The 64,397-nt window shown below is 42.1% G+C and overlaps 1 protein-coding gene across 3 annotated transcripts; it reads right to left on the bottom strand.

Moving 5' to 3' along the window:
- Positions 1–25,139: 25,139 nt before the first annotated feature.
- Positions 25,140–64,111, bottom strand: SLAIN2 (SLAIN motif family member 2). 3 transcript variants are annotated; one of them, XM_077301912.1, is made up of 9 exons: positions 62,967–64,111; positions 55,380–55,528; positions 52,315–52,479; positions 51,040–51,201; positions 49,189–49,548; positions 42,519–42,656; positions 36,669–36,746; positions 29,240–29,546; positions 25,140–28,124 (listed from the first exon to the last, which is right to left on the bottom strand). In XM_077301912.1, exons 1-9 carry the CDS (start codon positions 63,446–63,448, stop codon positions 28,058–28,060), a joined length of 1,908 nt encoding a protein of 635 aa, XP_077158027.1. In that variant the 5' UTR covers positions 63,449–64,111; the 3' UTR covers positions 25,140–28,057. The 3 variants fall into 3 exon arrangements, with proteins under 3 accessions (XP_077158027.1, XP_077158028.1, XP_077158029.1); XM_077301913.1 differs by lacking the exon at positions 36,669–36,746 and having other exon boundaries at positions 62,967–64,108; XM_077301914.1 differs by lacking the exons at positions 36,669–36,746; positions 42,519–42,656 and having other exon boundaries at positions 62,967–64,105.
- Positions 64,112–64,397: the final 286 nt, after the last annotated feature.

Below are 64,397 nucleotides of genomic sequence, written 5' to 3'. Positions count from 1 at the left end.
AAACTTATGTCCATTTATTCCTATGATAGTATTCCTCATCACTATGTATAGGTGAGAAACCTGACAGGAAGAAATTGATTCATTTGAAGGAACTGTGTTGAAGGACAGTTTTACGGATGCTGTTTCCCACCAAAAAAGTCAAATAAGTGAGTTCTAGATCAAATTAAGCCTCAAATCTCCCTCAAAGCTAAAATGAAAGTGAACAGCAAGAGAGGTGAACCTAGCCTTTCCTTTAGATGCATTGACACTTGGCCCCATTTTTCTGTATCTAGGTTTTTACAGGGAATATATTTTGCTGTTGTTTACTTATTTATTTATCTATTTATATACCAGTCTCCCCTGTGGCTCAGGGTGGTTGAGCATCACAACAAATATGCAGGATGGGACTAGCGACAAGCCTCTTTTAATTACTTCTTTCCACAACTGGGAAAGGGTCTGCCAGTAATCACTAACCTTAACATTTTTATATCCCCCATATTTTGGGGAACAACAACTGAACCCAAAGGACAGATTTTGTTATTCAAGCAAGGAACTGTCCAATCTTCATCATCATGCTGCATATTTATTGAGATGCTGCTTACTAATCTACTACTAATGTACTCTCTCCTTATAGCTGTACTCTTATGAATTTGTTCCATTGTCTGAGGAAATGTGCATGCACACAAAAGCTCACACCTCGAATAAAAGTTTGTTGAAGGTACCACTGGACTCACATTTTGTACTGGTGGATAAAGTGGGCTTGCAGCACCTACTATAGGTGACTACTGATGGTATTCCCTCCACCTCTTGGGGAGTCTGTTCCACAGAATGGGAGCAACAATGAGAAAAGAACGGACTGGTTGATACCACTGGCAGACCACCTTAATTGGAGAAGAAACCTGAAGACCATATATGGCACATGGGGATGTATAAGAGGAGACAGTCCTTTAGGCATTTTCAGAGGGTAACGGTATTGGTCTGCACTGAAACAGATTTGAGTCCAGTAGAGCCTTGAAGACCAACAAGGGTTTTGGGGTATAAGCTTTTGAGAGTCAAAGCCTCAGTTTTTCTTTAGGTAGGTGGATCAGCCTAAGGGATGTACAGTTCATGCAACTGATGAAGTAGCCCTGAGTTATGAAGGTTTGTGTTTGAATAAATTGTTGGTCTCTGGATTCATGTTTTATCTGGCTGCTACCAGATTAACATGGTGACCCTAATGGGACTCCTGTGTTTAGCCACCTTGATTTCCATGAAGGAAGAAACAGTGAAATGTCAATGCAATTAATGAAATACATAAATAGTGGAATTTACCTCTAAGTAAATGTGTACTGTAAGGGCCTCTTGTGGTGCAGGGTGGTAAGGCAGCCAACATGCTGTTTGAAGCTCTGACCATGAGGCTGGGAGTTCAATCCCAGCAGCCGTCTCAAGGTCGATTCAGTCTTCCATCCTTCCAAGGTCAGTAAAATGAGTACCCAGCTTGCTGGGGGATAAAAACGGTAATGACTGGGGAAGGAAATGGCAAATCCACCCTGTATTGAGTCTGCCAAGAAAACGCTAGAGGGCGTCACCCCAAGGGTCAGACATAACTCGGTGCTTGCACAGGGGATACCTTTACCTTTACCTTTAAATTTATATGGTAATGTTGCACTTTGGTTAATATTAAACTAGAGAGATAGGAACAATTGTAACCAAATAATTCTCTTAAGCCTTTTTAATGCCTTTTATATTTCTGTCTGTCTATCTATCATAATCATCTCATATTTTATAGTGCACCTTCTACCCAATCAGAGCCATCAAGGTAGCTAACAATTAAAAACAATTAGAAGTGGAATACATATATAAAAACACAGACACAGGAATTAAACATGGAGTAAGAAAGATAAATCAGTGAGGAAATGTCAGAGGGGGGAAATCTTTTCACCTACTGGCAGAAGACACTGATAGAAAGGGGAGTTCCATAGTCCACATCTCTTGGAATGTCACCTGTCTAACCTCAGAAGGCAGGTGATAGTTGCTTTTTAAGCAGAAGCTTTGGTGACACATGGGTAGAACTGAGCAAGTGGTCTTTTGATATATAAGCTGCAACCTTAGGGCCACTTCTCACATTATGTTTTTAGGTGTATACTTAACATGTTTGAAGTTTCTGTCTAAAACATAACATGACAAAAGGACATTTGCTGAAACATGTTTCGTTGGGTACATTTGCAAGAAAGCGAGGAGTGGTTGCCATTCTCTGTTGAATATCTGCTCAATTACATTCTGGTATGTAACACTTCAAAACAGCTAGAGAAGGAGTGCCTGACAACAACTATTTCTGCAGGAAACCCTAACTAGCCTTCTCTGCCTTTCTGATTTTTACTTGCCTTCTTGCGGTTTAAACCTATTGCTGTCCTCCAGGGATACAGCATGTGGTGAAATGTACTCCAACAGCAGATAGCAATTTTGGAATGAAGATTACAACTTTATGTGAAGATTACAACTTTGGAGGGCAGATGTTTAAACTGAACTAAGAGTGCTCAGAGGCAGGCACAGAGGTACAGATGGAACTAGGGTCCAGTCTATCTCTGTGTGGAAAAGGGCTAAAGTTCCCTCTGGCCACTGGTAGGGGTGGCATGAGGGGGTACAGTTGCCATCTTCAGCCTGGAAAATTTGGGGATGGAGCCTGAGGAGGACAGGGACTTCAGGGGGGGGTACAGCACCTCAGAGTCTGCCCTCCAAAGCATTCATTTTCTCCATGGGGACTGATCTCTGAAGTCTGGAGATGCTGTAATTCTGGAGGATCCCCAGGCCCCATCTGGAGGCTGCATCCCTGAAGAGGAGAGCCTTTCATTAATTGATCGGCAGCCAGTAGATTAAAAGAGTCCCTCCAGTGTCCTCAGGACTAAAGCTCAATGGCCTAAGAAACCTAAACAAAATTTTGTAATTTCTCATCAGGTAGGATGGCAAGGGTCTGAAGATGCTTGCTTATTTAAAAGGTGTATTGCTTTTCTCTCATGTATGTACTCAGATCCATTTCAACATATATACCGTAGGCATTAAAACCAGCAGAAATGGCTTACCAAATAATCAGCAGAGCTGTAGGTCATTTTCCTAAGGCCTTTTTCAAAAGTTTAGACATTTCCCCCCTTAAAAATCAGCACATATGAGAATTTCCATGTCGCTCTAAGCAAACCTTTCCAAAGGATTGCAGCTGCTACTGAAATGACTCCAGCAGTCAAAGATGAAACTGTCATAACTTTTTTTGGTTTAAAGACTGTCAGCAGCTCCTCTTGTGACAGAGAGGGCTCCCACCAGGTGATGCAACCAATCATCTAGAGCAGCTTGGGATCTGGGCCAGCTGGTTTAACTGCCCTCCTCTTGCCTCCCCTCATTATAAAACAAGGGACCTGTGGGGTTTGTCTTGTCACACAATGAACAACTGTTCTCCCATTTGATACCATTAACCAGATGGTCTAGCATTGCTTTCTGGAAGTCTTTTAGATGTTTGACTTGCTATTGACTTGTTGCTTTTCTTGATAAACAGTCTTCCCTGAAAGGAAGATAAGGGGACAGCCCTCTCTATCTCTAAATGTAACTATAGAAACAAGGCCTGGTATTTGAGAGATATTTACACACCCACTTTCCATGGAATGACTTATAACGGAACTCCTTTGCACTAGACTCTGACATGGTCCCTTCTATTATTTCTTTATTATTTATACTCTGCTTTTCTTTCCAGTGGGGACCCAAAGGAGTAAGTCTCTTCCTCTCCCACACTCCCATGACAACCTATTTCTTGTTTCAGCTGTTCCCCATTTTGGCTTGTAGTGGAAAACGTTTTGTTGAAAAGGACAACTCTAGGCCGTTAATAATAAACTAGTGCACTAAAGCAAAGTTTGCAAGGTTTATACCTAAGAAGAAAGTGAGGTATTGATTGATCACCAGTCAACTAATCCGAGAATTAAATTTTTAAGCAATGTGGTAAAACCTGCACAAAATTGTTCGTAATTTTTTAAAAAACAAATACCCTGATCTTATAGCAGCGATATGCAGCAGGCAGCTCGTGACCTAAGTCCGGACTACAAATATCCTCTAGCACAGTGGTCCCCAACCCCCGGTCCGGGGACCGGTGCCGGTCCGCGGATCAGTTGGTACCAGTCCGCGACTCCTCCTCCTCCTCCTTTCTGGCTGCTGCCTCGGGGGCTGCCCTGCTACTCTGCTACCGGCTCACCTTTGGTGCTCTCCCATGGCCGCCATGGCTGGGGCTCCCCCTCGGCATGGCACTGCACAGCTGCTGCTGGCAGCACCCCCCAGCGGACGGTGGGAAAGCAAGTGGAGCAAGGACTCAGGTGGCGGTGATGTCCCTCGGCAAAAGACTACCCCCTGTACGGGCCTCAGTAAAAGTGTCAAGCATTGACCGGTCCCCGGTGATAAAAAGATTGGGGACCACTGCTCTAGCATAGCGATCCCCAACCTGTGGGCTGAGGACCACATGTGGTCCTTTGGCTAATTGGAGGTGGGCCCCGAAGGACGCCTTCTCCCCCCCCCCAGCCCTTTACAACACACTTCATTGTTGTGGCGTGTCTGTATCTTATTTTGAAGGGATGTTTAAACATTACCATAGCGATCAGAGAGCGCTAGGGCAGTGGTTGAGAGTAGAGGAGTAAACTACCCCCCCCCACCGGGCCTCAGTAAAAGCCGTTGAGTGGTCCCCGGTGTTGAGTGGTCCCGGTGATAAAAAGGTTGGGGACCACTGCTCTAGCAGACCCGTAATTCAGCATCAGTAGTGCCCTTTTAAGAGCCAAACAAAACTTGTTTTGATCTATTAAACTTCTTCAGAACTATCTTTAGAAAGGAAAGGAACCTTCTAAAACCATAGTGGCTACCCCATGCCAGTGCTTTTGCAACCTGGAATGGTGCATATACAATTAAATTACAGAGAAAACATGATGACTCATCTAAAAGAAGCAGCAGCTACAGAATGACAAATATCTTTTCACGTGATGTAATAAGCAATGAAGGGGATTTATCAGATCACAGACATACTGTCTCTGTGTTCCCTGTCTGTGCATTGTCAAGTAACAATATAATAAAACTAAACCAAGGGAATTTTATAAGAGAAGGACCCTAGATCCTCTGCCCTGACTCTCTGACCAAAGTAGGATTTAGTGGGATGTCTGTCTGTCTATCTACATGTGTGTTTCTATCTAATCTATCTATCTGCATATATGCGTGTATTGAGCTGCCTGTTAGTCTGTCATAGATTAAAAAGATGCAGGGAGGTTGCAAGCGTTGTCATGGGTTAGGTAAGCTCCTGAAATAATAAAAAAAGCTGCACTGCATGGAGTTGTACAAATGTACTGATAGCAAGACCTCTTCCTTGTAATGTAATCTTCCCCTGTATGCTCCCTCCTTATAACTGGAAGAAAACTAAAATGCATTGATATTGCTGAAAGAAGCATTTTATTATGTCTTTGCAAGTGTGTATTGCTTGTTATAAATCCATACAATGTACGCCACCTTCCTCACAGACAACATGAGAAATTACTACAGATGTTGTTATCCATTGTACAGAAAGAAATGGGAAAGGGGATGAAAAATGATGACTCTTGACTTGTTAACAAACCAGCATCTCTTTGCTATTTATTACTTTCAACCTTTGGATATTGAAGGAGGTGTTTCTCAACAATGACCCATCAGGATTAAGAAGATGTGTTTTTAATGAATGAACCTTCTCTGTCAAAGTCCAGGTTTTGAGCTGTTCTCATAGCCAGCTAATTCCGCCTCTGTAATCCACATTTACTTGGACTATAGCACATTAGCAAACAAAATTTTACTTAAGATTCTTCAAAAGGGAGTAGAACCAGAGATGGAAAGAGAAATACCCAATGAACAGGCGGAATTTAGGAAAGGTGCACGTGATCAAATAGAAAACATCAGATGGATCATGGAAAGAGAATAACAAAAGGAAGTATACTTCTGCTTCATTGATTACAAGAACTCTTTTGACAGCTTAGACCATTCAGGGATGTGGAACATCTGAAGAAAAATGGGTGTACCAGAACATTAATCATTTTAATGCAGAACCTTTCAGATGAACAAGAAGCTGAAGCGAGGACTGTGTTTGTAGAAACAGAATGGTTCAATCTAGGAAACAGAGTAAGACAAGGATATATTTTATCTCCATATCTTTTAAACTTGTACAATGATTATATTAGACTGGCTAAATTAGAGGAAATGACAGCTGGAAGACAGAAAATCAAGATATGCAGATGATACAACTCTGCTGGCAGAGAATGAAGAAGATCTATTGGAACCCATCAGGAAATTAAAATTGGAAAGTGCAAAGTGTAGCCTAAAAACTAAGAAAAGTTAACAATCAGAAAGACAAAAGTAATGTCAAATTTGCCTCTGAGACACTTTGCAGTTGATGGAGAAGAACTGGAAATAGTAGACAGTTTTGTGTTCTTTGGATCCAGAATAGACAAAGATGGACAATGTGCTGGAGAACTGAAGAGAAGGTTAATCCTAGGAGGAAAGGCTTTCACAAACTTGGGAAAGATTTTGAAGGACAAAAATATTTCACTGGCAAAAAAGCTCCGAATTGTCAAAGCAGTTATTGTTCCTGTGGTCATGTATGGATGTGGAAGCTGGACCCTAATAAAATGTGAGAGAAAGAAGATAAATGCCTTTAATTATGCACCTGGAGACAATTAGTGAAAATACCATGGGCTACAAGAAGGACAAATCAGTCTATTCTGGACCAAATTAAACCATTGAATAAAGCTTGGTTGGTCTTAATGGTGCCAATGGATGTTCTGTTGCTTCAGACTAACACAGCTCCCCACATGAATCTATCAACACATAATTACATCAGAGAGTAATAGAAAGATCTGGCTTTACTGGAGACTAATCTTTATTTCCTTCCAGTCCATCCAGGCCAGCTTACACAAAGACAATAATTAAAGAGTTAGGTTTAGGAAAAGTTAAAAAAAAATAACCTCCAAAAATCTCAAAAGAAACCCCTCCATCATTTTTGGGGATAAGAAGTCTTGGAAATGCTATAGGGTTAGGAACATACAGAAGGAATTCCTCATCTTAAATAATAAACCTCTTTCCATGTCATTTACTAACAACTTCTACCCACCCACTTTTTTTTACTGAGCTTAATGTCTGTAGAAGAGTTCTGAGGGATTCAAAAGATCACTTTCATTTTTATTTGATTCTAATAAAGTTATTACTGATGTGGAAACACATCTTATGGTGTGCCCGGGGAAACTGAAATCATCATGGACGAAATGTCTGTCTGTCCTGCCCCCCAAGTGTGGCCTAAGAGGCAGGGAGGCAGCCAGTGGCAGAGGCTGCAGTGGTGGCAGTGATGGAGGTGGCCCCAGTGGTAGAGTTAGCGGCCCTTGCTGCAGCCGGGGCCGGGCACCCAAGACAGCCGCAGGTGGAACGAGAGGGCCTCAGTGCAGCCACAGCCCATAGCCCACAGCCAAGGGCTGAAGATGGGAGCGGCGCAGCAAGTGGGGCTGGGTGCAAAAGATGGGGGGGTGGCAGACAGAGCGGGGCTCCGCACTGGCCCAGGCCGGCCACTGCCACACCCATTATGTGGAATGTGTTTTACACTTAATAGGCGAGAATCTGCTTGTCACTAAAAAAAATTCTATAATGGTCTTTTTGTAAAGGACTAGCATAGCTACCTGCATTTTTTGTTACGATATGATACTATTTATAGGGATTCAATTATGGAAAGTTAATAGCATTTCTAATTTTGGGATACTGGTGTGTTCCTCCTTTTCTTTCTTTCCCCGTTACTAGAGAACAGACTTTATTAAAGGATTCCGTATACTATACATTGATAAAAGCATGGGAACTTTACTGTGTTCTTCATCGTCTTTGAGAGTAGGCTATTGCTATCACCAGGAAAGCAGTGTGTATTTCTGTATAGGCCCACACTGCTCCATAATAACAAAAAAGTTTTTTATTTAATATATCACTTTATGTACTGACGATGTACAAGCATACTTCCTTTGTGATGACTCACGGTCCTTCATTGTACTTATCTGTTCTCTTAAAATACCCGCCTGGCTGGAATATTTGAGAATATGTGCGTGTGTGCACATTTGTGTGCGGAAATGTTACCCAGATGTAGAGCTTGAAGCAAAAGTTGATTGGGAAAATAGTAGCATATTTTGGATGCTTTCTTATCTAAGACAAGCAGCAGCCATGAGCCTACGTTTCTGCGTATTCTGTTTCTTTTAAAAGAAAGATGCCAGGCGAAGAAGACACTTTTCTTACCTTAATCCTTCCCTTCAACCGCTACTTCCTGGTTGTATTAAGCCAGTTGTAGGATCAGCTGTTTCAGCCCCATTTCTTTAGCTGGGTAATGTTTTAGTGCAGTGGTCCCCAACCTTTTTATCACCGGGGACCGCTCAACGCCTTTTACTGAGGCCCGGTGGGGGTGCTAGTTTACTCCTGTACTCTCAACCACTGCCCTAATGCTCTCTGATCACTATGGTAATGTTTAAACATCCCTTCAAAATAAGATACAGACACACCACAACAATGAACATAAGGAACATTTTATTTTCATGGAAATTTTAACTCATGACAATGACAAATCAATGGGAACCTTGAGCTTGTTTCTCTGCAACGAGATAGTCCCATCTGGGAGTGATGGGAGACAATGACACCCGAAGTGTGTTGTAAAGGGCCAGGGGGGATGAAGTAAAGGGCCGGGGGGGGGGGAGAAGGCGTCCTTCGGGGCCCACCTCCAATTAGTTGAAGGACCACATGTGGTCCGCGGCCCACAGGTTGGGGATCGCTACTTTAGTGGGTCTCATTTGTACTCCATTCCATGTATTCACCTCTAGGGAATAACCACGTGGCATTCGTGGTTGGGAACCAAAGCAGCTTATATCAATTTCCTACAGTTTAGAGACAGCTTGGTGTCATGGTTGAGGGCAGCGGCCTTGATTTCCCACTCCAACATGCAGCCAGTTGGGTGACCTTGGGCCAGTCACAGTTCTCTCTGCGCTCTCTCAGTCCCACCTACCTCCCAAAGGGCCTGTTGTGGGGAGAGGAAGGGTTGGTGACTGTAATCCTTCAGGTAATAAAAAACGGAGTCATCATTGTATCCTCACTACAGACACCCAGTGAGGTAGGTGAAGCTGATACAGAGTGACTCGCCCAACTCAACCAGTGAGATTTCCCAGTATCTGGACCTCCCAGATCCTAATCTGGTTCTTTGACCATTCCACCACACTAGCTTTCTATTAGCGGCCTTGGAGCTCCTGCTATTGTGCAGGCTTCTGCTAGACTGGAGAGAGAAATGCCTGAAGAGAGAAAAGGGGGTTTCCCTTTGCACCCAGCAGCCAGCCCCTCGTGCAGCTAAAAGGAATGTTATTTGGCTCAGAGGTTGTGCAGCTCCTCAGGGGACGATTGCCTCCACCTTCTGAGGCAGAAGAGATACAAACTCCAGTCTCCAGCTTTTCAGCCCAACCCAACTGATAGCTGCTTGCACCTGTGAACTGCCAGTGCTCATATATGTGTATGTGGGAAGAAACAGTGGCTCAGTGGTAGGGCCTCTGGCCGGCATGCATAAGGTCCCGGGTCCAATCACTGAGTAGACAGTTTCTGTTCTTGTTATATTGTTGTTGTTGTTGGGATCACTGAAGTTGTGTTGTTTAGAACCACAGTGTTGTATATGGACTATGTTGTATGTTGATTCATTCCATGTATCGCCCTGTGATGTTGTATGTAAACCGCCCTGAGCCATATGGAAGGGCAGTATAGAAATCAAATAAACAAACAAACAAACAAACACTAATGGGGCTTGGTGGACCAGTGGCCTGGCTCAGAATAAGGCAGCTTCATGGGTTCATCGGTATGCTCACACCTGCAGATGAGTGGAGAAGGCTTTTCAAAAGCGGTGGACGCTAATCTGGAGAACTGGGTTTGATCCCCTACTCCTCCACATGAAGCCAGATGGGTGACCTTGGGGTAGTCACGGTCTCTTAGAGCTGGTCTCACAGAGCAGTTCTCTTAGAGTTTTATCAGTCCCACCCACTTCACAGGGGGTCTGTTGTGGGGAGAGGAAGGGAAGGCAATGGCAAGCCACTTTGGGTCTCCTTCGGGTAGTAAAAAAGTATGGTATTAAAAACAGCTCTTCTTTTGTTGTCTTCTGCTGAGTTTCACAGCTTACTTATCACCACATAAGCCCTTTAGCAGTTTATTGCTTCTAATCTAGGGTTGTCCAAACTGTGGCTCTCCAGGTTCCCATGGACATCTAGAGTACCACACTTTGGGCACTCCTGTTCTAATTGTTCCTCTGACTATCCTTTCCAGTTGCTGGAGAAACCAGCTGTCTGTCTGTGGCTCTCATTGCCTCCTTATAGCCTTTTTCTTTGGCTCCATGTAATTGAGTCACAGGGTCCTACATATGCTGGTGGATGAGATGGGAAATTGCAATTCTCTTCTACTTGTTGCTGGAGCGGTATAATGCAATGGATGAAGTGGGGAATTTGGACAAGGGAAACCTGTACTTGCTGGATCAATTACTGTCTCTCTGTTCAACATACCTGTTAGGTTGTTCAGTATTGTAGGTAGAACAATGCCTTCATTTCTTTCCCTAGAGCAGGGGTAGTTAAATTGCGGCCCTCCAGATGTCCATGGACTACAATTCCCATGAATGCTGGCAGGGGCTCATGGGAATTGTAGTCCACCAACATCTGGAGGGCCGCAGTTTGACTACCCTAGAGCAGGGGTAGTCAACCTGTGGTCCTCCAGATGTTCATGGACTACAATTCCCATGAGCCCCCTGCCAGTGTTTGCTGGCAGGGGGCTCATGGGAATTGTAGTCCATGAACATCTGGAGGACCACAGGTTGACTACCCCTGCCCTAGAGGAATGATTAATCAATACTAACTTTAGATCTAGAGCTGTGTAATAGTTTGCTGGCTTTCTGATATTGGGAAGGGAGGGTCGGAATGGGAAGGATTGCTAAACATTTGACTGTCAGCTTCCCTCCAGTGCTTTTCTGCCTGTAAGGGAAAAGGTTTAGGTAGCTGTCTTTTCTCCGGTCTGTAGAAAAACATCTGGGGAGGATTTTGAGCTAGGAAGATGAACTAGTCACTCCATTGATCTCCCCTATCTGGTTATCAAATTTTAAAAGCTGTATTTTTTATCACCCTTCTGCTGTCCAAAATAATCTCCAGAATGCTGCTCATGTGGGACTAGGGACCCTAAGAAACAGCTAGAGGGATTACTTGTGGGTCCGTAGCAGAAGGGAAATACCAGGGAAATTCACTATACCTCCTGTTAGCATTTGATCTTGCTGGGATGAATTCCAGTTGAGAGTGTATCGCACATCTATGTAGTTTGTAGTTTGGCCCTCAGTCTAGGGGAAATTTAGAGAAAGTGTATGTAACCAACAAACCATGTTTGTGAGTGTGATAACTTTAGTCCTAATGACTCCTCCTGTGTGTGTGTGAGAGAGAGAGATCATTATAAAAACATTCAAGGAAGGACTTCTGTTCTCATACATCATTACACGGTACCTCGCATGCTGTTTAGCTCCCTACCAATACGCAGTTGATAAAAATTGCTTTCACATACTCAAGTGTGTCCTGTGGCTTTTTTGTTATTATTGTAATGGTACCATTCATCAGCAAATGAGAACACAGTGACTAAGGACCCAATGTTCCATAAAATATATCATCAGTTCCAACTGATAGTGTTTCTCATTTGCATTCATGGCCGCATGCCCATTGACTTCCTCTTTGGGCTCAGGTCTCTGTCAGAGCATAATTGTTGTTAACAGATACCTACTTTTTTTCCTCTTTTTAAAATTAGTTGCTGAATTTTGAGTCCCCCCCCCTTGTTCTTTTTGTTCTGGTTTGGTTTTATTGAAAAAAAGATTTTAAAAGTGACCTACATCAGTGGTCCCCAACCTTTATTAGGCTGGGGACCGGCAGGGCATCGGGCCGCGCCCGCAAGGACCGCGCCCGCGCGGGTCACGCCCATGTTTCGGGCCGCGCCCGCTGATCGGGCCGCGCCCGCGAGCCACGCCCGCGGATCAGGCCACACCCGCGAGCCGCGCCCGCGGATCGGGCCGCGCGGGCACGGCCTGCACGGGCGTGGCCCGGCCCTGCTTCCCTCTCCCCGCCCTCCCGCAATAAGAAGCTTCCTGGGCCGCAAGCTTGCGGCCTGGGAAGTTTTTTACTGCGGGGGGGCGGGGAGAGGGAGCCGCGGCCCGGCGCCATGGCCTTTGCGGCCCGGCGCCGGGTCGCGGCCCGCAGGTTGGGGACCACTGACCTACATCCATGAGGTAATAGTGATTTCCATTTTTAATCTACTTTTAGTCTGTGAACTTCAGCTGTTACTCATCAATGATCCAGAAGAAGAAAAGTTGTTTTTTATACCCTGCTTTTCACTGCTCAAAGGAGACTCAAAGCAGCTTACAATCACCTTCCCTTCCTCTCCCCACCATAGACAACCTGTGAGGTAGGTGAGGCGGAGAGAGCTCTGAGAGAAACTGCTCTGTGAGAACAGCTTCTAACAGGACTATGACTAGGCCAAGGTCACCCAACTGGCTGCATGTGGAGGAGCAGGAATCAAACCCGGCTCACCTGATTAAAAGCCGTCCGTCTTAACCACTGCACCAAGCTGGCTCCACTAAATTAAATTTAAGCACACGGACTTCCAAATTGAGTACAATCACTAGCTCATGCAGAGTTGTTCACAAGAGGCTTGAGAAAGCCCTTGTTTTGCTAATTTCCTGGGAAGGCGGAGACAGAGGGTTGGGAAACATCTGGCAGGCAGCCTGTAGTCATCTCAGTACTTTGCAAATTGCACACACCTGTGCTGAGTTCAACTTAAGGCTCACAGTGGCATGATGGAAGGATTCATTCACAAATGTCCTCCTGTGAATTGAAGGTTTACTCCATAGCAGGGGAATCAGTATAAAAAGAGAGCTGTGTAATCTGTGGCCTTCCAAGGTAAATACAATCCCAGTGCAATGTGGTTTCTGTTTTCCAAGGGGTCATAGGATTGCCAGATCTGGGTTGGGAAATTTCTTGAGATGGGGGGGAGGGGCTGGGGAAGGTGGGGTTTGGGGCAGGAAGCAACCTCATAGATCTCTCTCTCACACACATACATACACTCATGGGTGAGAGCAAGTCAAGACACCTTCTGCATGGTGCAGCCCTGGCCAGAGAACCAGCCCAGGATACATTGGAACAGGGGCAGTCAACCTGTGGTCCTCCAGATGTTCATGGACTACAATTCCCATGGGAATTGTAGTCCATGAACATCTGGAGGACCACAGGTTGACTACCCTTGCATTGGAGAACAGTCCTTTGGTCTCTGAATCTCCATTCTTGAAACTTTATCCCTGCTTCAATTCTTTCAGTCCTTCTTCATTTTCATGGAATTGCTTGTGTGCCCTTCCTTTAACCCTCCATAATATTTCCCTGCAATGGTCTTACCCCAAACATACAACTCCTATTTTCATGAACAATAACAGCTGGGGCAATGTGAAATTTGCAAATAAATCAAGTTGCAGATAATAAGATGGTCCTACCCTTGCAAAATATACATGTAATGTTGGTGGTCAATTAATTGTTTTGCTTTTACTGCTTTTGTTTTGTTTTTTGCAAAATCCCCATGTTGTCATAAACCTTCCTTATATCCCAGGGCAGTTGAAAGACAGCATGGCTAGATGGTTATAGGGGAAAGTCTTCCAGCACTGCTGCTTTTAAAGGGGCTTTCAGGGAGCACATAATTTAACATCTTTTAACCGAACAGACAGTTTCCTGGCTATTCTAATCTGTCAGCTTATCTTTTAAACTTTCCACTGGGAAGAGTAAAACCAACCTGTGTTTAGTTTGAATGAGCAGGTTAATTATCATATGTTAAGACTAGACCACAGAGAAAGAGCTCAGTGGTAAATATGAACAGATTGTGTTCTCAGGGGAACATGTAATAAAAATTCCTAAGTAGACAGCTTTATTTCTTTGTGATGTCTCAGCATTAAAGAAATTAAAGTTCCTTTAAAGTACTAAAGGGGGATTCCACTTTTGTGGTATTTGCAGAAAGAATTTTCCTTTTCACTTTGTCCTGAATTATTACTGGATAACAGTACATTTGTGGGGGAAGCACACAAGAAGTCGGGGGTCCCTTAGGAAATTTATTTTATTTCAATGATATCCCACTCTTCTCTCCAATGGGGACCCATAGTAGCTAACATCACTCTCCTCTTCTCTATCTTATGGTCACAATGACGCTGTGGGATAGCTTAGGAGGAGGGTGTGTGATTGAACCAAGTTCAACTAGCAAGCTTCTGTAGCAAAGAGGGGCTTTGAACCTCGGTTTTCCACAGTCTAGTCCTGATATGCTAACCACTACACCATACTGGCTCCACATACATCACTACTGTGAAGCAGTACAGGATGGAAAACCTAGTTAAGACTCTGAGGAAAATCGTATGGCGAGCCCAGCCAGCTGGGTGACCTTGGGATCACTACAGCACTGATGAAGTTGTTCTGACCAAGCAGTAATATCAGGGCTCTCTCAGCCTCACCCATCTCACAGGGTGTCTATTGTGGGGAGAGGAAAGGGAAGGCTATTGGAAGACTTTGAGACTCCTTCGGGTAGGGAAAAGCGGCATAAAAGAACCAACTCTTCTTCTTCTTCATGATGATATATGAATAGTTTTCTCTAATCTACTCAGAATTCAGATACAGGATGATATTGACAGGCTGGAAAACTGAATTTCAATAGTGATAAATGCAAAGTTCTGCATTTAGGTAAAAAAAAAATCAAATGCATCATTATAGGATGTGGGGAGACCTGTCTTGGTAGTGTGTGAAAAGGATCCAGGGGTCTTAGTAGACCATACACTGAACATGAGTCAGCAGTGTGACTCAGTGGATAAAAAGGCCACTGTAGGATTTGGGGCTGTATCAAAAGAAGTGTAGTGTCCAGATCATGTGAGGTAATGGTACAGCTTTACTCTGCTCTATTTAGACTTCACTTTACGGTCTGTGGTTTTGGGCACCACAACTGAAGAAGGATGTAGACAAACTGGAGCGTGTCTAGAGGGCTATGAAAACGGTGAGGGGTTTGGAGACCAAGATGTATGAGGAAAGGTTGAGGGTGTGTTTAGCTTGGAGAGAAGACGACTAAGAGGTGATATGATAGCCATCTTCAAGTACTTGAAGACGACTAAGAGGTGATATGATAGCCATCTTCAAGTACTTGAAGGGCTGTCACATAGCAGTTGGAGCAGAGTTGTTTTCTGTTGCCTCAAGGGGTTGGAGCAGAACCAATGGGTTGGAATTAATTCAAAAGAATTTTCATTTTTTTGAATTCTTTTCATTCTTAACATTCAGAATAAGCTCCTGACAGAGCAGGCTTCTTTGGGAAGTGGTGGGTACTCATCTTTTGGAAGTTTTTAAGCTGAGACTAGATATATGATACCAACGCTGTATCAGATAGATAATAGGAAATACTGATCACCACTTTGGGGTCAGAAGGCAAAATTCCTCCAGATCAAACTAGCCAGAGATTCTGTTTTTTTTTGGGGGAGGGGCATTTCTGGACATGGAATTGGGGTCACTGTGGATTGGCAGGTAGTTGTGAACTTCCTGCATTCTGCAGAGGACTAGATGACCCTGGAGGTCCCTTCCAACTCTATGATTCTATGATTCCTCAGGGAACTTCTTGTAGACCTTAGAACGAGTGTTGCCCGTTCTTGGTTGAGAAATATCTGGTGATTTTAGGGCAGGGTTTGGGAAGGAACTTCAGTGGGTTATAATATCATCCAGTGTTCACTGCCAAAGGGACCATTTTCTCCAGCAGAACTGATCTCTATTGCCTGGAGATCAGTTGTAATCCAAGGAGATCTCCAGCTAACACCTGGTGGTTGTCAATCTTACTTAGGAGCCTGATTTTACTCCCCCCCCCCCCTCCATACACATAATTTTTCCTCCCCTGGCAGCAGTACATTAAATTCAGAATAAAGTTCTTGGAGGAGAAAAGTTATGTCATGACTGCAGAATACAGAATACTTAATCTCACAGCCCTTCCCTCATGTCATGGCCCCACTGGAAGCACACCTGATACTAAAAGAAAAATACCAGGAGCCTCTGTTCACAGACTAATATTTATACCGAAACGGACCTCTGGAAAGAGACTGAAAGTGGAGAGCAATAGCTCCCCCTCTTGTTCCCTTCTTAAACATACACACATCTCTCCCGTGGAAAGAACAGAATACTAATAAGAGACTAAAATAATTTGAAAGCTACTGTTGGGAAAAGTCCGATTAAACCCAGCAGAGATATAGGTTGGACTGATTTTAAAATGATGATGATCATAAAATATCTGAGTTATCCTTTCCTTGCAGTTGGAGGTGTAGCCTATGAACATAGATACAGAATGCACAAATGCTAGCCTCCAGGTGGGACTTTGGGATCCCCCAGAATTGCAGCTCACCTCCAGATTGACAGAGATCTGGAGGAATGCGGATGCTTTGGAGGGTGGACTTTACAGTGCTGTGCCTCACAAAGGTCCCTGTCCTCTCCAGGCTCCGTCCCGATATCTCCGATTTTTCTAACCTGGATCTGGCAACCTCCCCCCATCCCCTTCCAGCGGCAACTGTAACAAATACTGATCATCCATTCAAAGTTACCTTTACTCTCTAGATCTGGGATCCATCTTTTAACGTCCACATAGCAGATGAAATCTACTGAGCTTCAAACATGTGACAGGAAGTCACAAAGCATCACAGTCACATGACAGGAAGTGCTAAGAAAGATTGTTGTGAATGATTATATCTGGTGGAATACTATTGCCTCCATAGAAAAACCTTCTTGAATTATTCAGTTTTCCATAATTTGCAGAAAGCCAGGAGAGTAGATATCTTCCTGACCTCCTCAGGCAGACCGTTCTATAAGTTGGGGTCCACAATGAAAAAGGGACTGTATGGGGAGTTGTTCATCTTGCCCATTTGCAGTTTGGCACCTGCAAAAAGCCCTGATCAGATCAGTGAAGTAATTGTGATGAAGTATAGTGGGAGAGGTGACCTCGCAGATATGAGGATCAAAGGCTATAGGATTGCCAGCCCCCCGCCCCCCATGAAAATGGGGCTCTGTGTGGAGGCCCTGTCCCCAATCAGCTGGCTGGCAGGGGAACTTGCTAGGAGAAAAATGTGTCAGCCATGTTAAGGTATTAAGAAATCAACAACAATAGAATGATTTCAGACTTGGAAGGGGGGATACTCAAATGTGAAAAATGCTGTTGGATGATGATTGGTAGTTTTTGCCACATGACAATGATTGATGTGTAAAACAAATGGCAGGAAGTTTTGGCTTCCTGTCCCTTGGCTCTCCTATGTGTACACAACTACTGGGGGAGAGGGCTTCCTGTGTGGTCCTGGGAAGAATTGGGACACCTATCCCTGAACCAAAAACCAGGGGGCAGCATGGCATAACACCTCCCATGTAGTAGATGTCTCTGTGTAATCCACTTGAGTCCCAGTGAGAAAGGCGGACTATAAACAGAACTTGAATAAAATTCTGTATTGCATTCTAGAGTGCTTATGAATCCTCTCTGTTGTGTCCCCTCCTTGCCCCTTAGTTGCGGTTGAAGCATCCTGACATAAGGGAGATGAAGCAGCGCAAACCATTGAAGTGGCTGAGATGTTTCTCAATATGGATTCCCCAGATTCATTGCTGGATGAGAATAAGTAAGCCTGTTAGCAATAAATTTTAACGGTATTTATTTTGAGCAAAAGCAATAATGGAAGTGGGGCTGTGGTGTTGAAGTTGTGTTCCTTGGAAAGGAAATCTCACCAGGATGGGACATCAAATCATTGCTCTGTAGATTCACTACAGAAGAAAATGAGTCTGATCTTACCAAGACGTTCCTTACCAGTTACTATGTTTCTAAGTGCCTAATTCTAGAAAAGAAAAGGGTCAGTATTTTTTTTTTTTAGTAAGCATCTTCTAATGATGGGAACTTGGAGGAGGGAAAGTTAGAGTTATGCCTCACCTGAGGGTTTTGATTCATGGCCACATTTGACCAAGTCTGTGTGTCTTACATTACTATACAGGTATTACTGTACAGTTTGCATTGCAGGGGAATTTTTATTTCCTTCAGTATTAATGACTGCAGTACATATTACTTTCTTCCTAGATGGAGACAAGCTTCCTGTAGGGAAATAAGATGTTACCATAATGTGATGTTTTAGCATTTCTATGCCATGAGACCATACCGATTCATAGAGTTTGAAGGGGGCATCTAGTCCTACCCCCTGCTTAATGCAGGATCACCCATGATAAATATCTGTCTAGCTGCTACTTAAAAACCACTAGTAAGATGGATCAGACCACCTCCTTAGGCAGGCTATTCCACTGCTAAACTACACTGACTGTCCTGCTATCTAGTCGATACTGTTCTACATGTAGTTTAAACCCATCACTGTGGGTTGTCTGCTGTCAACAGGGACCATTTTCAGCTGCCTTCCAAGTGACCTTTCAAATGTTTGAAGACAGCAATCATGTCCCTCAACCTCTTCTTCTCCAAACGGAACAATCTCAAGTCCCTAAGTGGAACAATCTCAAGTCTTTAGCCTTTCCTCATGGGGCTTGCTCTCCAGGTCCTGGCTCATCGTTCCTCTCTTCTACACCCTCTCAATTTTGTCCATATCCTTTTTGAAGTGAATCTTCCAGAACTGCACACAGTACTCCAGGTGTGGCCTGACCAATGCAGTTTACAGCAAGACTTATGACATCTTGTGATTCTGATGTGAGGCCTCTGTTGATACAGCCCAAGACTGCATTTGCCTTCTTTACCACCGCATCACACTGTCTGCTTACATTTAGCTTGCAGTTTAGTTATTATTATTATTTATTTTTATTTATTATATTTATATACCGCCCTCCCCGGGGGCTCAGGGCATTTTACAGAAGAACAAACAACAATACATAAAACATTACGTTACTCTAGTTATGTTGTGAAACAAAGACTGCTATGGTGGTCAAAAGGCCTAGAGAGAAGGTCCTGTCCCTTTAATATAGGCTCAATGTGCAGGAAAGGATAGTTTAAAATTTTCACAGCATGGCAGTATGCAGCATTGGCCTTGCAAATAGCATTCCATTAAGCCTGTATCAAAGGACCCAATATTTTCCTCTAGGGGTGTTGACAACTCTGCTGAACACTGCATGTCACATGACACAGCTCTTTTTAAGTAGGGAAATCAGGGGTGTTGTGTGTGTGCTACGCATGAAGGAAGCAGTTACTCCGGAGGCTTCTCTCCTCTCCCTCCCCATCGTTACACAAAGACCTGTATGTTGCTGCTGTTCTAATTTAAACCTAAGGTGAAAGAGGGCAATAAAAGAAAAGTACCAGAGGGGGACCTACAAGGACTCATGGGGAGGGTAAAATCCTCCATCCTCCGGTTCCTGTGTCCTCTCCCCTTTCCCCCATGCCAATTTCTTCTTTTTGCACCCGCCCTTGCTATGTGTTCCTTCAGTGGCAGTGTGGTGGGTCCCCTATTTTGGCCGTCCTCCGCTTCCATTCCACGCCCCCCCTTGCCTTCCAGCCTGCGGAGTACAGCTCCAATTACTGCAGACTCCCAACTCCCCTGAACTATCCCCCCAACCCAATTCCCATACCCCCCCTCAGCTCTTTTGGAAAGTAACCATGCAATGTCAGGTACTATGCTAACACAAAATGCAGCTGACACCCCCCCCCCCCCAGTGTCTGTGCATGGACAGATGTTGCCTTGACCATTCTGGTGGGTTTTAACCCTCAAATTTTTGTTGTCAAAAACTGACTTTTGTGCAAACCAGAAATCTGAAAACTCTTAAGGTTTCCAGCTCTGAGTGAGGGAATTACCTGGAGATTTTGAGAGTGGAGTTTGGGAAGGGGTCAGGGTTTGAGGAGGGGACAGACCTCATCAGGGTACAATGTGACAGAGTCCCCACTCCAAAGCAGCCATTTTACCCAGGGGAACTGATTTCTGTAGGATGGAGAGCCATTGCCATAGTGAGAGGCCTCCAGGCTCCACCTGGAGGTTGGCAACTCTAATGGTTTCCTGCACATATGGTCTTCATCTAGATAGAGGCCAACAAATGGCTATTATAGATAAGGATGGCGTTCTAGGGAAAGCATTTTCCCTATCACTTGATCTTAGATTAGAACCAAACATTATGTAAGTGCCATGAGAGCACATAGGCTGGCATGGACACACAACAAATGGTCATGCCAGCGCCTCCCTTGTGTGGAAACAGCCTCCATGCCAAATAGTCCTAATCAATCATGTCTTTAAAACAGAAGAATGGATGCGGTGAGCATCTGGCTTGCTTGGGCGACTAGAGAAATCTCACTGTGTCTCTCTTGCTGTTTGCTCTCCTCAGCCGGCACAGAAAAATTTTCTGCGCATTGTGCGCCTACAGGCAAAACAACAAGGCCACATCAAGAGAGTCGGGTGAGATTTTCTTGGGCTCACGTGTGCTCTGCACAGCTAAGACGCAGCAAAAATTCTCTGCCTTGCCTGGTCATTCCTTACACAAAGGAAGACCTTTTAATCGTGCAGAAGAGGGCATTTCACCTGGTGCGTTCGAAACTGAACCTGCCAAAATTCCCTTCTCCTATGCCATTGTGAAGAGTACAGGAGGAGCTACGGTCACCCTAGTTACGGCTGCCTCTTGGCTCTGCACTGTGCTGCGTCTCAGACAGCTGCCTCCTGACCTCACCGCTGAGAGCGATGACTAACCTTTCCCGCTCCTTTGTTCCCTTAGAAATACATCACTCTGCCCTTAATTGCCCCTGCCGTTGCTACTAATAAATAACAGGAATACTCCCCGGGGACATTGGGCTAAGCTGGGATATGGAACAATGATGACGCCACCTAGCTAACCCAGGCATTTGGACCCAGCAGAACTGACTGTTGACTCTTTTGCTTCCACACACTACTATTTAAATGCTGCTACAGAACTCTTAAGATTAATCTTAATCTTAAGATTAAGAACTCTTAAACTGCTACAGAACTCTTAAGACACACACGATGTTTTATTAGCATGATATGGCGCTTTCAGTATGTTGGAAACCTTGATGTATAGAGTTGAATATTTTATGGTATCCTTTAATTATGATGGAAAATATAGGTTCTATACAGTAGACTTTTTTGAACCTTAGGGTAACTTTGGAATTTTAAGAGAGGGGTAGTGGGCAGCACCCCAAAATGGCTAGTATTGGAGGTGGGGTCAAATGAAAATAGCTTCCCGGGAGGAGTGGGGGAGTTGAAGAATCCTTAAGCTTCTCCAGGCTGCACACATCTCTCTTGTTTGCAACATACCCAGGCCAGAATGGAAAGATATTTTTTTTCAGTAGATAAAAGAGATGTACATTTCTTTGCACTAGCAGCCATTAGGGACCATAGAGAGAGTATTCAGACTGACACTGCTGGAGATGATAGAATCTGCTTGTACTAGTAACGTCCTGCTCAGTTGAAATGATTTTTCTAGCAGTTGCACAAATTCACACACTTAAATGGCTCCTCTGTGGTATTTGCTCAGTAGCTGGCTGCTTCCTTCAGTGGTTCTGCCAGCCAATCTAGAATTCTTGCACATACCCTCTTGCCTTTCTAGTCAAGCTCCTGTTCTCTCCAAGTTTACACATGGGTGTTCTGCTGAAACTTGGCTTCCTTATAACAAAGTTGTTTTCAGGAACATTCTCATGATGTGCTTGTTCTCCTTTTGTGCCCCCACCCCCACCCCCCTCTCCTGTGGTCTTTCATAAACCTGATTTGGCACATGCTTTTTGGAAAGATCACAGTCAAAGTTCCTCTGGATCCTGTATGGATGGGAAAGTGCACATTTTGTAGGTCCTGCCGACATTTCCCTATCTTGGGCCTAGGAGCATCCATGCCCCCACCAAAGAAATTTTCTAGGTTTTTAAAACTGCCATTGCTGGATCACTAGTACGATCAATTATGACAGTTCTGATTAAACTACCAATAATTTTTCCTGCCTTTCCAAATAATTAATAACTGGGGGGGGGGGTATGGTCATCTCCTACAACCAGTTTTCCCCATCTTGTCTAGATTGAGACCCCAAAATAAACTGCCTGCAAATAATGAGAAAGGCCTTTTGAGTCCCAATTAATGTTCATGTCCAAACACAAATAGCACCAGCAGGTGTCACTCTAGAACAGCATATCTTTTCTCTTTAAAGAACCATTATTGTAATGTATAAAACTGACCATGCTACCCCACCCAGTAGAATGCACTATACAAAAAAGGCAGTAACACTAATAAAGGTGTCTTGAGTCTACAAAAAAAGTAAGGTGCCTTTAATTTCCAGGACATCCCGACAATAAGTGAAGTGAGCAAACAGTTTGGATTAAGTCTCTAGCCCAGGAATTCCCAACCAGGGGTGCGTGGATCCCTAGGGGTCCATGAGAATTCTGATGGGGATCCGTGCGAGCTCTGAAGTGGCACAGTATGGCGGAGTCTGGGCTGACTTCTTAGCTCCTGCTTTTCTTTCCAGTCTACATGAGCTGCCATACTAGTAGTAAAGGCGAGGAGGCAACAAAAGGAGGGCTAAGGGTGTGGGTGGTGATGTCACTTCCTGGGGCATGGTAAGCTAGCATCATTTCCGGGCCTCCTCAAAGTCTGAACATTCCAGGGGTTCCTCCACAGTCAAAAGGTTGAAAAAGGCTGCTCTATCCATTCTACTTGAAATACTTTCAAATCCTGCAGGACAGCAAAGGAAGTGTCCCTAAATTACTGATTTGATTTCAATACTGCCCTCTCAGTGAGCAGGCTCAGGGCGGTGTTCAATCACAAAACATAGCAATAAAATAGATATAATTAGATAAAAATTAAAAAGTCAATTAAAAATAATTAACAACAGCTCAAAATAGGCCAGCAACAACCAGCCATTTCTGAGATGCTTCCTACATACTCCCCAAAGCCAGGGAACAGGATGGGGCTTCTTAGGAAGGAAATAAACAGCAAGTGATAAGTGGGTGGGGCCCAATGGATGCACGTTACATTAGCTTCCTCTTGAGTTTTATTCCAGGTCCAAAACCTTTAGACAATTCAAGCACACATCCAGAGGGGCAGCAATTAAAGTGCTATGTCTGAAAGTTTTATACATAAACTCCATTTAAATACACTTCAGGCATTTATGAAAAGATGCTGCAGTCCACAATAAATATGATAGTCTTTCACATGGTGCTGGACTCTTGCGTTTTTTTTTTTGTGGGGAGAAGCAACTCTGGACAGCTTCCACTTATTTAATTTCCATTAGAAGCTCAGTTGTGTTTCTCGGTGGTGTCAGGATATATGAGGTGTCCTTTCTTTGAATGTCTGGACTATTAGCATTTATTGGTACCTAAAGTACAGCCAATTTTCCAGATGTTTACATGAAGGCAGTAATTTTTACTCTAAAAATGAGTGTGCTCAGACATCAGCGTCCCAGCAGACCAGCTTCGTTGTTGCTTGAGAATTTCTTCTGAGCACAGTTCCCCCTTGCTGGAAGAGAACTGACTTTGCACATAAACCCATTTAAACTTGCCGTAAGAGTAGTGACAGATTGGAAGCCTTTTGCTTCCCATGCCACCCTTTCTTGTTATACTCTTCCTCCAACAGAAGAGCTCCTAACAGAACAGAAGGCTCCTGAGACTAGAGAAAGGCTTTAAACTTGGTCCAAAATGAAAAGTGGGAAACTATATGTATTTTTAGTAAGTAAATGAAATCCATGTTGCTCATTAGAGTGGTGGGACACAGGTAGTATCCACCCCACTACTGACAGGCACACATGCAGATGATGTCTGAAACACCAGTGCAACTATTTGACGTTGCTGATATGTGTTACCTCTACATGAAGCAATTGTATTCATCTTGTAATTCATGGATACCTTAAAGCAAAAAGCACTTAAAGCACTCTCATTATCTGCAGGAACCTCCAGCGGCTCACATTTTAAAAAAATCACCTGGTTGTTTTTTATACCCCACTTTACACTACCTGAAGTCCCAAAGTGGCTTACAAATACCTTCCCTTTCCCTCCCTGCAACAGACACTCTGTGAGGTAGGTGGGGCTGAGAGCTGAGAAAACTGCTTTGTGAGAACTGCTCTAAGGGGATTTAAGCACGTCCACACATGCTTTGCTGCAAGTTTTTTTTAATTAAAAGAGTTGTAACCTATAACCTGTGCCTAACGTAACAATTTTACCTTAAAAGCAGTTATAAAGCTCTGATTGCAACAGATCCCATTTCCAACTAATTTTTTTTGACTGAAGCCTATAAATCTGGCTTTTTAATAAAATAAACTTTCTGCCCTTCACTGAAGAAGAAATGAAGGAAAGTCACTGATAGCTGAACAGGTAGCGGAGGAAATCCCACTCTGTTTTCAAGTTTACAGGATACTGCAAAGCCAGCAGAAGGGTCCAGTTTAAGAGTAGGAGGGGCAGGATGTAGGACTATGAACACTCCCTGAACAATTTCGCTGGAGGTATCTGTGACAGAAATCCTAAAACTTGCTAAGGTTCAAGAGTGCCAACGTTAGTGTCTAAGCAGGCTGGTTATGTTACTTTGTTATAGCTCTAGTATTGCACTGGAAGTCTAGAGGTTCTCAAGAGGTCCTGAGCTGTGTTGGCCGGTTACTAAGGTACTTTCCAGAGAGGCCTTGGTCTAAGGGAGCTTCAGCAGCATTTCCTCCTTCCTAATCTTTCCCCTAACAAGACTCACTTGGTATTGAAGCTCGGCTAATAGAGAAATGACACTGGGGGACATATTGCAGATCCCACACTCATCCTTTGTACCTGAACAGGGCAGATCCACATGTTAAAACTAGGCTGCTGCTGCTGCTGCTATATCTACTGTGGCTGTATCTCCCACCCTACCCACAGTGTCTGGAAGAAGGTTTCTGCACCGGAGACTGCACACCGGCTGCAAGCTGCAGGCTGGCTTGCCCTGCCTCTTCCTGCTCTTGCATGGAGGAACATTTGGCCCAATGCATCTCAGCCACCCTGGATTTGTGCTCCTGCACGGAAGCAGGGCCAGCGAAGTTCCCAGTGCGGAAACAGACTGAGGCTACAAAGAGAGAATGGATCCCATCATTAAATAAGGAAGATGAAGAGTTTCATTTACCTCAAGAAACTTCAGAAAGTTCATTTTGCATACAAATTTTTATTTTTTCTTCTTTAAAAAAAGGAGCCAGAGTGTTGCAGTAATAATATTTATATTTTTCCTTTTTAACTTTTATTAACACTTAGAAAAACGTTCAAACACTGAGGAGAAAATTAAATAACTTTGGAAGCAGAACTCTTTCTTTTCTGCCTACATACACACAACAATTCTCAGCTGTTGGCACAAAAAATTATCCACATTCATAAAACCCTTACTACTATCATCAAACATAAATTAAGTAAATCATAGGCACTAGTTCATCAAATTCATGTTTTCACGCTTCTTCAATATACCCAAACCTCTAAACACAGAAAGCCCTAGGATGTTCCAGTAATTAACTGGGAACAAGAAGTCTCCTCTAGTAAACTGGCAGTTATCTTCTTTCAGGAATTTTTATTTGTTGAATGTCTATTATGATGTAGCAGCAGAATGTAATATGCCTTCAAGATGACAACAATGGCTGAGCTTTATAAAAACAATTTATGAAATCTAGTCATGTAGCTTGGTTAAGAAGGCAACGAGTTTTCTGAATAAAATAAACGAGTGTTTTCCTAATAAAACAAAAAATTAGCATTTCTTCATCTCTGAAGAATGTGATATCTGATTAGCTAGAGCCAAGTTTTTAATGAGGCAGGATGGAATTACTTAAAATAACTGGGTACCTCATATTGTTTTCTGCTCAGTACTTTAAATAAAATGCACTGTACTAATAGCATATCTCCCTGTTATCACCCCTGCTTCAGTTTTCCTACGTGTTACTGATAGATAAATTTTGGAAAGCAATCTTTATCAGTAGATCTTTGTTTAACTGGGGTGTTAAGATGAAAAGAAAAAAATATATAATTGGCTTCCCACACTATGCTCATGATCCACAAGAATGCTTCTGAAAATCATCTTGTATAAAAATATAGTGTAGGAAGAATTTCTATCTACTTTCAACATTTGTTTATGCGGAAAATCAGAACGCGGTACAGCATTCCCAATTGAGTCTTTCTCGGCAGGTGACACTGCTCAAACCATTCCCAAATTCTGTCTTTAGAGAGTGGAATGAATCCTAGAATTTTTTTCCTAACTAACTCACGTGGGAAGAGGCCCTTCTTTGATCAGTAAGGGAATTAGACCGTTGGAGCTGCAATCCGCTATGAAGAGATCTTGCTCACTTTCCAATTCAAGTAAAATTGCATGGCTTTTAATCCACTAATCTATAGAAACTAGATAAAAATCTGAGTGCTGTGAAATTCCAATATCAAGAACCCTCTTTGTGAAGAGATATTAAAAGTCCATTTTGAGAGGCAGGCACTGACAACGTTTAAATGTGACCTACCAAACCTACGAATGGGATTCTTCAGTCAATACTCAAAAGACTGTAGCTACTTGCTTCATTATGTACTTTGTGACTTCTGCATATTTCCAATTATGCAGAAAGACAGCCCTCTTCATCCACTAAATGAAGAGGCATCCAGAGGCATTTTCTTTTTGAAACTGACCAGCCACCCACCAGCTGTTATCCCATGGCAGGAACACCAAATGAGGAGGGGAGGGCCTTTGGGTATTGGGAGCAGTTTTCCTGCTGTATGGGATATCCTTCCAACAAGGATAAGCAAAGACAGTGTGGCAAGTATTGGTAAATCTGAAAAGCCACCAAAAGAGCTGCATATCTTGTAAACACATGTGGCAGGTTTACCAGCAATGTAAAATATAGGTGTGTAAGGCAAAGTACATGGTTAAAAATACTAACATGGGCACTAACTTTGCAGAAATATTTACAGTTTAAAAATAAACTTAGGAAATCAAAATTTTAAAAGGGTATGGAAAACTCCCTCATACCATGTAATGATACCTACATGAATATATCATTAGAGATCAACAGTACGACTTATTTCCTTGGAGCCTCTAGGTTACAAGTGCATAGTTGGCCTTTCTTCATGCCAAACCAAAGGCATGTTCAGCTGAGTTCCAGGCGACAAGCACTGTGGTGGGATTTCTGAATGGATACTTTTTCGTGTTCAAGGAAACTTGCTGTAAAAAAAGGGACTTCTCAAAACAACATGAGCCATGTATTTAAAAAAACGTGGCTGTGATAGCAAAGGCCATCTTTCCTGAGCCAGGAACTGTAGTAAGGTGTAGAAAGATTGTACAACTGATACGAAGCCCTTTTTGGCAATCCAAATAAAATAGCACAGAACCAGATACGTGAATATAAAAGGATGCAACATATCCCACCCAGGTTAGGGAGAGACCAAATGCATCTGCACTGTGTTTGTTTGTTGTTTTTTTTAAGGTAAAACAACAGCATGGCTTCCCTTCTACTCTTGTAGGGGGACCTCAGAAGTAACTGCCCTATTGTGGCTGCATTTTCTCCATCCAAACTGTCCACAATTGGTTTAAACCATCTCATCAGCATAGTAAAATGTGATGATCCCAATTTTTTTTACTTTGATTAATATGTTAACATGAACATATTTATTCAAACAATGCATTTTGCTGCAATCAAACCAAACCAGATCACATGTGATGCTTTGGAACATTTTAGTTTACTATTTTACATGCTGCTTTTTTTTCTGGATGGACTTTTCTTTGGCATTTTGTTAGGTTAGGTATACGCCCAGATGTTGGCCATTTCATCCATGTGAACATTTGTAACAATTTTTAAGAAGCAAGAAGGGGCTGGGGCTCTCCAGAGGTCAAAAAATTATTAATGTATAAGTGATTTGAGTGATCACAAAGTATCTGATGTTAATGTCATTAAAGTGCTGTTTCATAATCTCTGCCAGTTTGTGCTAATTAAGGACAGAGAGGTCTAGGGATTTACGAACCCCCCAAAGTCTTATCTGAACGGTCTGCATATCGATCTGTCATTTAGCCTGGTGAAGGAGTACCTGCTGAGCTATTTGCAGTTCAGTAGCAGCCATCCTTCCAGCTCTCGTCTTTCATGTTGCTATAGGTTTTGGGTGCTGGCAATGTCCTGAAACATAAAATGTATTCATGTGAAAGCATAGCCATTAGAAAACCATATATGTGCTTAGGCTTCTTAGAAGTTACAATTATTTAACTGAAAGTGTACCTTTTAAGTTAAGAAGTTATGCCTAGCCTGTGTCCCATCAACATGTATTGTTAAATCAAATGTAATAGTTAGGATTTAATTGATGTTAATATTTAGAACCATTTACTGGTGCTGCTGGGAACAAGAACAGGACAAGACATCATAACAAAATAATTGCACCATAAACATCTCCTAAGCATCTTTGCAAAATGGCTATTTTAAAGGCAGTGCACATGGACTCTCTCTGTGTGGTCAGCCACTGGCCAGGGTAACCTGCCCTACAGATACGCAAGACAAAACAAATCCCACTGACATGTACACCGGAGCAAGTCAATTATGACAAGACACGCTACAAAGTGGCAGCCAAAACACAACACTTTGCGAGCAACTATGTTGAAGCATCCGGGCCTCTTCTCTCTCACCAAAGTCAGGTAGCAATGTGAATCATATTCATAAATAGAGAAGAACAGTTTTTTTAATACCCCACTTTCACTACCCAGAGGAATCCCCAAATGGCTTACGAACACTTCATCTCCCCACAACAGGCATCCTGTGTGGTAAAGGTAAAGGTATCCCCTGTGCAAGCACCGAGTCATGTCTGACCCTTGGGGTGACGCCCTGCAGCGCTTTCATGGCAGACTCAATACGGGGTGGTTTGCCAGTGCCTTCCCCACTCATTACCATTTACCGGTTTACTTTATTAGTTCCCAGTTCAGTAGTAAATTGAATACGTTGAGATTTCTGTTCTCAATCCAAAGTGGTTGATGGTGCTTGATCCAACCAGCTTTTTAACTCAATCTTGCCCACTTCTCCTCCTCATTATAGCCTCTATTCCACATTTTGCCAATGCCTGTTTCGTGGTCAAAGAGGTCTCCCTCCTGCCTAAAAAGCGGATTGAATAACCCTATACTCTTAAGAAATGCTTTAAAGAAGGGGGGGATGTAGGCTAACATGCAATACTAGTCTCTCTCTCTCACACACACACACACACACAGTCTTCTCTTGACAGACTGCCTCTGTGATAAGAAGAGACTAACCTGCGAACAGGCTGTGCGAGCTTGCTGCGAGGCACTGGTATGCCCCCAGGGGAAGGGGCACTAGGTCTTGGCAAGCCACTCCTCGTCCCTGCAGGTCTTGTCAGTGTAGCACTGTTGATGCTGTTGCCTGGGCTTGGGGAGGCTGAACTGGAAGCTGCTAAAGGCCCAGGGGAAGAGCTGCTGTGTGAAAGCTGGGGGGGTTCTGGAACAGCAGAACTAGGTCCATGGTTGCTAAATGCCTTCACTGGCTGCCTCAGAGCCAGGGGAGATGGTGCTGCTGGAGACCGGAATTTACTGGGAGGAGGTACTGGAAAAATCATCAAAGTAAAAAAAAGTCATTTCACAGACAAAGTAGCAAAACGCATTAAAAACAGCAGAACCTGAAAGGCACTCGCTATATGCTACATACTTACTCAGTTTCAGCCAGCTTATTAGAAAAAAAGAATTACTGTAAGCCTGCTTCCTGCTTACAGAGCTGAAGGGCTTATCAAATTGATGTTAGTAGTACAAAAGATGAACTTCCATCAGTCACAGAAGCCATTTTGCATCCATCACAACGGCTTCAGCAAGAGCAGGTTCCTTACCTGTAAGCGGTGCTCTCTGAGCAGTCCTCTGTAGAGTCATACTACAGGAACTCTGTGCCAAGCAAAACCCAGAACTTTCAAAGCTACGCTAAAAGAAACTGGGAGCCTAGGCCTGGCCAACCTGAGGGGAGGAGCACTAACACGCATGCCTCCCGGCTCAGTTCCTCCCCAGAATGACAGAGCATTCTACAGTATGGAAGGAGGATGGGATAGAGGCCTCTGAGGAAATAACAGTGGCATACTTGATGGTACAAACTAATGAGACTAGGAAAAGAGAAATGAGAACTCTCCTGCCAAATATGGCATTTATTCTTGCCTGAGCACCTGCAACATGGTTCTTGACAAAAGATCAAGCTGCTAAATTATACATCTGGTAAACAACAAGAGTCCAGTAGCACCTTAAAGATTAACAATGTTTGTGGCAGGGTATCTGAAGTGAGCAGTGACTCATGAAAGCTCCTACTCTGCCATGCATTTTGTTAGTTTTTAAGGTGTTGGTAGACTCTTGCTTTGATAGCAACTTCTCTTTTCCTGATTAAGATGGGTAGCCATGTTAGTCTGTCTGTAGCAGTAGAAAACAGCAGCTACTCTTGTAGAGTGAGCGGAAACTGAAATGAGGAATAGAGGATATGACAGCTGATAATAAGGCCCAATGGGAGATATTATCCAGTACAACTCAGGCAAAACTTCTTTGCGCATCCCTCCACAGGAAGAAAGAAGTCCTTCCTAAGATGAAATGTTTGTATACAAAGTCCAATGCTCTGCAAATGTCTAGAGAAGGCAAAACTAGTTACTGGTTAAAATGAAAGCGGGAGATCTTAGGCAGGAAAATGATACCAGCACACAGGACAGCTTGGTTCTGGTTGAAGTACAAAAATAGATATTTGTTGCCTTGCATACATCATTGTAATACAGAACAATTCCCATGAGCTCCTGCCAGCGCTTGCTGGCAGGGGCTCATTGTAGTCCATGGACAGGGGTAGTCAAACTGCAGCCCTCCAGATGTCCTTTCATACATGGTCTGAAGACAGACATTTCCCAAATGCACCAATCATACATTTGGAATAGGGATTACAGGATACTAACCATCTACATTTAAAGTGATCTTCAACAATTAAACCCAGCATACATTCATGATTGTATGTGGGGATTTTATGGAGCGTTTTGTGTTGTAAGCCACCATGTTTGGAAAGCAGTGGGATATAAGTCTAATAAATGATTAATCACACAGAAAACATGTCACACCACCCCTTTAAAAGATCCAGGAAGTACTGCTACAGCACACCGAAATGTGCATGCTTCTTTAGGCCAATGTTCCCAGGAAGTTCCCAGGAACTGCAAACTCCTAACAGAAACTTCTGATCTGAGCTCTTTATTCAAGTTATTACAAGAGGAAGCCTCGTTTTACTATTTTTAAATAAAACATCAGTCAAAGGAGAAAATAATTGTGTAGAAAGACAAAATGTTGATGGTAACTCTTCTTTGAACATTTTGGGGGAAGTTATTATACAGCAGCACTCTGAAATTAGACACTGATGAACTGAAAGTGGGTACGAGGTTCAAAAGGGCAACTAGAATGAGTTGTTTTGGAAACGTCAATTCCATGAACTATAAGAACTTCTAAATGAAGGGAGTTGTATGTCTGAGCGTTCTCATATGTAACTACAGGTTTATAAAGCTCTTGAATCTGTAACAAAATGTCATATACCTCCGGCACAGTACAAAGAGAGATTTCTTATAAAAGATGCATACAGCTTGCTGAACAATACAGATGGACTAAATGGATTTATAGATGGATGTATGGATATCATAAGACCAAAATCTGTGAGATTTCTCTAGGTTAATGCAGCCTCTATTTTTTTTAATAGATTTCTGTCAACCTTTCTTTCCGTATGACCCAGGCTATTCTATCAATGGGCCTTCACATCCAAGCTGACATTGTACAATACTTCAGTTATCACTATACCACACTGCCAACGCATTGCATGCAGCTGTGAACTTTGCTGGAACAAAAAGGTCTTTTGCAAGTAGCAGCACGTGGCTCAAAGAAGAATCTCTTTGTTTGAGATCCAAGCCATGACCAGCATGATGCAGTTATTAATAGACTCCCCAGTTAATTCCAATCAAAATGAAAGGTCTTTGCCAGAGAACATCTTCCCATACCCACATCTGATCCTCTTCAGCACCACCGACTTTTAGGTAAGAATCATGCAGCACACTGACTTTTGGCTCTTTGCTCAAGGCAGAATTTTTTCAAAGGAATAGGAGGTTAATGGAAGCATGCAGAGAGTTTCTTTGAATAATCCTAAACCAACAGGCAAATACACATACCACTACTGAGCTAATTATTTTAAAGGGTATGCAAATCAAACTGCATCACACAGTGCAAACTGAACATGTCAAGAAGTCATTACTTTGAGAATTTACAGTATACAAAACACTGCTGTCTAAATTGTGTTATGTGGCACAGACCCAAAGAAGCAAAAAATATTGTCAGTCCAGGACAATATCCATGGATATAGTACCAAGAACCTCAGCAAGGCTGATACGTTATCCATTCTTAAGTGGAAAGGAAGGTTTCAGAAACAACAGCAACACACAAAAAAAATCTACCTCAGGAAGGAAAATAGCAAATCTGTGAAGCTTCCTGAATGACTAAGTAGGTCTGTTTCACCCTCAGAACCCAGAATAGTTTTTAAAAGGTAGTTTATTCTGCATCAGCTCTTTGCTTAGGTTTCCAAGACTTTGCACATTCAGGTAATTTTTGTTCTAGAAAGTGTACTGCCTAGCCACTTATACTCTGGGCTTCCAAATGTCATACTGGATGAAAAGATTCTATTAAAAGACCTTGGAGTGGAACTTTCCCAAAGATTACAACTAGACCGTCCATTAAACATCAGATCAGGCTTTCTCAACTAGAGTTTCATGAAACCCTGGGGTTTCTTTACAGTCCTGGAAGGGTTTTCTGAATGGACGGGTGTTAATTATCGCAGCCCACCTACCCCTCCCAAAATGGCCAATGATGGGCCTGGAGGTGGTGGGCTGGGGAGGGGCCCCTGGTGGGCATGTACACACTTCCTAACCAGAAACTGCATGCGCACACCACTTCTTGGGTTTCTTGAAGCCTGAAGAATGTTTCAGGGGTTTCTCAACAGTAAAAAGCCTGGAAAAGGCTGCACCAGACCAATACCACACAACAAAAAAGCTTAGGCATGAGAAAATCTAATGTATTTCTCCTTATTTTGCAGTCAGTGGACAGACTGGTCAAGAATTGTGGGTCTATGAGGAGTGGGAACCATGATATTGAACAACATGGCCCAAAGCAGTATGATTGCCAGTCATGCGATTTCAAATGCTGCTCATTTAAATATATGCAATATTTATGTCCTATCAAACCTAGGCTATTTTTACTGCTTTAACAATATATAAAATACATCATTATAAGTTATTTAGCATATAAAAAGCAATTTTTACATTTATAGGATTAAAAAGTTAAAAATGCCTTAGGTTTGCACAAGCACAACAGCAAATACTTGATAGAAAATTGTAAACTGATATATCCTATATGCGTGTACCTTAATTTTTGCTACCTGGTTAGACAGCTTTCAGAGTCTTCCTCTGAGGCTTTGGTGCAATTTCTGCCCCACCTCCTTCTGATCTTTTTTCCCTCCAACAAGTTAGAGCAGTAAGCTACTGGCTACTCAGTCTGTGGGTATATGTTTGATCGTGGTCTGAAGGAGAGGTGAAAATATCGACCACAAGGTCAACCACAAGTCAGGTCAAAATGACAACAGAAGGCACGCAGTAGCTGAAAAGCAATGAAAGTCCAGCATGCTCCCCTCATGAAGTTTAGGTATCCTTCTAGGTATTGGAATATATCTTGGATATCTAGAACATCCTACCCCACACCCCCATCTTTAGAAATAATTATTTCATAGGAAGTTTGTTTCTGGTTCTTTCAAAATTTCCATTGGAAAAATTGGGGAGGCCTCAGGGAGAACCCTCCTTTTCCATTCCCCCGGACCTCCACAGCTCGAGTCTGGTTACATCTAATAAGCATTATTACGAATCAGCAAACTATATTCGATTAAGCTCCTGAAGTATGAGGAAAAGAATTCCCCCCACTCTCTAGACCTATTATGCAGACCCAGGGCTGTATGAATTTATATCCATTAGTCTTTTTCTGAAGATGTCATAAAGCATTGAGCTCAAAATAAAATTTCAGTTACTTGCTAGTAACCTACAAACACTGAAACCATCTCCAGTCCTAGTCTCATGCTCCTCAAGTAGGTAAAATATCAGTGATGAACACAACCATTTTATATGCAAACCTAAGACAAAAATATAATGACATTCAGAATCTGCTACCTTGAACAAGGCTACCTCATTCCTTACTTAATTTTGTTATGTTCCATGAAGATTTGTGACAACAGAAAAATGACATTTAATAGAAGCCTGGAAAGTATGTGAGCTGAGGTACCAACATTCCTTAGCTGCAACACCTATTTGGTCATCAAGATCCCAGGAGGAACACATGGTTACAATAAATCTTCCCAAAAAAGGTGACCCCGTATAAAGATTAAAACCTGCTAAGACTTTTCTCAGATTCCTGCATGAACACTGGAGAAGTCACTGGTTATTTTATAAGTTATCATTTTATTTTATTTATTTTTATTTTTTTAGATTTATATACCGCCCTCCCCCCCGAAGGCTTATATACCGCCCTCCCCGAAGATATTAAGAATTCATTATATGAATGAATTCAAACAGATGACAAATTTACCACACATTTGCATCAACTACACAACTGACATAGGGAAAGTTATATTCCTGCTTAATAATTTTCTCTATCAACAGGTTCTTTCAACAGCAAGGGGAATATCTGAACACTTTCTTCCCACCTGAAGCTAAAAAATCTATGCAGCAGGCAGTTAATAGATTATACATCTACTACCCTTCAGAAGCCTAGAAATATCCTGAAAAGGTCAAGATAACCCTTGAGGGTTATCACAAGTGAAATCTATAAGGCAGGCATATGCTTGCTTTAAAAGAAGGGAGCGTAGTGTGAAACAATAATCAGCCTCTCGTTTATGTATAGCTCTTGGACAAACCCCTTCACTAAGCACAAATCTGCAACCTACTTACAAAACAGGAGTAATTTCAAACTGTACTAAGATCCTTGAAAGATGCTACCTGCATATTTTGCAAGAGCTTTTGCAAATCAGAACAAAGCACTCTTTAAAATACCTTGCTGAGAAATGTGAGAAGAACACAGATTACATACAGAGATTATGCATATTGGGTAAGATCCAGATTCCCAAGCGGAGAGCTGACTGTAGCTTGTGGAAGCAATCTTTCCACCACCCAAACCTTCTATAATCTCTAAAAATTTGCTTGTAGAAACTCTTGGAAATACTGTGAGATGCGTCACAGGTAGCTCCTTTCCATGACATTTGTGGATGTCCGGAGCCAATCCTATAAACACACATTGGTAACAGAGGAGTGGTCCTGCAGGATTGAACACCTAGAAAGAGTTAGATCAATAGGCCTTCCACCTGCTGGGTAGGGAGTTTCCACCTATAAGGAGGGGTCGTGTGGCTCAGTGGTACAGCACACACTTTGTTGTAGTTTCAACTGCTGACATCTTCAGACAAAAAGTTGTCGGATGACAGATATTAAGAAAGCCTTTTTTCTGCATGAGAACCTAGACAGCAATTGTCAGTCTGACTTGGTATAAGACAGTTCCACATGTTTATAACAAGTGTTTATTTAAGCCATGTGGGCATAGTTTATTAAAAATCTAGACAACATAGTGGATTTAGCTTTTGCCTAAACCGACAACCTGATCAAAAGAAGCTTTTAATTTCCTGAAAGAATGCAAGAGCTCCAGATCTGAAGAATTTCATCCGGCTGTTAAAAAATAATTCACAAAGAAAAATGTATGATAGTGTCAACTTTTAAAAAAGACAATGAAAGATGCTGTCTAAAAATGGATGAGCCTTTGACAGTGTTAAGACTATTACCAAATACATACCCCTTCAAAACAAAAACCATCTGAATTATGCTCCATATTAACTATTCTGAGGGTTGAAATTGTTGAGTTATGTCAGCAGTAGACAGATTTAGTCAAAATAAGAGAACCAGTCAGTAGTTTTCTATGTTTCAAGATAGCACACAATTTTTTTTCAGCTCAATGCCTTGAAATTAAGACATCATCAGCTAGGCATGGAGCTTCACAAAGACCATTTATGCACTGGAGGTTTCATGCCGGCCTGCAGGCTGGAGTTTTAGTCATGGCAGGTTGCCCCACCTCTTCCTGCACCCACATGGGGGAGCATTTGGACTGGTTCACCTCATCCGGTCCGGATTTGTGCTCCTGCATGGGAGCTGGGGCAGTGAAGTTCCCAGTGCATAAACGGTCAAATACAAGCTATGGCAAGAGAAGCGACTAATGGACTGTGCTCCAAACTAATGTACACCATTCAATTCTGCTTCTACAGTAAAGAGACAAGTAATTAAATTCCAACACAATTGGCATTACTTCCCCTCTTAAGAAATAAACAGTCTTGTACATACCTAAAGCAATGGTTATCATTAATTTTAAGATTTGGGACTTTAAGAGTTCACTTTCGTAAGAATCAAAGCCTTCCTTCATAGCTTAAGATTCTAATAGCTAACATCTGAAGATTGTCGCAATCTCTGTATAGAACTTACAATATTGTATTCACCAACAAATGTGCTTATTGTTAGTCTTCACATGCAACATTTGAATTGCAGATGTTTAAACCAAGGGTTTTTTTTCCTGAGTTTTGCGGGAGCTCAATAAGAGGCTATAAGCTAATTACCTCCTTTGGCAGCTGGAGTATGAAGTAGCTGTTTGGTTTTGAAGGCAACACGGGGCAAATTTTTCTGCCTTTGCAGAGCTGTTGAAACAAAGACATGTTATATTTGTCTAAAGACAGAAGATACAATTCAAAATTCACTAGATTTTAGGACCGTATCTGCCTACGAAGCACCAGGAAGCAAAAAAACTGATGAACAGCAGAAAAGCTTTCAAAGTTGTTATAGCTCCAGTAGCAGCAGTTGAAAGAGAAGAAGTGATGCTCACCACACCATAAAGGATTGCAAAGCTAAGTGTGTCAGAAACTTTGTACAACAAAATGCGTTATGGGTCTCAGCAGGCAAAAAGCTTCTTGCAGGCCAAAACTGAAGAAGGCAAAATAGTCCATACACCCAAAGGGAGAACAAACCACCAGCCAAACATGCCACAGCCAAACCAGTGCAAAGTTACACTGAAAACTCAACGTAGTGAGCTGTCAAATTTAATTCCCAACCTAGGGGAGTTTCATATCAAATAGTCATCTTTGGAAGGTAGCTTCTTTCTCCAGAAACTCTTCAACCCTAAAAACTGATCTTGAAAAAAAAAATCATAGTGGATTTTTAGATGTGCTTTCCTAACCTGATGTTCTCTTTCTTTAAAAAAAATGAGAAATTACCCAGCACTGCAGTTTGTTAAATGAGATAGAACAATATGTGTGGATTCCTCTATAGACCGTTTATGCACTGGAGGCTTCATGCCAGGCTCCAGGCTGGAGTTTTAGTTGTGGCAGGTTGCCCCACCTCTTCCTGCACCCACACGGGGGGGCATTTGGCCCGGTGCTCCTCATCCGCCCCTGATTTGTGCTCCTGCACGAAAGCTGGGGTAGTGAAGTTCCCAGTGTGTAAACGGTCTAAGAGAGGAAGACGCAAAGTCTCAGCAGTAAACCTTCAACCAAAACAAGATGCAGAGAATAATTGTAAGGAGGTCTATTCGGAATCCTACCCAGATTCAATGGGGCTTGCTCAAAGGATAATAGCACTGGCAGTATCTTAAGATATCAGACAACCTACAGCCTGCCTAAGTGTAAAGTCAGAGCTTTACAGGTATAACATTTCTAGAACCTATGGGCAAGACCTGCTTCAAAGCAAAACTAAGGGCAATCCTGGACCTTGAAAATCCAGACTAAAGCCAGGTTCTTCACATTATTTTTATACGCCCATACAGCATCCATTTAACACAGGTTAGTATGCTCACACAATAACCAACTTGAGAAAGGGGGGGGGGAAGGGAACTGCATGCAAGAGTGGGATGCTATGGCCTGATCTTGATCCTTTAACTCAGGTTCACTCTGAATGAAGCCTCAGAGCTCAAACCTGTTCCTCACAATTACCAAGATTTATGTTTAAATTGAGCAATAGTGCACAAACAGCTTTAAGAAGAACCCTTTGGCAAAGCACTGAAAATTGGCCATTACATTTTTGAAAGTACAAAACAGTTTATACACCAAGAGCCTCTCACTTTTCTCTGATTTTCCTTCCCATTTCTCCTCAACAATAGGAAGAAAATTTCAGTAGATGCCTGAAGCAAAATACAAATGCTATAGCATGGGGGGGGGGGGATGATACGAACCCAGTTGCCAAAGTGAAGCACAAAGTGGTAACTTTTTTTGCATATGGACTATTAAATTTCAGGGATCAGAAATCCATTTTAGGTCACTAATATTAACATTAACATGGTATTTACCCAGCATAAGCAGCCACATATCGCTTAACCTATGGCTTCTCTTTAAGAAGAAGAGAAGAAGAAGAAGAGTTGGTTCTTATATGCTGCTTTTCCCTACCCAAAGGAGGCTCAAAGCGGCTTACAGTCACCTTCCTATTCCTCTCCCCACAGCAGACACCCTGTGAGGGAGGTGAAGCTGAGAGAGCGCTGATATCACTGCTCGGTCAGAACAATTTTATGAGCGCCGTGGCAAGCCCAAGGTCACCCAGCTGGTTGCATGTGGGGGAGCGCAGAATCGAACCCGGCATGCCAGATTAGAAGTCCACACTCCTAACCACTACACCAAACTGGTGTAGAAAGGAATAATAAATATACAGTATAATAAATAATAAATATACAGTTCATAATCCAGCATTACAGAAGGTAAAAATAGTTATGCTGGACAAGATCACAGGCACATCCAAGTACACACCTCTGCCTTGAAGAATGGCCAGCCCTGATGCATTCAGGAAGCTCAAAAGCACAGCATGACTGAAATTGCTGTCCATTTTCTACCCAGTATGAGGGAAGCATATGGGAACCATGCTTGCGCATGGTGGCTCCTTTTTATCACTACAAAAAACTGAATGGGGTTGCCTAACGTGAATGTATGTGTATGCATATTTAAAAATTAACTAACATGTCATCCTGAAATAATTTTAATGCTTTTTTTAAAGATAGTATTTTATCACACAGGTTCTAATTTATTAGCTGCCTTTGAGGGCAAAATAGTGGGGTAATTGTTTTGTAAAGACAATGTTGTCAATGAATTGCACATAACTTGCATATGTTATGTCCTTCTGTAAACCAGTAACTTTCAGGCAACCCCAAATTCTGGTGGATGGAGAGAATAATTTTTTCTTTCTTTCACCATACCACCTCATTTAGCAATTCCTCATGCATGCCTTCCAGCCTTAATCCATCCCACCCCAGTTAGTAAGGCCAAAACTCACAAAAAAGATGCTCCAAACTCAGATCATCTTTGTCAAAAATTGCTTGACCTGAAGCATATCCTTGTGGACTAAATACAATATATATTTCAAGCCATGGGTACACTATAGATCTGTTGCATTCTATTTTTAATAGAAATTCACAACTCCTAGCATTGAATTTTTACTTTCAAATGTACAAAGCTGGTTTTCAAAGAGCTTTCTTTCTACCAAAGTTAATTTCCAGGTTCAGCAAACTGAGATCCCCATCAGTATATATGAGATGTTAGATATCTTTGTCCCAAAGCACCTATAATGAATTTCATGTTTGTTATAAAATTACTCAGTTGTTTGTTTCACCATCCTGAATGTTTGGTGTAATTTACATGCCTAGGCCATCTCACTGTCTCCAGATACGTTATGAACAAATTTATTACTGGCTCTAATATAGATACTTGGTGTTACAGTGACTACTTTCCAGTCCTCAGAGTAAAGAGGCTGATTTTAGTGCTGAGTTGTATATATTAATAGCAAATACATGCATAAGCACAATAAAATCTAAGATGGAACTAAGAGGCAGCAGAGAAATATTTGCACAGTATTTGTAAGATTGGTTCTATCCAAGACTGGCCCGTGGATTGTTAAATAAAAATGTCACACTTGGGACATGACAAACCCAACAGAAGCTGCCAACTTATATGACAAAGACAGGACTTTCTCTATTATCTATCAGAGGAAGTACTTAAAAAAACAAAAAACAAAAACAAAAAAGTTTTATTTTCTTACAGTATTTAAGAAATATCCCAGAAGATGAACAGGGACTTCTTCTTCAATTACCTCATCACCAGGCATCATTAGAGTTGATCTATAACTATATTATTATTCAATTATTTTTAAATCCGCTTGATCAGCATTGGAAGGCAGTAGGCAGGGTTATTTTTGCCTCTGCCATCATGTAAGTATGTTTCCATTGCCTGAGTTGAATCCAGAAAGTTTCAGTTCAATTCTGTCCAATTCTCCTCCTTAATACAACTTACAGGTGCACATGCTATGTTCTAACTTTGCAAGTACAGTCTTTTTGGGTGGTCAAAGAGTGGTCATTCATCAGCTGAAAAGCTGGATGCAAGCCAGTGAAACAAACAGCTTTATCTGTAATTTTTGTACAGGTTTTAAATTTATTGATGAGGGTATGTATGTATGTATGTATGTATGTATGTATGTATGTATGTATGTATGTATGTATGTATGTATGTATGTATGTATAAACCAACCTACCTACCTCTGGAAAAAGTTTCATGTACATTTAAGGACTACCAATGGAATGCAGGGAAAAAATACAATAACACACACCATTCACTGAGACCTAGGTTCCCAAACATTCTCAAATCCGGTTCAAAAGAAAGATGGATACCTGTTCCTGTCTGCCTTAGAAATCTAGAGAAATCTAGAGTAACGTGGAGTTAACTGCTATCTTCAGACTGGCAACATTCAGTAGGAGAAAAGTAGGGGCAATGATGAAAACTCCATAAGTATCATTTATCATTCATCCATAACTTAAATGTAAATAAAGTCTGAACAGTGTGGAAAGCAATGAAAGTGAACAAACTCCATTAACTATGGACAGCTTCAAAGGCTCAACCATTTTCTAGGCATTGCTACATGTGTTAATGAAAAATGTGTGTATTTAAACCATCATGAGACTCTCATGGATACATTTCTGGTCACTAATATTAGCAACTGCAGCTTCCCACGGTGTAAATTAGGAGTTAAAAGAGAGGCAAAGCTGGCCTTAGGTGGAAACAAAAGCAGCCTTGCCAAGTTAAGCTCATGCAGAATGGCAGTTTAGGGAAAGAACATGTGTAGTGTTTGCAGAAGAAACATCCAGTGAAGGCCCAGTAAACCAAAGCACAAATGTAAGAATAATTAAGGCTTGTGTACATAAAACTGCCAGAAAATATACTTGTTACATCTGTGTATTCCTTCCAAAGTAAAATTTAGTCCTAAAATATATAGGCAGTTTATGAAGAAGGTATTTGAATAAAGAAGACAAGATTTGTACCACTTTTTAAACAAAGGAAATTATGCACAGGAAGTGCAAAGTCAGGTTAATATTTCTGATAACACACCATAAGTTTCTTTACGAACAAGCTGATTATCTGGCAATGAGTATATATAAAATTCCTTATTCCATATCTTTGCTCTTAGCAAAGCAGCATGTTTAAACAAGGCTATTAGCCTTTGATCCCACATTCATGTTACTATAGATCAATGGATTACATACAGTAATTTAAAATTTATCCCAGGGGAAAAGGCAATGCTAAGAGTGCCCCTCTCCCGCCCAGAAGAAGCTTAAAAAGTAAAAACATCTTCCATGTAAAAATATTACTTTGAAAATATATTTGTTTACTTTCTTGTGAAAACTCAAGATGGAAATGAAATCATAATTATTTCTCAGTTGGATGAAGGGGCTGCTCCAATCAGTTCTTGAGCATAAGTACTGGACACCAATATGAATTCCCAACTATTTTAAAATTTATATTTCACCTTTTGGTCTGCATACACACAAAGCAGCTAAACTTAAGTTTCACATCAGTATTTTCAGCCTCACATCTGTTGAAGAGAATTATCATAAGTAATAAAAATCTTGGCTTGCTTTTTATATCAGAGTCACTCATCAGATAGTGTGTAACACTGAAATTGAGCACCGGCAAGATGAAAAATCTGACACTCTTTATCAACACATTTTCATTTTTGTAATGAAAGAATAAAACTGTGTTGGTGCACAGCAGAAGGTAATTTAGTATACCTTATGATTTCTTGCTTTGGGATACTGCTTGATAATGAAAATCAGACTTCGTTTACATAAAAATGAGCAGTGTCATTTGCTAAAATCCATTGCTTATGGAATAATTAACCAAGGGACTATTGGTTTCCATGTAGAAAACTAGAGTGTAAGGTATAATACCAATAACAAGTGGTACCTTGAGACAACTCTATGCACACTACACCATTAAGAACTGCATTTGGAAAACACCTCACTTGCTTAAGATGCATTAGATTTGGACAGGTGGTTATTACTAGCATGAAATATCTAATTCCTTTACCATGAAACTGTAAACACATAGCTACCATTTGCAGCTGGTGTTCAGAAGCTGTGTTTACAGCATCACTGTAAAGATACTTACTGGCTGAGGGTTGCGGTTGAATACGAGGTATTCCTCCATTTGGCACTTGAAAGTTTGAGTCACTTCTACTGTTTTTCACAGACTCAACTTGGATGTTAGATGTCCTGGACAGGTTTGGAAGACTACGCCTTAGTTTTTCTGTATTGAGAAAAGATAAGAACACCACAACATACCATCTGATGCAGAAGACTCAACCATAATACCCACCTTGATGATCCATAATCCATCTCCTGAGACAAACCAAATCTGCCACAAACACACATAGCATAACATAATGTAAATATGATTGCCCAGCAATCTTCTGTATGTGTGTTAAGTGCCAGCAAGTCACTTCAGACTAATGGCGACCCTGCAATATTACTAAAATTACATTTAGAAAACTAATTATTTAAGTGCGATTTTTTTGTTTCTGTGTTATGTTATAGTTTGGGACTGTTTTGTCATTTCCTGACTCTGTTTTGATTATGTCTGTGTTAAATTTAAAATATATATACTTGAAGCACTGGCAGGGGACAGAAAAAAATAACACTGAACTTTTGGTTTCTGCTGTGGGAGTTAGGATTTAAAGTATGGAAATCATACTGTTAGGCCTGTGAAATATAATACGGAGAAGCAGGGACACGAATATTTTCATTAATGTATTATCTAGGAGATGCCTGCCATTCCTGATTTCAAAAATTAAACATTTGTATTAGCTAAAAGGCACTTAAGATCTGGAGGATTTGATACTTTCTATTTAATATAGTCTACCATAATTAACTAGCATTCCTCTTCAAGATGGAACGCACCAGTTATTTAGCCAAATTATCATCAGAGAGGGTATTAAATATTCTATCCAGCTGAAACTGAAAAATTATTTAGACATGAAAAATGATCATAGACAATGAACATCACATTAAAATGAGTGGTGAATTTTCATTGGGTTTGTTTACTGTATTTGCTCCTATACATGGTTAAATACAAATACAGTTGTATACCATGTAAAAGGCCATAGAAAACTGATCACGGAAATCAGTTATGAGATTAACTAACAAGTTTGGTTGACAAACCAATTAATGATAAATTGCATAACCTGACTGAGATGGCTGCAGGAGGGCCTAACATTATGACAATGAATATAGCACCTTGAGCCTCCCTCAGTTCGACTAGTACCAAGAATTGCAATAGATGAATCTTGCTTTATCAGGTTAAGTGACTTGCCATAAAACCAGTCATCTCAATTAAGGAATACGAGTGCAGATATTCAACGGACTGGTAGTAAGGGAGCTTCCTTGGCTGCTTTTGATGTAGCTCTAAGGCTAAAGAGGATTTATTTTCTTAACTCAGACGATTTACACACTGGATGTTTCATGCCGTGATGCAGGCTGGAGTTTTAGTTGTGGCAGGTTGCCTCACCTCTTCCTGCACCTACACGGGGGAGCATTTGGCCCAGTGTACCTCATCCACCCCCAATTTGTGCTCCTGCATGGGAGCTGAGGCAGTGAAGTTCCCAGTGCGTAAATGGTGACAGATTAGGTGAAACAAGTTTTCCATGCTTTACCACATACCAGTTATACATTTACTGTGTGGTTTGGGTTTGGACTAAGCTAAAAGTGAAACAGCTCTGGGGGTTAGCTAACTTGATTAAGGGATACTGAAGAATAACTTAACTCTTCCTTTGCACTGTTCTCCTGACTTAAATTCCCCGAAGCTACTATTAGTTCCTCTAGAGGGGAAAAATGGCCTTTTTCCACACCAATGCTAATAGCAGCTGAGTGGATGTAGAGGGAGAACACAGTTTAGACTGGGGAAACAGCACAGGAGACACAAGCTATTTAAAGAAATTCCTCTCCTGTGCCACTATCCCAGTTCAGTTCACCCACCCACTCATTTTTGCCTGCCTTTAAGTTAAAACTAAAACGTTGGTAAATCCAATCACAGACATATCACACACTGTCTGGCTTGGCCTTTAGCAAGATTTCTTGTTGGTTGTTGGTATTTCCATGCTTTTGCGGGCAACAAAAGAGAAATGAAGGGAAAGGAGTGCAAGCAAGGGTGAGAAAATAGCTCTGCTCATCTTGGTGAAGAAAATATGCTATAGCATCATTTTAGAAGGTAAAAAAGCTTAACTAGCATGCACATCAACATAGTCACCCTCCCACCTCATGCAGTTATGCTGCTACTATGAAGGAGTACAGGACTAGCTGCCAGAAAAACACCACTGATATTTACCAAAGTAGTGTCTGGGAACCATACGGGACCATCATAATGGAGAGGGTACTGGCCCTTTTATGGCCACACAGCAGCAGCCCCTATTTCCACTGCTTGCCATTCTGTTTTGTGATTAGTGAGGAAGTGGCTTTAGGTTAGTGGGAACCATCTTCCCCAGATCAGAAATTACCTTTTTCTCCAGCATTCAACATGCTGGGTACTCCATGAGTTAAATGAAACAATAATGCAGCAACTTGTCAGAAGAGAAGGAGGCACATTTCCTTCTCACCTTTGGGGGAATCTCTTGTTTGAATGTCTCTTTAACCAACTTCCCAGACACTTTCCCTCTTCCCGTTCAAATATCCACTTAGTACTGGCACATGGGTATGTGTGCATGCAAGAGAGTATGAGAAATGCTAGCCAAACTTATGAAATAGTGACAAAGCTTTGTTCTTCAGTCATAGTATTACTTTTGCTACAATAATAAAATCAGAGCCAGACAAAGAGTGCTTGCACTTGAAAGCTCATGCCCTGAATAAATCTTTGTTGGTCTTAAAGGTGCTACTGGACTCTGATTTTATTGTGCTACTTCAGACAAACACGGCTACCCATTTGAATCTATTCTTTTGCTACAATAGAGCAGTTCAGAGCCATAAAATGCAAGAAGCAAGCAAAACCTGTACCGATGACCTGCTCTGATGGCTGCAACAGATACAGTCTTGCTAGGCATTAAAAGATTTCCAAACTGAGTTCCAATAAGATTCACTGCAGCCTTTAGCTTGGTGAACTTTGCCTGCATGTGTGAGGAACCTCTATAGTGTGTAGAGACAGGATGCCCTTGTGTGAAAACTGGCTCTTGTGTCTTGAAGTTGTTTTTGCCCATTCAGAACACAGAACAATTTGGATTTTGCTTAGAAAAAGGACTGTGTGTGTTTTTTTAAAGTGGAGAGCCTGAAATGATGCTGAGGAGTCTGCAATATTTTATATCCATGCTTGTTCCCTAAAGAGCGACCTATTAATTTTAAAAAAATGGATGCAATACCTTGGATCCCCTTTTATTCTATAATAGAATAATCCCACTAATGGATTCTCCCTCTTTTCGGGTGAACTAAAAGTTGGCAACTAAGATAACCTGGATACTTTAGTGCAGGGGTAGTCAAACTGCGGCCCTCCAGCTGTGCATGGACTACAATTCCCAGGAGCCCACTGCCAGCATTTGCTGGCAGGGGGCTCCTGGGAATTGTAGTCCATGGACAGCTGGAGGGCCGCAGTTTGACTACCCCTGCTTTAGTGGCTGCCTAGATCAGGCTTTCTCAACCAGAGTTTCATGAAACTTTTTTTTTAAATAGCCCTGGGTTTCTTGAATGGGCAGAAGTTAATTATTTTTAATGTGTTAAACATTTATTGGGTGATATGACCATATAGGGTCATGTTGAACTACTCTTCCCCCACCCCTCAAAATGACCAATGATGGGCCTAGAGGAGGTGGGAAGGGAAGGGCCCTGGGTGGGGATGTATCCAGCTATGCTTCCCAACTATATTCTGCACAATTGCATCAACGTCTGGGGTTTCTTGAAGCCTTTAGAATGTTTCAGGGGGTTCTCAATTGTAAAAAGTTGAGAAAGGCTGGTCTACATCCTGGGCTGCTTAGCCTCTCCAAAAGGGGGCATCTGTGGCATGGCCTTTTCAGAACACGAACTCTTGCCCCTTTCTTTATCTAGAGCTCCAGAAGCCAGCCTAGCCCTATTACTACTATTCACCCTCTGAACATTCCAGCTTATTTTCCATTCTGGGTCTCTGTTCCATGCACCCTGCACCCTCACTTCTTCCATGGCACTGTGGCAAACACTTCTGAAAGGACATCAAACAAATTGGTGGAAAGAGACTATGGAAGCATGTCAGGGCAGAATTAGAACCATTCTTCTATGAAGAAACCCTTTCTAAGGAAAAGTTAATCAGTAACCCCTCCCACTATAAATAAATGGTACTTCACAAGGTCCATTCATACCAATTATGCATTGGGAGGAAAGGCCGGGCTGGCAGCAGCATGGCAGCAGGGCTAATCCCTGCTTACGCATGACATTACCACTAGCTCAGGCCCCTCCCGACCCTAGCCTGTATTAGGGCCTCCAATGGCCCATGGCAAGGGAATAATGATTTTTCAGTGTTCCCATTTTTGCCGTGGCCACAGAAACAAAAAATGGTCCGTTCGGCTTCACAACGCTGCGGAGCCGAATGGGGCATTTCTACGCCCCCCCCTAATGGTGGGATAGTGGCATGCCGCTATTCCACACTGTATGGTGGGACCCCTGTGCCCCCCGCCCTGAGGCACAGTGGAACATTCCAGACCCAGAGTTGTGAGAGCACATGGGGGTGGACCATATGCGCTGGGGGATTTCATCCTTGTGTACACAGGAAGCAGCAGGGCAGAAACTGATGGTGGCCCAGCATGGCTGCTGCCATGCATAACCAGTCTTTATGGTCAAGCACAGTTCATAAAGAAAGACCTAAAATAATATCTTTTCCACTGGTCTTCTGTGAGAGAGGTTTCTATAGTTATTCCATTCTTTGCTGAGTCTGTGTTTAGAAAGCAGTCTGCTTTTAAATTTTAGAAAGACTATGATTTTGAAGCTCTATGAAAAATGCAAAGCCTCCTTAGCCACAGCATACAGAGAATTAAAAATGAATGCTTATATTATGAAAAACAATAATTCTACCATATCACCTTCATGTTTCTAAAACGGTATTACCTATATATTGCTTGTATCTTGTACCTGATCCATTTAAAATTATAAACAACTAACTGGGTACAAGTGTGGGGAAAAAAAATCAGGCTACTGAATCGGCCTTCACAAGATCTCAACTTCAAGGCCATTCCGGCCTAAATGGTCCTTGAGCAACATGCAAAGTTAGCTGTGATCTCTTGGTGCATGGGGTGTACAGAACTCAAGAAAAGCATTAGAACAAGGCATGGGAATGAATAGGAATGCAAAAGCTTCAAAGAGCCAAACTGATGAAAGCACTTACAGCCACCCATCCTCAACAGCACACTGGTTTGATCTACTCCCTACTGCACAACCCTTCCACAAAGCAGAATTAGCAGTGCAAGGTATCTGAAGACATGCCTCAAGATATGGAAAGCAGGTGAAGAGCCAAGAAGGGACACCCAACAACAACAACAGAAAAACAATAGTGCCAAATACTCTTTTGTGCAGTCACCCTGTGCAGACTCAATTTGGAACCCCCCACAACAGGTAGAAAGCCAAGTTCAGTGGACACCAAACAGATGCTAGTTTTACACACTTCATTAAGCACCATATAATATAAAACTGTAATATAATATACAATAAATAAAATGTCACAATAAGTACCATAGTGTTTTACTGTTAGTGAACTTCTTATTTTAGGGATCACCCAACCAGTAATCCTAACTAACAGGAATACTACTATTTCTCCTTCCTTGGAAAAATCTACTTGGGGAAATTATTTAGGAATCTACAGGAACATTTTAGAGACAAACTTATAATAGATTTAGTCAATTAGTGTTTTTGCCTTCAAGTACATTTAGATAAGCCATTTCTCCATTTTTTAATCAGACTGAAATTCAGTGATGGCAGAGGATAATTTAAACCTTCAGTAATGTTTCCCAAAGGGAAGTATAAACTGAATTTTTACTTTAAAATGTAGGTCACTTAGATCTTACCAATATCTTCATTACAGCTCTGCAGCTCACTATAAAAGTTACACTGTCTTGCCCTAAAGATACAGAGTTACTGCCAAAGAAAAATGACTTAAAACTAAATGAAGAGTATTGAAGCTGTCATGCTTGTAGCATATCTGACAAGTTTTCAGTTTTTACAAATATGAACCATGTTAAATCTGTGAATGCTGTAAGCCAACATGTCAAAAAGGACCTCTCCTGTACATGTTTTAGAAGATGACAACCAACCTCACTTCATTGGCTAAGCAGCTCACACTTTTCTCCGAGTAATCACATCACACATTTCTTCAAAGGTACCATCTGAGAACAGCAACAGCTGATATTGCTAGTTTTGTTCCCATTGAAACATTAAATGGACAAAAATTACAACAGGAGTACTAATTGTCCTGGAGCAAATAACCATTCTCATAGCCTTGAAGCTCTTCTTTGGCTTGGTATTTTGCGTTTCAGAGGGACTTTTTAGCATTAGCACACATTTAAAATTATGCAGCCACAGAATGGCGACAGTCTCCATTGCTCTGAAACTCAATAAGGTTGGTATTACTTACTCGGCTTATTGATTTCCGGCTGCCCTAATGAAAAGAATGGTCAAGGCACTTGTTTTGCTTTTTTCCTTGTACGTTTCTCAGCAATTCAGGAGTAATGCCACACCATGCAGCTGGTTTTAAATACTACACACTAAGCAGTCTACTTACTAGGCTGCCACCACCACCATTACTTCAATGCTTTGTGAGCAACACTTGAGACAAAGCCCTTTACCTTCATTTTTGACATTACTAGTCTGTAAATCAGCAGGATGGCCTTGAAGAGAGAGCCGAGGCTGCTGCAGGCGGCTAATCATCGGCTGGGGTGATACTCTACTATACTCAATTCCTCTAGCAGGTGAACGAGACCTGGGAGAATTTCTCGGGGACTGCTTTGGTGAAGGCCGTGGTGAGTTGCGTGGTGACGGAGAGAACCGATTAACAGCTGGATGCACCGCATGATGGCAGCTGTCTTCATCATCCTCTAAGCTCTGGGCATCAAGTTCTTGATCACTAAATGTGCCTCGCCTCATAGAACTGCACGAAGAACCAGAACTACGCCGAGAAGCGGTAGCTGCATATTCTTGCCGGAGACCTGGGGGAAAAGCAGGAAAGCTTTGTTTAAATATTGTATGTGAACAAAACAAGTCTGCCAGTATGATCACATCTGATACCATAATACACTGCTGTGAATTTCTTTTCTTCTGCTTCTTTTACATCTAGAGTGCTTTTTAAAATTTGTGCATATTAATCTGTGTTTTAGTTTTGTAAATTTGGATTGTTATAGTTTGTCCCCTCACAAACTGGTTGCTGCACTGTTAGATGGCTTGAGACTGAGGATATATGGGAGGACAGAAACATTTTAAATAAACAAGCAAACAAATAAATGGAAGAAGAGCATCTGGGTTGGAGAATAAGCCCTCAAAACAGACACTAGAACCAACTCCCACATGAAAAACCATATCAAGAGCAAAACTCTTGAATACTTGTCATTACTTGAATGAAGCTGGATGTATCTCAAGGCTCACAAGCTTCTATCACTCTCCCACACCGCAGCCAAATGAAACACTTTTGCTTTCATGGCAAACCAGAGTTAATGGTTACATCTGAAACTATAGTTTGCTCTTCGGTCTCCAAACGAAGGCCAACTCTGGTTTAATCTGGAAGAGGGAGGCTTACTTGGGATTTGGCTGTAACAGAACTATGACTTTTTAATGAAATCAGAAGTGTTTTGTTATTGAGCTAAGTGCAAAAGAAAGAGGTAAGGAACATCCAAGCTTAGATATTCTTGATACTTATTCATGTAATACATAATTACAGCTGTGCCATGCTACTTCATCATACATGCAACTAGAAGATAAAATTTTGTATAGACCAAACTAGCAAAAATGGTATAAAGATAAGGGGAAAGAGGCTGAACTCTGACACAGTTCTTCATCCCTTGATCAGAAGATATACTCATCAGGCTCAACAACATTAGAAAGAGAAGAAAATCACAGAGATAACTCTGGAGCTTCCCAATCTCCCATTGAGGTCTACAGGGCATTGGGCATGCTAAAATGCAGTAAATCCCAAGTAAGGCATCTCCCCTAATGAAAATGATCCCATGATATCAGTGTATGTGTAAGATGCAGGACTATGCAAGATCTTATAATGCCCAAGGGCTGTATGTACTGAGGTTCCTGTGATTGCTGTGCAAATCTCTTCTGTAAGGTTCTCCCACAAAGCAGCTGAAGCTGTAGACTCCCACCTCCACCCTAGTAGAACACACTATGATATTATCAGGCACTACACAGTGTCGAACATAGGGGACAAAGCAATGTGTTCTGTAAATTAGTAGGCAAGGGATTAAATCATGTCCTAATACCAAATACGGATTTCTTAAACAGAGAAATTAAGAACTGATGAATGGCTTAATTCTATCTACGCAGTATTTGAGGTGTTTGTAAGTATTATATAGACCACTACTCTTTTTAGAACATGGATGCTGTTCAAATTAAATTTCTACAGCTTAGTAAAAAGAAAGTTCTTTAAAAGATACTGGAGCCCTGGGAAAAACAGTGTCATCTATTGTGAAAATACTTACTTTCCTCTTGCATCCGTGCTAAAATTTGCACATCTGTCAAGTCATTTAATTTGTAATTTGATCCAATGGAGTCTTCATCCATTTCTGAAGCACTTAATTCACTGTCTATAGAGGATTGTGGGCTCAGCGGAGGGTTTCTATCTGATGAATTTTTGAAATGACCTAAAAAAAGAAAAAACAGGGGGGGAAACCCAAGAGACTTCTTACCTGTATGAAAAATTTAACAACAGGGGAGAGAGATGAAGCAACTCGAGCTAGCAGACCTGCAACCCTCATCCTTTCCCTTGACTGAGTGCAGATAAATTTACAGTCTGTCAAATAACATTAACCTTACTTAGGACAGACAAATAGAACTTAAATGAACTGTCACTGAAGAAACAGAACCACCAGCAGTTCACTCCTAAACCGAATTACACTCTACTAAGCCTATTGAAGTCAATAGGCTTAGAGAAGTTTAATTCTGTTCAGGATTGCACACAGATCACCAAATCTGTTTTAGGAGAAAGAATTTAAACAGATCCACTTTTCCATAAATTACTAGTCCTGGTTCAAGGTTCTGAGATCCTTTCCATTTCTATGTATAAGCTAAGTATGTTTGGGTTTCACTGCCTCACTCGTCATTCCATGCCACTGTGGAATGACAACGCAGGAATATTTCCCCCTCCCCAAAATTAGAAATTTCTACAGGAGAAAAAAAATGAATCTGCCAAAATCTCCTCCATCCCATCCCATCCTCTTATATTCTATCACCCAAAGCAAATTTGTGCTATTCCCAGAACTGCCTGTGTGGTTGGACAGTGCTGAATTTGGACATCCCAGATTTGCCCTCAGCATATCATAGTTTCCCAAGCCAAGATGAATACAATTACTCACAGTTCCCTTAGGGCTTTCTAAGCCACAAAAGAATGCATGGCAATGGATGTTTTGAATGGAATAGCCTAGGAAATAGCCCAGCAATTTATAGAATATTAAAAGGTGAGAAAACTGGTCTTTGCAACATCCATAAGCCATTCTACACAGGGAAGCCCGTAAACCAACCTTTTCTAATCTGGCTGTGGCTCCAACTGGCATTCAGTAGATGTGTGTCACATCACAGAAACTAACCATGCTGAGAGGCATGACAGTGTGTCTCTACAGTCATGCAGTCAAACAGGGGCAACTTTCATCCAATATGATGTATTAAATGAAATAAATAGTTAGAACATTTATAGGCTTGTCATGATTCATGACCCCTGGAACTTAAAATATGGCTATTGTATTTAGAGAGAACATTACCTGAGTTTCCAGGAAGAATTAGTTGTTTTACTAAAGGAGGTTTCACTGGTGTGGAGGAAGGGGAGTTGTAGCTACTGTTGTAGGGACTGCCAGTGTTTGGACTATAAGAGTTTGCGTAATTGGCAGTGCTGAATGGATTACTGTATAGACTGTGTCTTTTGAGGGCTATATAAAAGAGCAGAGAACAATATGCAAGAAGTTAGAACATAAACTGTTTATTTTAAATACGATGAAGTTACAAGAGTAAATGATTTATCCATCTTTAAAAAAAAGAGACTACTCCTTACAGAGCAGTAACAACACGTGATCAAAACCTCGGTTAAACAGTCAGCATTTTTTAATGATTCTATAAGGCATTTTGTGCATACCAAAAGATAAAAATTCATGCAGAGTTAGAAAAAGTAATCACTCAATATCAGGATTTGTTTCCCAGTTTCATTTGTATTCCCTTGAGAAAAACCTACAGGAGATTTGTAAAAGGATGAAGGAGCCTGGTTACACAGGAATGGAAACCAAACTGCCAGTTATAACAAGGAAGCATACTACAGCTTTAGGCATAGGATCAGCCACTCCTATCTCTGTCATCAAATATACATTGAGTTTCTCAATCAATTTCTCAGTCAGTTCCAGGCAGTGAAATACCTTGCATCATGATATATTGCTCCTGCACAGCCCAAATCCATAAAAATAAACATGTTGCTTTGGATGTTTATTCAAGAGACTGGGTTTCTTTTCTATGAAATCTGGTGCTCATCTGAGATTTCATAGGACAGTATCACCAAGCAATCCTGTTCTGAGATATCCAGAGCATGCACCTCTCATTCAAACAAGACCAAGAGTTATGTATCTTGCTCATACCGCTGTGTGCCATATGCCTAGAACTCTTGAGTCATGACATATGGGGAAACTGCTGCAGGTAATACCCAGATTGAAGGTGAAGTACATACAAGGTCAAGCTCTGCTAAATCAAACGCCTATCTAGTCCAACACTGCATTTCTCACAGTGGCCTATTTGACAACTCAGGAAAGCCACAAGCAGAGCTTCTCTCCCCCATATGCCAGTTATGGGACTCTAATAATCACTTTCTGACTCCCCCACTCAGGGCTGCCCATCTGGTGTCTATTGGAGCACCGTACTTTTTAATAGTGTCTCCTACTTTGTGGGACAGGCTCCATGATGAAGTTGCTATACTGTACTATGGGGTTTTAAAATGGGGTCTGAGCTGTATGGGATGGGGTGGGATGGAGAATAAACACAATTTCATTATGGATGGTTCAGAACTCTGAGACACCTTGAGCCATAAGGGAAATATAGTGTATAAATATTTCAATAAAATAAAATGAAGGAAATAACCTTTCACTGCTTTTGTCACCAGCAGCTGGTATTCGGAGAAACGTCACTGAACATCTGTGTATTCTTCTAAAACTATCTAAGCTATTTATCACTGTATCATGGGATGGAAAGTCTCTTAAATTATGTATTGTATGCAGAACTAGTTCTTCTCTGCCCCCAAGGATACTGCCAAGCAATTTTATTGGGTAACCCAGAATTTCAGTATTTCGGGAGAGGAAGAAAAAGTTCTATTTACCTTCTCCACACCATGCCATGCATTGTACAAATCTGTCATGACCCCTTCCCCTTTCAGTTATCTTGTCTATAAAGATAAAAGGCCCAGAGGCTTTCCTCATAAAAAAGCACCAAACCCATAATCACTTTGGACCATTATTTGCTACTAGTCTATTTAATCCCCAGTCCAACACATGTTATTAGATAGCTATTACGGGAGCAAGGAACCTTAGAGAAAGGCTAACTACTTTTTGTAGTATCAGTCTTCATTGATAGTTTCAGCTTCCCTGTTCCTAATTTTTTCAAGCCAGATCACGGAAACATTTTGGCCAAAGCATTTGAAAAGGCTACTCCAGAGCTTTTTTAAAAATAAAAATTAGGATCATCAGACTGATTTGTTTTCTCCTTTGGCAGCCTACTTGACAACTCATGCTATATGATTACCGCCATTACAAGCAAACAGCATTTTTCTCTTGATACGCAGTGAGGAAATCCATGCTTTGGCAATGCGAAGAATATATATGGATTTCCATTCAAGTTTTAACATTTTTGATACAGTTCAATTTTTTTAAAAAGGTTAATTTAAATAAAGAAAGAAAAAGTTGAATACATAGACAAAAACTGAGCAGTTTCTAATTCAAGTCGGATGAGGCACAAGGGCTTAAGAGGCAAGGACATGAACCAACCCTGCTCACAGAAGTGATCTATTCACACAAGCAATATGATGCAGGAACTATACAAGAAAACAAGACCATAGCTCCTCTTTTGTGAAAAAAAACTGCCAGTTACATGCTTTTTTCACAGGAGAGGGGGAGGGATAATATGTAATGCAGGAACTGCACTTTTACGTTTGTCAAGCACGTAATCACAGGCATAAGCACTTTCTGCTTTGAGTTGGATGCCTGACATATTGCTGGAAACTATTAACTGTAGCAGCATCCAATGTCAACATTTTCTTCTTTATGGATTTAAATTATTACTTGGCAGCAACATTTCTCTCATCAGTTCTACTATTGGAGTTATTTGCTTGGCCTGAACAATGACTTTTCCGTAGGAGAGAAGAGTTACAATTAATGTTTACTTCATACAATATAATTTTGTGTTTGGAGATTACTCTAAGTGGCAGATCCATGTTCTGAGTATTTGGGACTGAAAAAACAGACGTCCCACTACATACGTTACAGAACAGGACACATGAACTCTCCTCATCAGAAAAACCACACCGCAGGAAATGGTAATGTATAAGGCAGTCCCCAAGGGAGCTGCCATTCCCAAATCCCAGTTCAAATTTCAATGCAATGAATATAATAAAGCCCAAGTTAAATACTTCAGTTGCTTTGATTTTGATGGAAGAAATTCAAGAATGTGCTTAACACCACCACAAATGTCAACTGGACTTAAAAATGCCTTGGGACATGTCTTACAAAATACAGTTTTTAAAAACAGACTCCACATTTCCATATACTACTTAAGCATAATCACTGAAGCAGAAACTCACCTGACATTGTTTGTTCAAGCCTGTGGATCAATGACTTTTTAGCACTTTCAATATCTGGAGTTGGGTAATCCAATATCTGCCTACACCAAACCAGTGGACTTACTGATTTCTGAACTGGAGTCACTTTTTTCTTTGGTGAGGTATATAACCTAAGGAAGACAAAAATTAATAATATTAAATGAAGGTACATAAACTCTGATATTCAAATTAAGTTTAAATTATGGCTTTCTGTAATACCATAAGAAGGCTTAAAGGCTAAGCTTGCTACTTGTAAAGTGTGCTTTCTTGAGTCAACAAGTTAACTGTACAGTACACAAGAGCATGTTTACTCTAATCAGGTGACAGCACAAACACAAGCAAAAAATGATGCTTCAGCTTGTGATAAATCTTCCCTGCTAACACTACACCGAAAAATCTGTGGGTTTGCTATTCAGAAGGATTCTAGTCAGACCAATAAGCATTCTAAGAAACTCTCTGTACAATTCTGTGAGACAGAAAGGAATACCTCTAAACTGTAGCACATCACAAACTGATGGTTGTTGTTCTTCGGGGGAGGGGGGGAGGATCAGATCCAATGTAAATTTCAGTATTCAAACTCAATTGTAATAAAATCTTTGATTAATAAAAAAGCATGTCCCAAAGATTCTATAATTATATATACTGCAACTTTGAATAATTTTACCTATATTCATCATATCCCAAACCATCCAGTATTACAGCATTAAACCCTGCATGCATCAAGTGTTGAAATTAATAGAGCACAGAGACTATGTCAAGGGATTTTACAGTTTCCTAATCTTAATCTGAAATGTGAACTTGAAACTGAAGAACATTAAGCAACAACAAAAGAAGCCATATAAAAATTCACAGAGTCTGATTTCTGAATTAGGTACCCCAAAACTATTCCTTTCCACATACAGCTTCAAAACAAAACACTCATCTTTCAGCTGTGCATGTGTGTAAACTGCCATCAAGTTGCAGCTGATTTAGGGCAACCCTATAGGGTTTTCAAGACATGAGACTAACGGGGTTTTCTACAATTGCCTTCCTTTGAATAATAATCTTGGAATTGCTTGGTTGTCGCCCATCTAAATACTAAGCAAGGCCTACCCTGCTTAGCTTCCAAGATCACACTACCCTAGGCCATCCAGGTCAAGGTGTCTTTGAGCTAAGGATCAAAGTCCTCAATGCAAATTATAAAATTTTTATCTTCTTAACATGAACTATGCTGCAACATTATCAATGCAGTCCTAAAAATACACACACACAAATGTCACAAAGTTCAGTAAGACAATCCACAAGAAGGATGCTAAAGATTGCTGCCTAAGAACAAAGGTTTCTCTGTATAAGGTTCTGAGTTCAGGCCCAGAGAAATAATAGAAATAAACATTTGTTTTACCTGAACAATACTTTAAATTGCAGCAGAAAAGACCACCACTTAATGGCAATAATGGGTAAATATATATATATTCTGTTGGGCTTGAACAAAGTTCCTTTCAAGATACAGTTTTGATTTACTGAACATTTATATTCCTAATGTAATCATCATCTTAAATTTGTATTGCCATGCTATATTATGTAAATGTAGGCCTAACTTTTGCCCTTAGATGGACGAGCAAAAAACAAAAAAGGCTGGCTCTCAATTTGTTTTATGAAGACATACGGCTGAGCCGGTCCTGCTAGGAGAATGGTATAGAAATTAAATTAATAATAATATGGCAGTCAGGAAAATCATCAACCAATCAAATTAAGGCAATAAAGCTAGTACATAAACACTGTAGGCTTAAGCTATGACTTGTGTAAAGATCACAAATCTCTATCATCATCTCCAGACAACCACAAAAGCCAGATAAACTCAGCATTTTTACAGCAACTAAGTATGTTGGATTAAGACTGCTCTACTAAACTTAAAAAATTAAAAGAAACCAAAACAGGGCGTCACATGTTAGCATTATGAAAACGGTAACTGTTGTTGCTGCCATGTAATGAAGAAGACTATGAAATAGAAGAATGTACATTAGATTTCCCCATAGATACTTCATTACCCTTTGGTAAACTGAAGACCAAAGCAACAAAAGCTAAATTACTCATTACTTCTACTAGGCTCCAGCTAACTATTCCACAGAGATATCACCTGGCTTTCTTCCACATACTACCATCTCATCAGGGTCTTTCCACAAATTAAGATTCAAGCCTTGAAACAGGGTTTGTTTCATGGCTAGCTATGATGTCTCTAGATGTACTTTCTAGCAGTCTAATTTATCCTGAATATCATGCCACATCTGGTTACATCGTGAATGAAAACATCATTGACCTGAAGGACAGAGAATCCGTGGTGATAAAAACATCAATGACAGAGAGAAGCACTTTATGAAGTGCTCTGAAATAAAATACCAGTGCTCCAACAAATAAACTGTTTACAAACAGCTGTGTAACCAAAGAGTAGTTTGTATACCTTTTCTTTGCCTCCTTCCAAGGGTTCAAGAAAAGTGACAAGAAATTAGTGAGCTACTGAATATTGACAAAGAATAAGAAGAACCCTTATAAATTGGTATGATCCAACTGAATGCCTGAACCTACTTCTTACTTCATTAAAAGGATTAATATCGATTGGAGTATTGCCTGTGCCCAGTATGAAATTTCCACTCACTCCGTTTTAACATTGTGCCTTGTTAACAAGGCATCTGGAGCCCTACAGCAGGGGTAGTCAACCTGTGGTCCTCCAGATGTTCATGGACTACAATTCCCATGAGCCCCTGCCAGCAAACGCTGACAGGGGTTCATGGGAATTGTAGTCCATGCACATCTGGTGGACCGCAGGTTGACTACCCCTGCCTTACAGTACTAGATGGCCTATGCAAAAGTCAAGTTGAATAAAATTATGTGCAAACTTGTGATTTATGTCATATCAGATAAGATGTCAATGGAAGGACAACAGACATTTCAATGTAAATTGGTAGTCACAGGGAAGAAAGTGGGAAGTTGTATTATCTAAGAGGAAAAGAAATAGTATGATAACTCCTGGACAATGCGGACATAGTATTAGATGGTGAGGAAGAAGAGATTTTGTAGGCATTCTGCACAACAAATCAGTTTTTCAGAAATGCAATCATATCTTACATTTTTAGACACTTTAAGTAGACCTTAAGTAAACCTAACATTATTGCACGTTAAGACAACTTAACTCTGTATTTTTGATCTGTGTAAATTACTATATTTACTCAGCCTGTCTCTGCTAGTGCAACAGAAGATACAGGTGCTATACACTACAGAGCTCTGACATTCTTTTTTTCAAGTACTGAAATCCTGCTAGCTTCTGAGATTCCATCAAGTACTGTCTGCTCAATTTCAAGCTACTCTTTTGGTCCCAGGAGCTAGAAACTGGATTATTTTTATTTAATGAATCTGATTGTCACACAGATTTTTTTTGTGGAATTCATCTTCTGGCACAACCCCTGGGTCAGAAATGGGTGAGAACATGACATCCGTAGTTCTGCCCCAGGAAGCGTGCCAGAAGAGACAAGGAGGCATGGAAGCAGCCAGCAGAGCAGGAGGTCAAGGCAGCAGTCATGAGGCCTCTGGGGGCCATATTGCTGCGTGCAAAGCCAGCACAGGCCAAGGCAGTGCCAGTAAGGCCTCCTGGGGGCTGGCTATTACCTGCAAGGCTTCTGGGCGCCACCCACAAAACCTCCTGGTGATGGGGCGCTGCCCGCAAATCCACTGAGGGCCGGGGTGCTTCCTGCAAAGCCTGTGGGGGGCAGGGTACCCCAGGGTGCTGATGTGGTACCCATGAGGCCCCCAGGGGCCAGGGAGCTGCCCGCGAGGCTAGTATAGGCCAAGGCGGCACCCACAAGGCCAGAGGAGGCCGGGACTCTCCTGCCACAAAAGTTGAGGGAGGGGGAGGAAGTCTGTGTGCAGGCATATGTATATCTCAGAGAGGGGGCAGGACCAGGGAGGAAGTTAGGGAAGCAAGAGGTAAGAGGGGTTGAGGGCAGGGGAAATGAGGGTGAAGGAGTTTGTGTGCATGTCCAAGAGACAGGGGAGGAACCAAGAAGCCCCGGGGCAGTATGTGTTCCACATACTTTGTGAGAATCGGGCTGTCACTAATTTTTGTTTCCTCCTAAAGCTGTTCTGATAAAGTAAGATTATTAACCACGCACATGGGGAGTTTAATTTTAAAGAAACTACTGTTCTTAGCCAGTCTAAAAGTTCTAAAAGTTATTCTGAAAGATAGCATTGCATATTCCTCTTGCTACTTCGAATATAGCAGAGCATACTTTTTAAAAATCAACTGGTTCATGCTACACTGGAAACCACATCTAAGCATCTAAGTAGTCAGATTTTTTTAAATTAAAGTTTCACAACACAATTAGCTGAGTGAGTAATCTTGCAGGTGACTGATCAAGACACAACCGTAACTCCCATACCAGAACTATAAACTCGTCTAATTAAAAGGTTGTACAAATTTAAAAATAAAATGAAATTTTTAAGGGTACAGTATAATGTGCTTGAACAGTAATTTCATTGTATTTAGGAATTGGTCAAGATGATGATGACAAATAATAACTTTATTTTTATAGTCCGTCCTTCCCGGGTGACTTAGGATGGGTAACAGCAACATAAAAATATGCAAAATAATATAATTTACTTCAGTTAAAACAATATATAAATTTAAATTATATTCTATTAAAAACCACCTTCTTATGGACCAGTTCTACTGGGCAGATCAGTATTTTATGGGAGGGGTTCCTTGGCAGGGAAGTCAACAACTTGGTGTTAATTTCCTGGCCTCAACTATAGCCTGGTGGAGCAGGCCCCCTGAACTGTTGGAGGTCCCTGTTCTCAACAGGGAGAGTTCCTCCAGGCCAAAAAGACCCTGGCCCTGGACAAGTCCAGTTCTATTTCTTTTGAGCCGGGGACCCTGAGCAGGTTCTAATCCAGCCTCTCAACTTTTTTACCATTGAGAAACTCCTGAAACATTCTTCAGGCTTCGAGAAACCCAGAAGTGGCATGATCATGTACAATAATGTTGGGAAGCATACCTGTGTACACACCCTCCCCTTCCCACCCCCCTCCAGGCCCATCATTGCATTTTTGAGAGGGGGTGGGTAGATTGACATGACCATATATGGTTGTATAACCCAACAAATGTTTAATAAATTTAAAATATATATTAAAATTAATTCCTCCCATTTGGGAAATCCTTCAAGGGCCATCACGAAACCCTGGTTGGGAAAGCCTGTTCTAATCACCTGATCTTAGTGACTTTGGGGAGTATAACAAAAATGCAACCTGCATTTAAGCAGACCACACACCTCTTACGTTATTTAAGAGCTTAATGAACGCTGTTTATAGTTATCTGTCCCCTAAAGGTATGCTTTTATCTCGCAAAAAGGAAATCAGAATATTTTATTTGCATACAAAAATACTCATAATTATTTGCAATAAAGGACAACTGAACTATACTAGGGAGTTTTACAGTATGTCATAATAAGCATCTCAATGGTGATTTCCCACTGAGAATCATCCTCAGAGAACCCAACACACATAATTCACATGGGAACTGGGCTAAATGAACTAGCAGGTTATAAACAGTAATAATCATTGAAGCAAACCTGAAAGAGCCCCACTAAGTTCTAGTTTGCATTATCATCACAACCATTTAGAAATATCTAAAGTCTCTCCAGGAAGCAAAGATCAAATTAAAAAGTTCATGGGGCTGCCCCCCTCGCTCCAGGGCCCAAAGTAATATAGATTAAGGGGAAAGGGAGAAACAGAATAGGGATGGTAAGGAAGATTCACAAGGGGATGGGGAAGGACAAGGATCTGTCGCCAAAGACTGACAAGGCTCTTATGCAGAATTTCTCCAGCCTTAAATCCATTGAAATGGGCTTAGTTAGACAGGAGTATCTCTGCATAGGTTGTACCAGTAGCCTATCTGTTCCCACTGAAGGAAGCTACAGAGTGGGAGGCAAGAGCTTGTACAAATCTAGCAACCATCTATGCCAGAAATTCACCTCACTCTTTCAAAACCACTGATCTAGCTACACTTCTGATCATTCTACTGAACTATAGAGCTATTAATTCTGTTGCCTTGGGTAGTAAAGAAGCAGATGTTACTGGGCACATACAAGCTACACAGCACTGCTAATAATTCTGCTTCAAAATTTCCAGGACTTATTTTGCTAGTCTTTTAAATTACTGCTCAATTCCTTGTTTTCTGCAGCGAGGTTGTATAGGAATCATGTCTATGAACCATTAACCTTAATTTTAGAAACACTATTCTGATCAAGAAGTCAACCTGCCTTCTTCGTGTACCTCATGTATTATGCCCTGTTCCTACAAATCACACCAGTGGGAATGGGGAAAGGGGGGAGGCACCTCTCCAAAAAAGTGAAAAGCCTCTATTTTATATGTCCATGCACACTTGATAAACTTAATAATTTTTTGCAGATTGCTATCTGTACTGGAGTACAAAATGTAAAAGCCATTTGAATGAGCACTACCTATATGGCCTATCTACAAAGATTTCATTTACAAACTTATCAGTAAAGATTTGGTAATAACTGAAACATATACAATATTCTTTTGTGCGTGTGTGTGGAGGGGAGTCTTACAGAAAACTTATTTAATCTATTATTTTATCTTTGAGATCCCTAACAGTCATTTTCTTTATCCTCACATCCATTCCCATAACTCAAATCCAAAACTTTATAGAATACCTGCTCAGCAGCTATCTAAAAGAGATATGTGATGCAGATACAGGGTCAGATACTGGAAAGTTTGTAAATCCAAGCAGTTATGGCTTTGAAAAAAAACCAGTGAAATGCATACATAATCAAAGAACCAGGACACCACTAAGCACATGATTCCAACATTTATTCCTGACAGCGGTAGAAAACATACCATAGATATCCCAGCACCCCAATAACCATGTTGGAGCACTTATTACAGGAATGATTTAGCATTTCTTTCAGGACTGAGTTCCCAAATACACCTATGATCTCATAACATTAAGAAAAAAAAACCCTGGATGCTTTCGAAAGCACCGCCCAACAAATCTGGCAGGATCTCTTTCCCTAGCTGCTGTGTTTCTGGGCTGCTATAACAAAAGTATTCTGAAGCCACTGCTTGGTGGGTAGAGGACAAAGGGATCCTCCATCCACAAACCCTTCCCTTCCCCCAGAGGGCCCTGTTAGATTTAACGCTCTGACCCTTTGAACGCCCAGTGATGGGTTTCCACGGGGCCATGAACTAATCGATGATAAACAAAACCACCCCGATTTTATCCCCTGCTAGAGGAACATGCAATGCTAACTTTGGTGCCTCTCCAGTCACCCAGGAGGAGATCCGCACAAACATCTCTAGCCGGACAAGAGAAGAGGAAGGTCTCAGGGGTCGATCTGCGTGGGGCCACCCAGAAGAAGGCTACCCCAGGAGCCCACGCAGCCCTCAAGCTGCGAACAATGATCGCTCCCCGCGGGAACCAGGATCCTCGGCGGGACGCGTCTTGTCCATGAATGCCGCCCCCCCCCCCACCTCCCCACCCCAGTCGCAGACCACACCCCAAGTGCTTCCCCTTCTCACCACCCTGTCTCGTCGTCCTCGCAGCCCGCCAGCCGCTCCAGCTCGTCGGGCCTCAGCGGCTCCACTTCGTCCAGGAGGCCGCCGCCGCCGCCGTGCTCCCCAGCCGCTCGCGCCCCCTCGGCGCCCGACCCGCCGCCGTTCTCCTCGCTCGGCCGCCTGGGCCCGGCCTTGGGGCTGAGGCAGCGGCTCTCCAGCCCCAAGAGCAGCGGGCTGCTCCGGGAGGACGACGAGGACGGCGGCGGCGACGGGAGGGTGGTGGGGACGGCGGTGGGCGCTGGCGGCGGGAGCAGCAGTAGCGGCGGCGTGCAAGCGCCCGACCCTCCGCCGCCGCCGGTGCTGAGAAGGCGCTTGGGGCTGCCCCCGGGCGCTCCGGCGGCGCTGCGAATGCGAAGCTGCTCGTTCTGCTTCTCCAGCTTCTTCACCAGCTCCTGCAGCTTCCGCACCTCCGCGTCGGCGTTCACGTTGGAGTTGATGTCCTCCATGACGGCCGGCCCCCCAACGAGGCAACCGCCCGACGGCCGCCGCTCTCGCACCACGGCCCCTCCGCTCGGCCCGGCGGGCGGGCTGGCAGGCGGCGGCGCTGCTGCTGCTGCTTCCTCCTCCTCCTCCTCCCTTCGCCTCCTGCTCCTCCTCGCCTCTTCCCTTCCAAACACGCCGAGGCAGGCGGGCCCCCTCTACATGGCCGGGCGGGGAAGCGCAGCTCCGGCTCTTTCTCTCTCCTGCCGCCGCCGCCGCCGCCTCAGCTCCTCAGCCAGCCAGCTACAACGGCCGCCCCGCGGCGGACACGCATATCCGGCCGCGGCCCTTCTCCAGCGCGGCGGCCATGTCCGTCCCTTCCCTGGACGAGCGGGGAGATCTTTTCCAGCCCCGCAGCGGTTACAAGGCCGGCCGGCCGGCGCGGAGAGGCTGTGAGGTGGCGGCGGGACAATGGCCACGGGCGGCGGCTTTACACAGGCCGCGCGGCCGGCCGCCTCGGCCGTTGATGGCGGCGCCCCGTGGAACGCCGCCCCCCTCGCTGTTCTCTCCCTCGTCGGCGTGGGGAGAAGATTTGGTTCTTGCCATGGCAACCTCCGGGCCCTGTTCGCGGGCCGGCCGCGCCGCCGGGCCAGGGGCGGTGGAGGGCGTGCCTGAAAGGGGGCCGGGGCTCCCCGTCGTGCTCCGTCCTCTGCCCCGTTCACTGGGAGTTGGGGCGCAAAATGCCTGGCCGAAGAGCTCTGTGGTGGCTCAGGACGTCGGCCAAAGCAGAGTTTAGTGACAGTGCTCCTGTGGGTTATGAGGTCGCCAGTGACCACTTATGACAGAGAAAGTTTGGGCACATGGACCGTAGCTGGGCTGCTGACCAAACTGACTATATAGAATAGATCCACTAGCGTGGTGGTTCTCAACTTTCCTAATGCCGCAAGCCTTTAATACAGTTCCTCCTTTTGTGGA

This window comes from Paroedura picta, chromosome 10, assembly GCF_049243985.1.
Source record: "Paroedura picta isolate Pp20150507F chromosome 10, Ppicta_v3.0, whole genome shotgun sequence".
Classification (NCBI taxonomy): Eukaryota; Metazoa; Chordata; class Lepidosauria; order Squamata; family Gekkonidae; genus Paroedura; species Paroedura picta.
The sequence above is the reverse complement of the archived record's forward strand: the minus strand, read 5'-3'. Positions and strand labels throughout refer to the sequence as shown.

Bases quoted from the DNA above. Each gene is read 5' to 3' on its own strand.
- SLAIN2 (XM_077301912.1), bottom strand. From the start codon at position 63,448: ATGGAGGACATCAACTCCAACGTGAACGCCGACGCGGAGGTGCGGAAG. The intron at 49,549-51,039 runs GTAAGTATTTTC...CTTTTCCCCCAG, and splicing joins AGCACGGATGCAAGAGGAAA to GTCTCCGGCAAGAATATGCA. The intron at 29,547-36,668 runs GTAATTAGCTTA...TGATTTTTCCAG, and splicing joins TACTCCAGCTGCCAAAGGAG to TACCTCCTCCCAGTAAATTC.